This window comes from Chanos chanos, chromosome 6, assembly GCF_902362185.1.
Source record: "Chanos chanos chromosome 6, fChaCha1.1, whole genome shotgun sequence".
In the NCBI taxonomy this organism is placed as follows: Eukaryota; Metazoa; Chordata; class Actinopteri; order Gonorynchiformes; family Chanidae; genus Chanos; species Chanos chanos.
In genome coordinates this window covers 29,538,549-29,610,637 of record NC_044500.1, presented here as the reverse complement: position 1 = coordinate 29,610,637, position 72,089 = coordinate 29,538,549, and the positions used below count along the sequence as shown (strand labels likewise).

The 72,089-nt window shown below is 38.9% G+C and overlaps 6 protein-coding genes across 6 annotated transcripts; all 6 read left to right on the top strand.

Annotated features, from left to right (window-relative positions):
* Positions 1 to 10,993: 10,993 nt before the first annotated feature.
* Positions 10,994 to 14,637, top strand: LOC115814502 (homeobox protein Hox-C13a-like). Its single transcript, XM_030777373.1, has 2 exons — positions 10,994 to 11,657; positions 14,378 to 14,637. The coding sequence occupies exons 1-2, from the start codon at positions 10,994 to 10,996 to the stop codon at positions 14,635 to 14,637; spliced, it is 924 nt and encodes a 307-aa protein (XP_030633233.1).
* A 9,445-nt stretch (positions 14,638 to 24,082) lies between these two features.
* On the top strand, positions 24,083 to 26,002 carry LOC115814884 (homeobox protein Hox-C12a-like). Its single transcript, XM_030777852.1, has 2 exons — positions 24,083 to 24,704; positions 25,764 to 26,002. Exons 1-2 carry the CDS (start codon positions 24,083 to 24,085, stop codon positions 26,000 to 26,002), a joined length of 861 nt encoding a protein of 286 aa, XP_030633712.1.
* Positions 26,003 to 37,869: 11,867 nt separating this feature from the next.
* On the top strand, positions 37,870 to 40,520 carry hoxc11b (homeobox C11b). Its single transcript, XM_030777166.1, has 2 exons — positions 37,870 to 38,711; positions 40,288 to 40,520. Exons 1-2 carry the CDS (start codon positions 38,009 to 38,011, stop codon positions 40,518 to 40,520), a joined length of 936 nt encoding a protein of 311 aa, XP_030633026.1. The 5' UTR covers positions 37,870 to 38,008.
* Positions 40,521 to 48,462: 7,942 nt separating this feature from the next.
* On the top strand, positions 48,463 to 52,233 carry LOC115815292 (homeobox protein Hox-C10-like). Its single transcript, XM_030778249.1, has 2 exons — positions 48,463 to 49,174; positions 51,956 to 52,233. Exons 1-2 carry the CDS (start codon positions 48,463 to 48,465, stop codon positions 52,231 to 52,233), a joined length of 990 nt encoding a protein of 329 aa, XP_030634109.1.
* Positions 52,234 to 62,111: 9,878 nt separating this feature from the next.
* Positions 62,112 to 64,233, top strand: LOC115813881 (homeobox protein Hox-C9a-like). Its single transcript, XM_030776554.1, has 2 exons — positions 62,112 to 62,682; positions 63,989 to 64,233. The coding sequence occupies exons 1-2, from the start codon at positions 62,112 to 62,114 to the stop codon at positions 64,231 to 64,233; spliced, it is 816 nt and encodes a 271-aa protein (XP_030632414.1).
* A 5,130-nt stretch (positions 64,234 to 69,363) lies between these two features.
* LOC115813786 (homeobox protein Hox-C8a-like) lies at positions 69,364 to 70,856 on the top strand. The gene is made up of 2 exons (XM_030776400.1): positions 69,364 to 69,790; positions 70,522 to 70,856. The coding sequence occupies exons 1-2, from the start codon at positions 69,364 to 69,366 to the stop codon at positions 70,854 to 70,856; spliced, it is 762 nt and encodes a 253-aa protein (XP_030632260.1).
* The last annotated feature ends 1,233 nt before the right edge of the window (positions 70,857 to 72,089 follow it).

The window sequence follows — 72,089 nt, the reverse complement described above, 5'->3', positions numbered from 1 at the left end:
GCACAGTAAGTGGGTCCTTTGGATTATAAATTTTGAAGCCTGTCATTTCAGGCAGGAAATTGGAATGATACGGCTATATAACATACATATTATTCTTGTGTTTATTTGAACCAAGCATGGAGATATATCATCCAGATATTGAATTAAAACGGCTTTAATGCAAAATAAAATTCCTGCAAGTAAAACTGCATGGTCACAACTGAGAAAACTGCAGCTGAACAGGTTTGTTCCAACACACAGAAATCTTGATCTTTACTTAAAATTCCAATCACAAAAAACGTATTGTTAAAAAGAGGTGAGGAACAAAAACACCTTTTTTTAACACTAATTGTAATTTTATATGTACACGTATGGTTTAAATCAGTTATTATATTATTAATAAAGCTACGTGCAATTTATACCATGCAAAGAAAACTATGCAGTGGAAGCTATGGTGAGACACTTCAGCAGAGGAAAAGGAAATCCTTTCGCCTATGTGCTGTTCACTGGAAGATGATCAGCTCAGGTTTGTACCTGCCAAAAATGCCCCATAGCCTTACATGGTCTTAAAAGGCGACTGTCCCTTGCTGGAGATAGATACTCCTCAGTGGGTGTGTAAGAGTTGAAGAGAGGTGGACTGACCAGTGCATCAGTGGAGGTGTCAGCATTGGCAGAGGTGGCAAATTCTTGTCCTGTTTTGTCATGGTGAAAGTTTGGCAAGATGCGTCTATGAACATCACATTTGTGACCTTGGCTTGAAAAACAACATTTAGTTGCTATAGGCGCTCTGCTCCACTGAGGTTCAATTTTCCTGAAGTTTCTCTCTGCTCATATGCGTACAAAACTAGCCCTCAGTCTGGCCCAGGCAGCCATGAGGTCTCCATGACGTCTAATGAAATTCTCAATCGCTTGCTCATTCGTTCACAAACAGGTGCTTTGAGATGGAATGTTATGGTAAAGAAGTAGACCATCAAGCAGGATAGCAAAGCATCAGTGCATTAAAAAAACCCTGTGTCTTAGATATTCATAAGACTGCTTTTTATATTCTATTTTTGGTTTCCTATTTGCTTGTCTGCAGTGTGAGTTACTGTATTATGTTAAGCTAGGCTTCTTTGTAACACTAGACTTGTGAAGTGCCATTCAGAACTGGAGCTGTTTTAGGATTTGTTGAGGTATGGCGCTTTGGGACTGCATAATGCTTTTGCACACTAGCATAGGAAATTAATCTTGTTTAGTCTTTGGTAACAAAATAGAGCCCAATTTTTTGAAAAAGCACTCATCCTGATGGTTTTACGCGTCTGACCAGTTTGAGTTAGTGGAATCCCTGGAACATCTCATAACTTAACCCTAGGAATTTGAATAGAACAAGAGTTTCCCATTAGTGTTTTTGTTGGTTTGTTTGTTTGTTTTCAATTGGTCCAGGTGGGTTTCTTCCATATTTCCACCCCTAAACCCCAAATTAAGGCAATATCAAAGAGAGTGACGTGTAGTTTGCTTTCTACGTTGTGCTAACGAAAACATTCTGGTAGTTCATTAGCTGTTACGTATCTTGTCGAATAAATGTTGAATAAACACGGGACATTGACTGAAGCATGAAGTCCTCTTCGCAGTAATGTGGTTCTGTAGAGTCTGAATGTGCTGAAATAGCCTATTTTATCTCACGTTTACTGTTGCTTTAAACAACCTATGTTAACAGTTGTGTGAACTACAAAACGAATAACTTAAACCGTACAACTGTCTTTCAAAGCACGACTAGGTAAACAATCACAAAAAATAAGCAAGAATTCATAATAGGTTGAAAAAAATATTTTTTTTACAGTTTTCTCATCGGTTTGTTTTCTCATCTGATTCTGTCTTTTGGCATTGCTTTTGGAACCTTTGAGAACCGCATTGTGACTTGACAGACCGCTGAATGCGACAAAACAAAAACATTACAAAAACACTACATTACAGAAACAGAAACAGAAACTTTGCACTTTTTTAACTGAGAAATGACACTATAGCTTGGAGACGTGCGTCAGTTGAGGAACCTCGAATTATGTTGATTTGACCACAAGCACTGATCATTCAGTCGTAACTGATACCCTGTTTGTTTTAGGGGAGAGAGGATAGTGCTCGAACAACTAAAAGGACTGTGCCAATTAATGCGATACATTCGTTGAAATTCTCCGTCACTTTGTCACTTTTTTAGTTGTTTACAGTTCTTGCTTTGAAAAATAGCACAACAAAGTGTGAAAAGACTGAGCTGCATTTAGTGTTGTTTTTGGAATTCATTCAAGTGCTATTTTGTTTCTCAAAGCTTCAAATACTTGTCAAAACATTATAGAAATTCCCGGTACAGCTTGTCTTGTACGGTACCAGTTTGTTGTACGATATTGGAATGATAAACTGGTGTTGCACTGTATAAGCATATATAACTATTTGAACGATGTATAGGACTGCAATGCTATTTCATTAACTGTAAATATTTACTTTGATTAAAGGCCTCAAGGGATATCTCTTAACTATTCGTTACGATAACTTAAATAATTTCTTGATATAATTTGAAATGTGAGCTTTCTCAAAATAACAAATAAAACTAAAAAAAAATAACTGTAAAAATATCGAAATAGATCGGCATAATTAACATCACTGAAGACTCTTTGAGATTGATATTCACTGTTACTACGACACCAGGTTTACATTTCGTCCTCTAACGGAAAAGTAACGCCTTCTTCTTCTTCTTCTTCTCCTTCTTCTTCTTCTTCTTCTTCTTAATAATAATAATAATAATAATAATAATAATTATTATTATTATTATTATTATTATTATTATTATTATTATTATGCTCTATGGTTCAAATAACACAATACAAAATTTCTAAGTTAATAGACCAATCTCATTTTCGTTTTCCCCCAGCTAAATGAGAAGAAGCAATTTTATTAAAGTAAACGAGCTTACCTTGAACACATGCCACAGATAATCCATCTCCTGATCTTGCGGAATTCATTTATTCAGGCTGTAACTAATATGGTTTTGTGAAATGTTTGGATGTGGGAAAATACAGGTCTTTTTTTCTCTACTGTCAATTTTGGGAAAACGCCTTAGAATCTGGACAAAATGCAAAATAATAGCTATTGTATAGTGAGGTGGCCGCGTTTCTCGGTCCTCTTCTTATGAATATCATGTTAAAAGTTACCTTGATGCCGCTTAACCCTGAATATATCAAAACCTGAGTGATGTGCGCTGAGCCTATATAAGTGAGTATATGTATGAAAACATATGCAATTTCAAGGTAGTTCAAGTAGATTCTATACCAAATGGGATACGTTTACAGTCTGGTCGCACAAGAATTGGAAAAGCTAAAGAAAACAATCACATATCTGAGTTCTGAGCTTTCCTTTTACTCACAAGTAGGCTAACACAAGTCAAACTGGAGAAATATATGTGTCAGGGAGTTTTAATCGGTCAACGCAGCAAAGGTGTTTTCCCATCAGCTCAGCCAAGCAGCATGCGACCATTGCTGCGTCTGGCGAGGCGCAATCTTGAACTTGAACTTTGATCTCATAGAAAAGCTCATTTGCATACGGACGTCAATAGCAGGACAGAGCCTCAGCAACATGCATATAAACAGAAGTGTGTTTGCGTGTTAGATCAAACATTTCGTGACTGTATTATTAATTAGCGATGTCGGTCAATTCCTCCGTGCATGTTTCTTAGGCATGCCTTTAATAATTTCTTCATAACATTTTTTGTCCGCATTAATAATATTGAAATACTCAAACAAGGTGGTTAGGTAAAAAGAGACGTCAGTGTGGGGATTTTGAACTATCAAATCGTGATCATGATTTAAGTAGTTGAGGCTCTGATGCACTTTCTTAGAGAAGTGTAAATTTCTTATTTTGAGTATGTAGCAGGAAGATACAAGGTATGGATAAAATCCCTTTGATCAGGAAGTTCATTTCCTGTGCCTTGCCCAGTATTAATATTAAATCAAACTCTTTACTGCTATTATGTGTGGAATCTGTTGAACATTACAGAATTTTCTGATCATCACTCCAATGTGGTTTGCTTCACATTTCAGGAATAGTGTCTTTTGCAGGGGGACTAGAATTGATAATCTTGCATACCTTTGGAGAGAGCACTTTGACCTCATTGCATCTGTAAAGGGAGGAATTGCCTCTTATAGATTGTAATTACATGTTCCAGAACATAAGCAGATCCCGTTCTCTCAGTGCCACATGTCTATGTCTCATCCACACCAATGCTCCACATCCACGTATGAAGCCACACACCAAGTTCACTTTAATTCACTGGACAGTGAAGTTGCACTCTGTGATGGATCATTTGATACTCTTGATAGAAGCCTGTTGTTCCTTTATATAGTCAAACTACAACTCTTGACATTAACATCCAATTCCCTTCCCTTCCTTTCCCTTGGCGCCTCCTAAAAAATAACCATAAGCCTACTTTAAAAGTTTAACAAGCTTAACGTCTTGGAGTGTATGTAACTGTAGGCCAAGATTCAGGCACTTAAACAAATGTATCCTCGCGTTTTATGAAATCTGTTTCTCGCACCATACCAGGACCAGTAGCTCTTCAAACAAAGCCCTTAGGAGATATTTTATACCACCTAAATGTTCACATAGGTTGTAAGAATATCACCCCTGAAGACTCCACTTAGTGCGGTTGTTTCAGATTATGGATTTTGGGTATAACAGACCTTGGTTTATCAACATTCTAAAACTAAAATATAGGCTAATTTATATTTTATCCCATTCTTTTCTGAGCTACCAAATGTGATATACATTTATCTCTGAACAGATCGATATGAATGTTTTTCTTTGTACTGTAGATTTTTTTCGAGTTTTTTCCAGGTTGAATACGGGTGCGACCTTCAAAAATAAAATAATCGTTAATCATCTGAAATCAGAAAGACAAATAAATGTTTCTTTGAATCATACTGAGAGTAAAGGATACTGGACAACGCTTTCTGGATTTTTGAGAGACAAGATTTTATCAGTTTTTAAAACCTAGGATTGGCGTGGGTAGCATCATTTTCACTGTTTATACACATGCACACACACACACACACATATATGTGCATATATATATATATATATATATATATATGTGTGTGTGTGTGTGTGTGTGTGCATTTTCTTGCTTGTACCTCTTGGGTCGTGCATAATTGCCTCATGGTTTGAACACAGCCTTCAAAGTATTCCAGTATATTTATTTAGGCTAATAGTGTCGTAATACTGCAAAACTAAAATTTAAAAAACGCATTTCATATATGCAGTCTACACATTTTCGATACTTTTAATGATACCAGATGCATTCAGATGTGCCCATGGTTTCAGGAGATTGCCTTTAATTTACTGATACTGCAAAGGACGCTCTTAATTTACAGTCGTGGACGAAGCTGAGTCTCGTGTGGAATGATTTAAGCCTAGGTTACTGCTTAGTTACGGTCGAAAAACTTAAGTTACCCGAAATATCGTATCAAAAATATGCAGAGCTAATCTAAACAACAGATTAAGATAAGAAACCACACGTAATAGTGACCATTAAAAAACATATAACAAAGTGCATTCAACGGTAACGTAATAATGCAGAGAGAAAGAAAAACAGTCCAAAGTGTGATTTATCCGATTAATTCGATTATTATTAGATTAGCCTACATGTATCACTGAATATTTGCTATTTCTCAGCAGGACAGTGATTTCACAGTAAAAGTCTCACTGAATATATGTCACGTATTCCAGTGACCACTGCCTAATTGGAAAGAGCTGGCGGCCTTTGTCCACTCGTCTGGACAGACGGCTTATTTAACTTGAACTTGGACTTCTTTAGACGACACAGGTCTGCTGACGCAACGTTGTCATTGTGCTGCTGGACACAGTGGAGAAATGACGAATTGAATTTTTAGGGATGTATTCATTTCAGAAAAAATTTCCAGAGAAACATTTAATGTATTGCGATATATGTTGGTATTTACCAACCCTTTTGCAAAGTTCTCTTTCAGTATCCGTTTTGTTTGGACAGGCATTTGGTTGGTCGCCATCAGAATTTTAATCGAGATGTTTTATGTAATTTTATGTAGTGTATAACTGACATTGTGTCCACATTCGAGCTGTTATAGAAATGAAGACATGAACATCAGTCTAATAGTTTATGTCAATGAATTTACAGAATCCATCCGTATGAGTGCCGAAAACAAGATCCTCACACTGTTCTTCGGCTCCCAATTCCTACACAGGTTCTTCATCAAGAACCTAACATCTATTTTACGATTTTGTCTTCAGCATCCTTGAATATTTTTAGGTGCGCACAGACATTTTTTTACGAAAAAAAAAATCAGAAACAACTCGTTGACAAATGGCATTATCATTTCAATTATGAATAGCCTATATATGTATTTATATGTTAATAAAATAGTATAATGGTGATTTTTTGGGGGGGGTGGGGGGTGTGAACGCGAATTAAGAATAGTATGATCTAAAACATCCAGATCATATCTTCAGAAACAGATTTGGATTAAGCTCCCTTTTTTCCTTCTTCATCTTATTATTATCCTTCTTAACTGATATGCGTCCAGAATTTGCGGGATTTTCAAATTGTTGAAAGCTAAATAGCGCGTGGCTGAATGACATTCTGCTGGATGCGGAGAACTAAAGTCTTTCCATATGACTAATATTAACTATGGCGTATACATGAAAGTTCTCGTTTGGCTTACTGTGTTATGTGAAAGTCACCCCTTTAGGTTGTTATATCTTTTCAAATGATGTTACCTTACTATTTTCAGTCATATGATCTTTTACGTTGAGCTGCACTAAAAATTAGATAAAAATGGGATTTCACATTTAAGCGTTGTAAGCAATGCAGCTTTTCAGTAAGGGTCCTAGTCAGAATGGTTAAATCTTCGGTTGTGCCTGGCTATATCATCTCTCAACACTCCCAAATCTCGTCTTCTGTTTTATGTATGCTTTTTCCGAACTGAAAACGTGAATCTTAAAATGTTAATTCAAAATCAAGCTACGCATCTCATTAGAAAGAGTATATAATGGAAGTGCAACTTTCAAACCATGATAAATGAAATCCATCAGCATTTGCCTTAAATTTTGGCGAAATATTGACGAATACGTTGCGTCCACCTTTAAATTCATGAGATATAATCTACTAGTACACTGCTTGGCTGATGCTTTGTGGCAGGGTTTTGCAACATCTGCGGATGTTGAGAAGTAGTTTGAATTTAGTCATATACAACATCCGTGCAGTGGGCAACAGAACATCTTGACCCGAAAGAGCAAAATGTACTGTTGTCCAGGTATACCTATGAGATAGGCAGAGAGCTAGTTGTATGGTAAATGAAGTAGGAACTCAAGCTAATTGCATCGTAGCGAGGTAATAGATATAGATGGATATAGACCAGTTGGTGGAAATGATTTATCGAGTCAAATCCATTTAGTCGTTCACTGTATAGGGAAGAAATTCGCAGCTGAAATGATGAATATTCAAAACATACGGACACAGTAAGGGATACCTACGATGTTTCACTGTTTTAATGCACGATTTCTTTAGTGCGCACTAAGGCTCTTAAATGAAATCGTGTTGCCAAATCCAGTGGCTATCGGTTAATTAATTATGTCAATGATTTGTAACAGCGTTATTTACCTTATTCTGTAACAACACTTTTTCGGTAATCTTCGCCCTGAATTAGAACGAAAAGTCCCAAGGCACATTTCAGCCACTTTTTAACAATGCGCCTAAATTTTAGTAATGCATAGAGGAGGGTGGGTCCTTAAGATGGACAGTTATAGACTGTACCTGATGGTGTGTTTCATTAGGATATACTGGCAAGCCTACATCTTTGGTGGAACATTGATAAACATTTTCGATATTTTGCCAAATGAAAACATGCGTTTTGAGAGATATTTCTATGATCTGTATTTGTCCTCTAAACTAATCGTGTGTCTGTACGCAGTTTGTCGCCGATTTATGGATTAACCAAGGAGAAACTGCATATCCTTTTATTCAAATATAGCTGTGCGTTCTTACATAGCAATCTTTTCCCATCACTGTCTGAATAAATAAGGACCTTACATGGATCGTTGGTTGATTTAATTGTTTTAGAAGCAATATAAATTCACTTTTAAATAAGGAATTTAAGCGTAAATGTTGTGTTAAAACGTTTCTCTTCGCTGTGGGAACAATCGAACTTCGGATTCATCGACGAATGCTGAGACTTTTGAAAATACGTTTATTGTCAAAAGCCTGTAGTTTAAACGTGCTAATTAAAAATCCGTTGAGTTGCATAATGTATCCAGACATTGCAACCGAATTTCAGTTAATTACATAAAACAATGAATGTCGTTCGCTCATTTCCCCTAAATGGGCTGAGAAGCTCTGCGCCTAATGAGTTAGTAAGAGAACATATCCGTATGGTGTTGGTGACAGTGTTCTTCTTCAAAGAGACTGCAGTTCCACTGACACTGCAATACGCAGCATTATATATGATCCCAGCCGTCGCATGCGCCACTTCATACCAGTTCATGTTATGTGAACATGTTTTTCCATACTACTGCAAGTCAAGTTTATATCGTTTGAACACTCTCTTAGAGACCGTAGTTACACACAGATAATTTAAGCTGTGTTAGAAAACCATTACATTGTTTCACTATTAAACAATATAGCTTATAACTTTCAAGATTAGTAAGGCCTGCTCTTCTTTGCTTTTGTATATCTTGAATGAGGCATGCATCTGTTCTCAGTGTGGTGATGATTGTTGCTCAGAGGGAAAATGTGAGCAGTCTCGTTTTAAGGAATATGTCAGCGAGTGTTGCCTAAGTTGGCCTTATGTGCTGTATTAAAATCACAAGCTCGGTTGCCAGAGGTCTGTCGTGTGGGACTGTTTTACATTGTTCGGGTCGTTTTTCGTTGTATTTCGGAACACATGGAAAGCGTTTTTGTGCTTGCACCCCGGTTTAAATATGCTATCTATTCGCCTACGCTTTCTAATACCATTATTCCTACACCGAGATATTTAAATGACAAAAAATCCACCTTTGATTCCAGACAAATGCGGTGTCCCCCAGCTTGAATAATTTCATTTCTGTTTAATCAAACTGGGTACTTCTACCCCGCCTGATAACTCGGGGGAAGCATTTATATTTCTGTCGACTACTCGGTCCGAAAAAAACCTTGCCGGTAAGGCTATTTTGTTCTTCAGCAGGAAGCCTCGTTGAAAGATGGTCTAATTCGGCGAAGTTTACACGTAAACTCGACAATGCGAGTGTGAAGTTCATTCTTGTCTGTCTAGACTGATTACGACCCTGTTTGTCTGAGTTTCTACCTTGACCTTGGACTTCCTGGCAGCTGCCATTTGGAGGAATGGTCAATATTTGTGAGCTGTTTGCGCTACCAGCTCAAATGAGACCCCTTCAATCTTGAGTCTGAGTCTTCCTGTCGCTGAAAAGCTGTAGAATGTTGTTGCTTAGCCTCCAACCTCATTGGTTGTGCTGATAAAGTAGGAGATGGTAAAAGACAATTTTGATCGACTGACCTTAAAGAGGTCGTCCTACAAACGAAACATATATAAATTAGTTAAAACTCTGTTTTTAAAAAATGGAATAGGTACTATTTGTCTACCACAATTCTAATTAAGGAATTACCTTTAATTGATTTTACGCCATGCTTAAATTCAAATGTTATACACCCGAATATGAGACCATATGAGACAGGCCAAATGGTACTGAATTCTTACCAGACGTAGTCTACGGAAGGTGACGCCAGAATTGCCCACCGGCTTACACTATAATAACCATTGTTGACGACATTTACTCTGTGTCTTAACTACAAAATTAAAGTCATGAACTCGAATAATATTCCACACATATTTAGTGGTTTAACCAGGGCTTGTCTGATGGTCAAGCTATGTAGTAGTTCACATAACTATTTGTTTATGAAAATATTTTCGAAATTTTGTTAACATCCCATAAGATTTTTATTTAACGAGGGAGTTCTCTAAACTGTCAAATTTGACTCGCTTTTGAACATATATGCACACCTCTCTGATTATTATCTACATGTTCCTGATGTGGCTCACTTTCTCTCGGCCTGCCTATTGATTTTTCCCATTTCTGCTGACTCTTCAAACAGGCACAGCGTGCAAAATCGACAAGGCTGTCTTGCTTTCGCAGTATTGGCGAGGAATCTAGATTTTGCTCGCAAAGTGACAGCACTCACGACTATGTGACTAAGACTATGTGACACGACTAAGTTTGTGTTTTCTCGTTATTTACAAAATGTTTCTCTAAAGTTAATTTTCGATTTCAAATGGACCATATCTAGCACGCTTGCTTAACTTTTTGTGTTTGTGTGCCAAGGTTATTATAGCAGTCCTCTCCGTATGTAGACAAGCTACGATAACGTGGCAGTTTTTAAGTAATCTGGGACAGCGCTATCGCATAAATTGTGCCCAGATTTGTTTTTTGACAATTTCAAAAAATTCTCTGTGCCCGAAGGAGCCTTACCAATATTTTATTTAATACTGTTAGGATTCTTAATTCAAAGGCAGTTGAATCGATTGCTATTACCTTTCCGAAATTCGATAATCTTCATATAAAGCCAAAACAAACTGCGAAATTATTTGGATTAATTTCGATCATTCTTAACAAATGTGACGATTGTTTGCTCTTTTCCCTGAGAGACATCTTCCCTCCCCTTTAAGGGTCCTCTCTCCTCGTAATCTCAGCCAATGAGAGGGTCCACTCCACTTGAAAATGTAATAACAAAACTTGTTGTAAAGAGCATTTAAAGGGATGCGCTCTTTCCTCTACCCTACTCTCCATCGCACCCTTTGGTCGGTCCTGTAAGCGTCACTTTGGTAGATCCCCCTAGTCTTAATAATAAAGTGGACACTTGAGGGCCTGGGCGGTTGCGCATGCGCACGTCGAGGAAAAAAAATGAGCTTGGAAGTGAGGTGTCCGTCTTGGAGCAGTCGACTTTTAAAAAGCATCGGCAGCCCTTGATATGACGACTTCGCTGGTCCTGCATCCACGCTGGGCGGACACCTTGATGTACGTGTATGAAAAAAGCTCGAATGAAAATAATCCGCATAAAAACCAAATCATGGAGGGACTGAGCGGGAATTGCCCTGCCACACACTGCAGGGAACTGATCTCCCACCCAGCGCTCGGGCGCCACTCTGGGAGCCTTGCGAACCACCAGGGCTCCGTATACCCAGACATCCCTGCGCAGGACGCCGGTCGACAGTGCCCCGCACCACAAACCTCGTCCAGTGCCTCGCTAAGCTACGGCTATCCTTTCGGGAACCCCTATTATGGGTGCCGCCTATCGCACTCACACAACGTTAATTTACAGCAGAAACCATGTTCTTACCATCCCACTGAAAAATACACGGAGCCCAGCGGTACGATACCCACGGAGGAGCTCTCCAATCGAGCCAAAGAATTTGCTTTTTACCCGAGCTTTGCCAGCTCTTACCAGACTGTCCCTGGCTATTTGGACATGTCGGTCGTGCCAGGAATCAGTGCTCATCCAGAGCCGAGGCACGAAACTTTGATTCCTGTGGATGGCTATCAGCACTGGGCCCTGTCGAACGGCTGGGACGGCCAGGTATATTGTTCCAAGGAGCAGTCACAGTCAAGTCATCTTTGGAAGTCGCCTTTCCCAGGTATAGTAACAACATTACTTTTAAAGGCTATTTTCGCATACTGCACAATTCATTGGTTTTACACCTACATATGTCCCCAGCTCGTCTTGTGTCTGCATAGAGACTCTCTCTGATGAGCGCACAAAAATAATTGTGTGTGTGTGTGTGTGTGTGTTACGTGTGCGAGTATGCATGTGCGCTCACTTGTGTGTATACACGCATGTGAAAGTGCACTAGAATCCATGAACGTATTTTTCATCAATTTAATCCATTTCTATCAATTGTAGATGCCTGAGGTGATGCGTAAATGTAGTGTAGTGATGTGTATTTTTATATATCTGTCTTTCGTTTGATGTAAGACACATCTGTGTGTAAATGCACGATAATTAACATTTTGTATTTATTAAAACGTGCGTAAATTTAGCTCAATAGAACTGGTAACTGTCACCATTAAAACATCATGCAAAGTGCATATTTATGTGCATAATTTATTTATTTGCATATTTGCATGAATATCCAAAGGAGATATGCATTTCTTACTAAAAGACAAAATATTTTTCCATGCGCTATTTTCTGCTGAGTGGATGTTTCAGTCACAGGATAACAGAATCAAAGCTACGTCCAATTGTTGCATTATAATTTTTTTTAACAAGTCAAGAAAATGTCAGGTTTTCAGTGACATTTCAATACTTTTTATTCTGGTGTACACCGACAAAAACGAACCGTATCAAATAGAATACATCCTTGAAATCCTGTTATGTTCTCATATGGAATGTAACATGACAAGTGATTATTAGTACGGCATAGCGGTACACATACTACTGTTTGCGTGGCATAGACAAATGTCTGGTGTCAGAGGTGTTCACTGATGCTCGTCACATCCATGTTTATACATGCGCGAAAGATATGAAGCAAAAATCAACACTATACTTTTTCTTTACTACAGTTTGCAATTTTACTACTAACTTCTTTAGTGGTAAGAATTGGCCAGGTGGAATAGTGGTCATCAGGATAGAAGTAGGATAATAGAGTGATAACTGTTTATCATTATTATTATTATTATTATTATTATTTACTGTTGCGGTTGATATAGCAACAATAACAACAACAATAGCAATAATAATAATAATAATAATAATAATAATAATAATAATAATAATAATAATAATGGTCTGTTTCAGTTCCACGCTTCTTTTGGTTTGATGTGTATGCAGAGAGAGAGAGAGAGAGAGAGAGAAAACCTGAGGCTATATACGTATAATGTGTGTAGAAGAAGACGTGTTTTTAAAAGTGCATTCGCATTTAAACTTGACCCTGTCTGTCAAAGCTGCATGCGACAGCGATAGTAGCAGCAGTCCCATAGGCCGGTCGCAAACAAGACGTAGCCTCCTCAGAGGCAGGAGCCAATTGCTCGTATTGAATAACAAATTCTATTTCAGAATATCGGTTTCACGTCCCGTCCTGTTAAGAATAGCTCCTGAATTCCTTTGATGATTGGTTTATCGCTTGCGATCTAGTTAACCCACTTGGCGCTTATGTGCCAAATATGATATTAACACCATCACACTAGGAGAAAACAGCTTTTAAGGTAAGAGAGGGAAAATGAAACAGTAGTAAGAAAGTCTCTGCGTTTACTTCCTCTAAAACCGAAGCTATCATTGGATCGTCTCCAAATGACAGAACATTCTCTGTGGTCGCTCGTCATTTTAATAGGCCGTAGTTTGCCTCTCCGTTGTATTCTGTAATACTGTCCTATTAACGATTCTACATGACCTCATAAACAATAGCAGTTAATTTCCTCAAGTACGTGGATGCACCCTTTTGAACGACTGAAATATATACTTTTAATGATCACAATAAGACTAGTGATTGATAAAGACAACTGTGGCCTATATTTGGGTCTACAATATTAACCCCTTTTCAGGATACATCACATGCTCGAGTGCTCAACTTGAAGAATTGCCGAAAAGATGACATTGTTGGCTCTTTGTATCCATTTAAATACAAAATATTTCCCATGTTATGAAAGCATGTCCAGATTCAGTCTTGCCATTGAGAGTCACTGCATCTGGTCACACTTTGCCAAACATCCACCAAAATGTTGTTGAAACAGTTTATTTAATAATTTAAGTCTAAGACATCTGTAGGTCAGTGTCATTTAAAAGTAGAACACATAAGCAATGACCTTTGGCCTCTGGGTTGACATGGTCCCTTGAGCTTTATGCTGGCCTTATGCGTCATTCGAGTGATATGGACATACAGCTTTCAGGTGTGGCATCTTCAGACCTGGGATGGCTTCTACGCTACACTCTTTTTTTGTTGTTTCCCTCAGAATTCGTAATACCTGACACAAGTAATTTCTATGTACATTTGCTTTTGGTTTATTTCAATTATATTGGTTCCCTCTCCTGTGCATGATTGGTAGGTCTTTGAACGAGAGTTTGTTGAATATTTGTTTTTCAGGTGCAACTCATAACAAAGATTTCAATACTTCTCATCTAATTGAAAGGCATCGAGCACAATATATGGGAACTGTTCTGAATATTACGAAGGCCTATGCAAATGTATAGTTGTTGTTTTTTTTTCTTCAGTCTTACGGTGTTTTGATCGTAAGTGCTTTTGAATAATTTAAATGAAAATCCATGATTACTGTTTGCTTACACGGTGTTTTTATAAATTTGATGAGTATTTTGTGTCTGAGTTCTGGTGTAAAGTGGTCTCTATTGCCGCCCTTGTTGCAGACGTTGTCCCGCTCCAGCCTGAAGTCAGCAACTACCGTCGCGGCCGCAAGAAGCGGGTGCCTTACACAAAGATCCAACTGAAAGAGCTGGAAAAAGAGTATGCCGCCAGCAAATTCATCACCAAAGACAAAAGAAGGCGAATATCCGCCACTACCAACTTATCTGAGCGTCAGGTTACCATCTGGTTCCAGAACCGCCGTGTCAAGGAGAAGAAATTCATCTGTAAATCCAAGTCAAGCACCCACATGCATGCTACCTGATACAGCTTTGGTGCTTAAACAGCGTTGCATATAAAAACAATTTTATTACGTAAGAACAATATATTTATGTTTCGTCCGTTTCTAGACCTGGCGCACCCAAAATCTCAAACGTTTAGCCTACAAAACGTTCCATCCGAAGTTGAGTGTCACATCTTTATTTTCTCGGAAGATGTTGATACTGTAATAGAGTTAACTGTATTGAAGAGGCAGCGCTGGATCCACACGCCATGATGTTTGCAGAGCTATATGAAGGTAGTTTGAGAACTGTCCAACGGAACTTTCTGACATTGAATTACGGAACCTTGTAGGTCTGTTTTTCATAAATATTTCAAATAAAATGGTCTTGCTTAAACTTTCGGGTTTAAGAATCCAATATTGCTAATGCAGACTTTTCAATGACAGTCCTTACCGTCTTGTGTGTGATCCCAGAGGTGTAAGGCTGCTATTAATAAAATTGTACAGTACCGTGCGTTTGTTATTTAATTAAGACTCTCATATGACAGAGGTTGTAAATTGCCTTTATTTTATGGTTCTCATATTTTAGCTCCTTTTGTCAGTGAAGGATGTGTCTCTGTCACGCAACTGGAATGATTGTTATCGATTTATTGATATAAGAGTATTACGTATTAATGCACAATGTCTTGAGTTGGTTTGTATTGTTCGTCCTTGCATTCGAGTCGTGCACAGATATTGTAAACAGTTTCTCATTTTATTAAGAGCAGTACGTGAACCGTGCAGTGATGTTGGATCGAAATTTATGCAGTGGTGATGTTTTTCATAAATAAAGAAGCCATGATCACTTCAGGTTAAATGTTCTTTCCTTCTCTGTCTCTCTTGCTCATGTCTATCAAAGAGCGTTCAACTGGATGCATAGCGTTGCATTTGGCACCTCATGTACAGGGCTGCATGCTGTTTTTTAGCCCTCACTGTCCCCTGACGTTATGAAGTTCAACTATGTCATATCTCTATTTTCAAATATAGGTTATGAAGAATCAAATAGTGACATATGCTCATTTTCCTTCAGGCTCCATGACTATTCCATGTTTTTGAAAGAAAATAGTAAGTTCTGCGGTCAAACAGACTTATAAGTTTCCACATAAGAATTATGTGTGCGTGTCAGTGGAGGCAAACCAGAAGTTCCAATGAACCAGACCGTCGCCATGCGTCTGCATGGTTCCAGTAATTACAGCATTTTGTATAATCCAACTGGTTCTGGGCTGATTTTCTGATTTGACACCAAATAGTCAAAGATGTTGGAATATTAGTCGTTTGGATAAAAGGGTCAGCTAAATAAAGGTAGTATTAGCAAGTAAAGTCTATATGAATTAAGACTGAAACTGTCTCATTATATGAGTGGTAAGACCATCGTATTACATTCCATGCTGGAAAAACCACAGTGGAACTGTAGTTATAAAAGTGGTTTATATTTCGTCGATCAGAGAAGTATCCAAAATGTGAGTATTTTGGCCCCTTTGGTATAAGCATTATGGCCACGGATCAACACAAAGCGCTACGTACAAATGACAGCGTATTTTACGTTATTACTTTTGACAGTTCGTAAGAGAACGTATAAGTGTATCTAAGGCTACCCTATTGCTGTGTATACACTAGTTATCCCCTATCAGTGGATAGTAAAGTATTAACTACACCTGCAATCCAGCTACCAAATGTCGGTCCTTTTGTTGTTACATGTTTATGCTTTGCAGCAAGAGGAGATATGGCAGGTTGTATTGGCCCAGTTTTACATTCACCTAGTGGTTTGACTACAGCACACTTCTGGTGGTACAAAAATGCTTTGGATTTAAGGTATTTTTGCGTAATTTCATCCAATCTGTAAATAATGTTTGATTATACATATGCACATTTAAGTATATTAGAAAATGGTATTCCATATTAAATGCAAATGCTCAAGCTTCATTAAGAACCATTTCTCCTGGATAATGGACAGAGACGGACGTGAATCTATTTTGCTCTCTCTGTATGAGAGTTACCACATGGAATAAGAAGGAAGTATGCGGCACGGCATCTGGAAAGGAACAATTTTATCCAGCATCATCAAGCAATGCACATCAACATACAATGCAGTGTGGACGCTGTTAATTATAAATTGTAATTAGTGAAGTACAACTGGCAAAATTAGGCTCTCTTGTAGCCATTCACACGAACCCTGTACCGTATTTTCTCTTCACCACAAATCATTAAAGTGCATCTAGTTTGTTTTCACAACATTTTTGGTGTCAGACCTGTGTTCCATTTTATTTAACTGCATGTAAGCTTTCTACAGATTGAAATGACCTCGTCCCCACATTCGAGCAGCCATGTATTTTTGTGTCAGGTATAAGTAACTGGCTTTTTTATTTTGTATCGAAATGTATTGTTCTCACTTGTTTGTGTAAAAAAATGTTCAAAATGTACAAAAAATGTTATGAAGGGAACGAAATAAAAAATCAATTGTTTCATACTGTTTATTAAAATGTTGCATCACTTTCTGAACTACAGCTTAGTGTGGATTGTTGTAGCCCATGCGTTTGGACTGACGTTTAGAACCGCAAGCGCTGAACCTACAGGTTAATTCTTGGATTTGTCTCAAGACTCTTAAAACAAGTTTTATGTTTTATTCGTGGGTAAGTCACAACGAAATGAACGATTAAGACATCTTTAGTGTGTGTATTTTTAGCATATAATTTTACAACTGTTGTTGCTCATACAGATAAGAGCAAGAATATAACATTTTAAATCGTTTGATGTGCAGGCCTTTAAATATACAAGATCACACGAGGACGATACGGAGTATGTTTCTTGTATCTTTGAAGACGAACTGGTCTATGTGGTTCACATTAACCGCAAAAGATCATATGCCGGTTATTTGTTGGAGGAACACAGGAGAACAGACAAAGGTCCATGTTCAATCGACTCGATTTTTTCATTTATTCTTTTTTGACGTCATCTCAAGTCTGTTTTACCTTTAGCACAAACACAGTGTCCGCCTCATGTTACAAGTAGCTTGCAGTCTATTGTGTCCTCACGTCACTCCTTGGCTACCCTTGACCATGACTATGCAGTCACTTTGACCTTGACATAATAGCTGTTCGGGTATTACAAATACGGTAGGGGTGGGCTTCCTCTTAGAGATTGCTGGAGAGGTGGCGGCGGCGGTGGTGGTGGTGGTGGTGGTGGTGGATGGGGGAGAGAGGTAGCATTCGAAGCCATGCACCATTTCCCACGTCCAGACATTACAATTTAGAAAATGACACAGCAAAAAATAACTGTTTGCACCAATGGGCGTTTCCGATGGGCTAGCTATTATCATATTGTAGCCAATCTATCGCCACATACTTCTCTTTAGGTAATCAAAGATGTAGCTATCCCCACTTCTGTTGCCAGTGTCTGACTACTCTCACTACTTTGCGAAACCTATGCATTTACGCAGTCATCAGTTTTTGGGTGAGCGTTATGTAAACCGTGGATAACAGGTAGACTGTTGAAGTCTATTGCGACTCCATCCCGTTGACACGGACAAGTTGGAGCTATATAGCGATCTTTTCATGTCGAGATTTAAGGTGCGCTAAGAGAGACGAATGGTGAATCTGCTTAAGGGAAAACAGACATCGCCCATAAAATCACTTTCAAGGTATGTTGGCTCTTTTTTTCCCAGGTACTGTATTGGTATGGCAGTGTAGGCAAACTGAAACACCATATATCAGTAGCTTAAACGAGTGCCTCGGATGTACTTACCGTATGCAAATATCAGGCCAATGTCACTCGGAGCTATAACGTCATGTGATTTTAACCTCCAACGCTTAGAACTGACTAATTGTGCTGTTTCATGATTTGGATGTACTTTGGAGTATTTGGTTTGACTAGTTAAATTTTATTTAATCCTTCGCAGAGTATGTCAACACATTTTAAGTCTTATACACTATTTTCTTCCAATGTTTTTGTATTGTGTTTGATGGGGGCGTAAATTTTCAAGAGCCGTGATTAACTATGGCCGTTTACACATTTTCTTACTGAGATGTTCCGTTTCGCCTTAATACACCTTGAAGTTATTTTAGTGAATTGTCCAGGGTCAAACAACCCGTTGTGGTTGTGTGATGAAAAAGGGTGCAAGAAGCAGCTGAAATGTTTGAGACTACAACCGTTTTTTTTTTCATTTTAGTTAAAGTGAGCCCCATATCTTCTTTCACAGAAATGTAGAATGTCAGAAATTATATAGTCTTAACATTTTAAAAATAATTAAACAAATTACATAACAGATAAATCTACATCATCTCACAAAATGCCCAAAACATATTTTGAAGTTATTTCGTAGCAATGTACGAATATTTTGGCTTTTCTCTCCTGACATTTTTGGTTAGAGAAGCGCCGTATTACACAGGCCGTGTCTATTTAAAATTAAATACACCTTTAAATACACCTCATGCTAAAACAATCAATGGATTCCTCTTTTTAATTTTCCAGAGCCATGATGTTCTTTGATGGAGATGTGTTATTCGGAATGGTACGGCCTATTTCACGTGCGATGTAGGTCCAATTACATAATTTCTCTTAAGATTGTTGTAAAATCAAAATTTAATAATTAAAGGTTGGGTCTCATAGCAAATGATAAAGATAATGAAAAAATCAAGCAAAATATTATAACTCTGTTGGTTTATTTTACATTGATTTTAATGTGACAAGTGTGTGCCAAGATCAACTAATAGCATAAACTAACATTTAGAGTCCTCAAGAACATTGCTTTGGATGAAAACGAACGGCGACCGAATATTAGTTAACTTTATTCGCTGACTTGTTTTTAGATATTTCGGAACTTTTAGATATTTCGGAAAGATGTCATCGGTGTTGTACTGGAGGATGTTCTTTATCATGTTTTAAATTAGGATTACTCTTATTTAAAACATTATATAGGAGAGTTGTGTGCGCTGTCCAAATGGCTCCCTCCATTTCAAGATAAGGAGATATTTATATGCTAAATAATATTATTACTTTCTAAGTAATCAGAGTTGTAAAAAGTGTCTCTCTGTTCCTCTCTCTCTCTCTCTCTCTCTCTCTCTCTCTCTTTCTCTCTCTCTCTCTCTCTCTCTCTCTCTCTCTCTCTCTGTGTGTGTGTGTGTGTGTGTGTGTGCGCGAGCGTGCGTGTGTATGTGAAAGAGGGAGAGGGAGAGAGTTTGAGACACCAATAAGACGGTGCACAACAGCCTCTGGTGGTGAATTTGGGTAAATATCAGTGAGTGTTTCAAAGTATTCTGGACCTAATGTAAAATGACGTGTTTGAATTTTGTCTCAGTTTCTACCTTCAGTTGCTCAGTTGTTTGACGACTCACTCTAAAATTGTTTTAACTTACGTTGTATCAATTACTCTATTATTTGGAGCGTTTAACCATTTCATTTTTAGGTACATGGCTTTGTGATATTGGTGACATTGCCAAACCAACTTTAAGCATACGTTTCATTATTAATGTTGGTTTGCCAGGTCTTAGGATAACAATGATCCGAAGTGCTGAAAGTGAACTGCTATACAGTGAAGAAAGAACCGGAATAGCTGCAGTTCTTTAAAGAGAACAGACAGTGCGAGGATGTGAAATAATGTTTACTAGTGACAGTCTATCTATCTATGTCTCTCCGCTTTACATGGAGCATTGTGTAACAGAAAGAACACCCTGATAGAGAGGACACAAAGACAGTGTATATCTCTTGTTTTTGTTCACATAGTCATACATCAACGGACATTCGAAATATACGCAAACACACGCGAGCGCATACATGTAATGAAAAGACGTTTGTGTAGCACACCGGCATACCGGCACACACATACACACACACACACACGTACACACTTGGGTGAATGTGCCTACGATAATATGATTAAATAGATTAAATAAGTTGAGTTAATATGTGTTGTCATGTGTGATTTGATTCCGTGAATGAATCTCCTAAAGATGGTCACCCTGGATTTTGTTGCGATGTAGGCTACGATTTACACGAAAATATCCCTGAGGCATCACAGTGGCCTATATTAGTAAGAGAAATCTCTATTTAATTTGTGATAAAACAAGCAGCAATTTTTAGAGGAACGCTGGTTTAATTCGAAACATTTTACAGTTTTTTTTTACATACAATTGTGAAATTCCACAACCAAAGTCATGCAATTGTGAAATTCCATAACCGAAATTCAGCCAGATATACAATCTTAGTTGATTTTTTAAAAATATGAATGATTTATTCTTTGTTCCATAAAGGATAAATAGGGTAAAACTGCGAATCAAACGAGAAATGACAATGAAATGTTTTGAATACTAAAACCAGACAAACGTGTTAAAACAGTAGACAGCTAGTGGACGTGTTTCGTCGTTGCAGTTCATGTCGACGTTAAATTTTGTCTTTTAAATTAATTCACAAGAAAAGAGTGTGTTATACTTTGTAAGACTGAAAGATAAGCGCTCATTTGGTGAACTGTTTTGTTGTTGCACTCTCCGTTAATTGTTTCTTGCACCCAGTGCTATTTCGCAGTTGCTTTTCGGGTGGTGCATGGACTTTTCACTTTTTGAGAAATCCTCTTAGGGTTTCACAACTAGGCTGTAAGTCTGACGACACTTAACACAGACAGAGGAAGGAAAGCCTCTTTGTTTACGCTATTACCCTGTCTTGACAGAGCGATGGATTCCAAGACGGTCGTTTCAATGCACCGCAGACATCAATGCACTAGACAGTGACCTTGAACTGACTGAGCGCCAATTGGTAGCGTCCTTCGCCTGTTTAAGGAAAAAAAACCTTGAGAATTTAGAGCATGGAGTATAGTGCAGTTTGAAGTTTTTCTTTGTAAAAACTTTTGGATTTTGGATATGGACCATGGGAGTATGTCTTTTTGCTTGTATGTTTTCTTTTTTTGGTTTGTTTGGGGGTGGGGGTTACGTGTAAGTGTTGAGTCGTCGACTGTGGGGTGGTATATCAAGCGGAAGGTGTCCGGACATGGCCTGTAAGTTATGCTATGTGCAATAGACATTTCGTTGAAATCAAGTTTATGTTTTCCATACATCAGTTTGATTTTGCACTACAGTTGTCTATGAAGTAGGCCTACATTCACTGCATTCTTAATGTGTCTGTGTAAAACTGATGAATATCAGTTTCAGGGTCGAATGTTTGCTCTTCACAAATCTGGCTCTAGTTAGCCCTTAATCGTTTTTTTCATCCCATGAAAATGGGAAGTCTGAGGCATTAACTTTTTTTTTAATGACGTAAGTTCTAATCTATATATTTACGATTTTAGAGTTACACAGGCCGTGTAAATGTAAGGAATTGTGTTGCAGTTTTCACACCAAGTATTTCTGGACTTTCCATAAAGGCTCGTTTAGGACTACAATAAAGAGAATGATGTCCGCTGACATTTTCCTTTTTCAAACTTGTGTGAAAAGAATTGTGAAAATCATACAAAAATTGTGTTGGCACAGAAAGGTATACAAGTGCTTATTTGTAGAAATTGCTGCACACCCTGAAAATGAACTGGAAGCTCAGCTGGAAGCTAAATGGTTCCTGAACATATTTTGGTGCATAGAAATAGCCACAATAAGCCTTGAGTGTACCGGCTTTTAAAATTAACTGTGTGTGTGTGTGTGTGTGTGTGTGACAGAGAGAGAGAGAGAGACGGGACAAACAGACAGACAGACAGACAGACGGACGGACAGACAGACACAGAGAGCGAGCGCGAGCGCTCGAGATCGAGCAAGCGAGAGAGAGACGCAAGCATTCAAGCATGTGCATAATGCATAAGTATTGAAATGGACAAGGCCTCTTCTGTGCATCGTATTCGTTTCCAACAAACCAATGTATTCTTTATTCATTCATTCATTACTTAAGGCTCTGCTTTCCTCCTTCTCAGCTTTATTCTGAATTTGTCTTCTCGCAGCAGCATTCACATGCTTAATGTATGACTTGCAGTCTCAAGTGGCTAACTCAGCCACCATCTATTGAATATATGGTTGGAATCACATTGATTAGCGCTGCACATCAAATAGCTAATTTTACCTATGCAAATTATTTCTTGCATGCCAATGACCTTCATAAAAATGATATCATATAATGCGTGGCTATACACTGTCCAACCCACACCTTTTGACTCTTTTTGTATCAATCCTTCATATTCTTTGTCTTCTTTTGTGGCATACCTGCAGCACATGTTTATTGTGGAAGACGTGTTGTGTGATATCTTCAAATTACTATTGATTTCTTATTATACAATGCATATGTAGGAACAGTAAGAGGGATAGAGCTTTTGAGGCATTTCGTTTTCTGTTTTAACAAGAATATCAAAACCTAGTCGTTCTTAGGTTCGACGACGGGAAGGTAGCGATAAAATCATTATTTTCAGTGGTACTGTTTCACCTCTGTCAGCTAACTGTTTTTCACATCAGCCAACACGTATCAAACTAATCTTATTCATGGTCTTGCCAACCATATATTTCGCGATTTTCAAATGTTTCACATCAAAAAAATTATTATGTCCCTCTTACATCATATCTTCACTGTAAGGTGATTACGACTGAACTGTCTGGCGAATAACCAGGAGAGCTCGTTATAGCCTATCTCCCTTTTGTCTTACTTGTTTGTCTTTGGGCGCTCGGATACAAATCATTTAATAAAACTGGCTGTCATTAGCTTTGACTCGTGAAATGCTGGTGCACTTCCAAATTGCCATAAAGGAATTATGACATTTTTTATTTCTACTGAACCAGCTAGTGTACAGTTACAACTGTTTAACCTCACAGAACCTCGGAAATGTGCGAGAAATAGGTCTTTAAAATGAAACTTACAGAGTAGCATTTGCTTTTTACAGAGTCAGTGATTCAACCCGATGACCTAGTTACTGTAAATACGAGTGTAATGTGGCTTTGCGCATCAGTCTTTCTTTAAAATGTGGCCGTAAAGGGGGTGCGTCACCGGTTTATACGACACTCATTTAGTTTGTAATTTGCTTTGTAACAGACCCATCGTCCCACCTACAGCAATGATGCTAACATTTTTTTTTAGATTGAAACAAATGTATGGCTAATTTTATGAATGTTTACTAACTATCAGGATGACATTTATTGTTGCGATATACAAATACATTGCACATTTGTGAAGAGACAAATTTTCCAACCTATGAAATTCTCTGAGCATGACCATTGAAACAAGTTCAAGATTAGTACTTTTTCATTTTTGGGAAACTGTGGTTTCGGATTTTTTAAATGTTTAAATGTTTAAAGTGTTTTAAAAGCTTATAAAATCCGCAATCCAGAAGTTAATGTTTTGTTTTGTCGGTCGTCGAGCCCAAGGGGTGGCACCTCATGTAATGCAAGTTGACCAAGGCCATGTGATCCTCTTGCAGCCAATGAGACGCGGCGCTCGTTTTAACTATGTTAAATGTCAGATTGCTATAAACTAGAAGCTCTTGGTTGGGCCCGCCGAAATGGGCGAGCATAACCTCCTTAATCCCGGGTTTGTGGGACCATTGGTAAATATCCACACCGGAGATACCTTTTACCTCCCCAACTTCCGTGCGTCCACGGGACAACTGGCGGGTCTACCTTCTCTTCCTTATCCAAGAAGGGACAATGTCTGCTCCCTCCCTTGGACCCCATCGGAGCCATGCAACGGATACCCCCAATCTTACTTTGGCAGCCCCGTATCCCTGAATCCCTCTTTCAACCGAGCGTGCGAGATAACGCGTCAGGAAGATAGCAAATGTTTTTACAGCAATAATGGCGGGAGTGGCGGTGGTAACCGTGAGCACTGTGCCGAGAGCGTCAACCTTAAACGTGAGGTGAGGGCACGGGGGGAGCCTTCCATCTCCATAGCGGCAGATCAGGGACTGCATAACCACGGCATGACCAACAACGGCAGTTTTTCCAAGTACGACTACGGAACCACTTCCGCTACTGAGCATTTGACACAAGACCCTCCGTCCTGTCAGTCTCTTGAATCGGACTCTGGCTCCTCGCTGCTCAATGAAGGGGGCAAAACCCCATCTGGCATCACGCACTCACTGACGTCCCCTGGCATCCACGCAGGCGGCGCAGCTTCGGGCGGAGGTGAGTATGTTTGTATCTGACAACACATTGCTGTTATTGGACGTTCACGGTAGTAAAGTATGCACGACCCATTTTGTCATCTGATGCTTGATTGTTGACCTGTTGTTGTTCATGCTTCTTTCAGCTACAGAGGCACTAATTAAAAGTAGTGACATAAACAGGTTGCACAGTTGGATATACACCACTAGGGGAAGCACTGGAAATACATTTTGCGTTTATATTACCTTTACACTCCAGTAAATTCTTCTTACTGCGCCATAAAACACAGTATTCTTTCTGCTTTCCTAAAAGACGGGCATATTACCCTTTCCTGGCCATTTTAAATCTGTCTTAATCCTCAAGTGGTTGTAATGTTGTCACTCCTGGTTAAAAGTAATTGTGTAAAATTCATTGAATGTATAGAGCTGCTTGAACAGCATCTTTTACGCACTCATTGACTGAAATAATATTCTTATAAAAGACGATGAATCCTATTCACTCTCGCTGGATGGATTGCCCGGTTGATGGAATTTTGATGCAGTCCTCCTACATTACGTCTTATTTTATAGGTTTTTTCACCTGTGTGTAATTTCCTTTGACACAAAATGCTATTGATCGTTGAAGAACAAAAAGAGATCGATTCAGATATCATCATGTTGCGTTGTGATTCAGTTTAATGCATTTACAATCCACGTTGTTCAGAATGAACATATCACTTTGATATCGAATCTAAATTTAAATATGTATTCCAAGGTGTAATACGTACTTGGTTTTGTATTTTGAGGCAAGTGGAGGTTTATATACGCTGCTGTATCAAAATTATGCAAGTGTAACGTAAGAGACCGGTGACTACCGATCATTACAACAGAACCCTGCAATATGTCTTATACAACCTCAGGAAAACAACGGTTTTGGACATCATATTAATTCTATATGTTGTTTAGGATTCCAATCTCAATGCTGTTGACTTTAAATTATTTTAAAAGTCATAACTGGTAACACATTGCTCTTTCCATAAGATTTTTGTTCAGCGTATTGATTTCACGTTGGCTTAACCTGCTCATTTCGGTTCACCCATAGGTGCACCATGGTACCCCATGCATACAAGAACCCGTAAGAAGCGCAAGCCCTACTCCAAACTCCAACTGGCCGAATTAGAGGGTGAGTTTATGCTCAACGAGTTCATCACCCGCCAGCGGCGAAGGGAGCTGTCTGACCGACTCAACCTCTCCGACCAACAAGTTAAGATCTGGTTCCAGAATCGACGGATGAAGAAAAAGAGATTGTTACTTCGGGAACAAGCTTTATCTTTCTTTTAGACATAAGAGAATGACGCTGAGAGATGAAAATATAGAGATTCAGGGATCGGGCAGTTATGTCTTAGCCCAGTGCAGTTGTTGATCCGTTTGAATATCGTGAACTGTTAGGTAGCAAGAACATGTACTAGAATATAATTTCAGACGAATATAAATTTTGACACAAAACCTCATTTGAATCATGATGAATCATGCCTGAAGCTGTAGTGAACAAGCAAGCGACCAAATAAGCACGACATATAATTCTCTTAGACTAGGCGAACCTGATACGACTCGATAGCAAGAGCGAAAATAAGTATTTATTGGTAAAACTAAGTTTGCAATAAAATTTTTGTCATGGAGGTTTCAGTTTTATTTGTTGTAGTATACAATGTTGTCAGCTGAAAATGCCCAATACCGTCATGAATAAAACAAAGGACGCAAGTCAGAAATTGTGGATCATGCAATCAGTTTATTACCGGTCCATATTTAGACTTTTCATTGTGATTATCAGACCATTTTAGCTATGAATGACCATCACCCCCTCCCTTCGGCCCATGTACACCACAATCTCAGAAGGCCTCAGATTTAGTTGTTTGTAGGTATGTTTCCTTGATGAACTGTTGATACCACCAGATCCAGATTTCTTCTTTATTCCTTAGCTAAGTTCAAGGGAAGAGTATGAGCGTAGCCCTTCTGCTTATCGAGTTCCAGACAGTCGGATAAATTAGGAAATACAGTGCAATAAGAATTAGAATAACAAAACCGCTCATGCATGTTGTTGTACAGAACGAGAAAGAAGCACGCCTTTAAGCGACTATTATTCTTTCCCCATCAATGCCACGTGCTTTGTAAGGCGTTCACGGTCAAGGACAAAAAAGACGTTGGGAGGTGGCACGTTCAAACGGGCAGTTCACGTTCAGGTAATGCGTATTAAGTAAGTAAGTTTACGTTTACTTACTTAATGCGTATTACGGACAAAGGCATTTCAGGAAAAGAAGGGCGTAGATCTAAGCTATCAAACACTACATGACCATGTTCATTTATATTGTGTTAATAAGGCCACAAACGGTTATGTTAATAAGGTCACAAATATCTTGGGAAGGGAAGTCGGTTTATTTTTGCGTGAGACATTTGAGGGTGGGTGGGATGTGCATAGGTGGAATTCGGGCACCGGTTCTTGCTGCTATTTTTGGATAAAATGATGATCCACCAACCTCGGTGCTGGAGCGTTAAGTATTAGTATTCTGTCTTGACTATTTATCAGCAGAGATAGTTTACTGCAATAATAAGCAATAGCTAGTGCAATTTTCGTCTCTAACTCTCCAACCACTCTCTTCACTAGTATTCTAAATTCAATTCTTTTCAGTATTGTTAATAACATGTTTACTTTTCCAGACTTTATAGTTTAATTCATGCATGATGCTCTCGCCGTATATGGCCAGAATTGGGGGCAAAGAGTGAGCGTCAGCTTCTAAGTTGAGCATATAACTGAGAAATTGTGAACTACGCTATCATGCTTTTCGACATGGCGAAAGAAAAAAAACATCTCTTACAGCGATTAACAATATAACGGTTTCATCTTTTTATTGCACATATTTCCAAAATAAGGTGTAACAACTATGAGTATAGTTTTAGCAGCACTTGGTCTGATACGTCAGTTATAGAACCAAATCCAGAATGAACATGTTTCTATGCATCAGTATATTTCTATGCTTCTTATTGGCAAATATTTGTATGACTATAATTACCTCATTATAGTCTATTATTATGTTCTGTGTGTATGTATGATCTATATAGTGTTTTAGCCTTGTGGCGATATGGAATTAGAAAAAGCGTAAGCCTAATTATTAAGGTAACATACATGTATTCTTATCTGAAAACACTGTTGAATGTTTTTTAGTGTTTTCACGCTCTCTTCTCGTTTCGCTTGAATCTATATGCGTCCATGTGTATTCAGTTTTTTTCTTCCTTTGCAACGTGTATGACCTATATGTGTAAAGTAAATACGATTTGTCTGTATGAAATTGTTATGACATGCCCTGCAGTCGTAGAATGCCAAATGTGATGACTCGTACCAGTTATATTTGTGTTATTAAGTAGCACCTTTTTCTTAATACTGATTGTAACCTCCGTTTTAAAGCGTGTTCAACTGTGCTGCATTATGTGAATGTATCGATGTGTACGTATGGTTTATGTTCATGATGTCTATTAAAACCTGTAAACTTTTGCAATATTCCCATTTTATTTTTTCGTTTTTTTAAATGTCGAATTTATAATTTTCCCAATTCTATTTTATAATGCTGCGGATTTGTAAGGCACAGGTATCTTGTGGCTCTCTTTCTAGCATGTCATTTACTCGTTTGCCTTTAGTTTGCACATGAACTTGAAATCAAACGGAAAAAGCGTGCACGCATTTTTAAAATAACGTTTACGTTCTGAAACAGTCACTCCTGAATTCTCGACTCTCCGTGTCAAACATGTCATAATAATAAATTCTGTTATAGTTTCTTTTTAAACAAGTTGGCGAAACTAAGACAATTTTTGCAGAACTGCTAAGAGGGTGCAATAAAATGATACATATGCATGAAAATATTTCCCCATTGCCTTCTCCAGGTTTTATTGCTTGTTTGAGTGCTTTCGCCTGACAGTTAGAGTAATAGTAGTAGAAAGGTGTACTTAGCACCTCGATTTTGTTTGTGTGTTTGATGTCGTTGATTATCATTAGAACTATGCTAATTTTGGTCTTTGAGTTAAAACTATAGCTCTGTCCAACAACAGCGGCACTCTACGTTAAATTAGAAAAAAACTATCTCAGCGTGAGCGGCCTTCATGCTGTGTGGGTTCTCGTGCTGTGTTAGAGCGATCTCTCCAGCCATTCGTTTTTTGTTTTTTTTTTTGTTTTTTTATTCTTACCTTTTTGTTTATTTTTCGCTCTCTTATCGAGACAAAAACACGCGAAACGAGAATTGATAAACCATTATAGGCTCTATTGATTTGAATAAAGCAACATTAGCATTGCTTGTATGAAACATAAAACACATTTCTTATTAGCCTACCTTTTTTTCTTTATTTGTGATGTGAGTCCTTTATTTGTAACACGCGCGTCACACTGAAGCAGACATGAAAGTGAACGGATTTCTGCACAGGACACTAGGTCTCGGTTAAAATCTGTATCAGTAAATTAAATGAGTTCCATCATTGCTATGATTAAATGTTTGCTCTTTGAAATGTCAAACTGTCGTAATTCAAAAGTGTTGGGATGCATTTATGCTGAGCTACTGCACTAGTGAAGTGCATAAAAGTTCTGTCATATGTCATAGCATGTCCCATGTTCCGCTTAACTGTCTGTACAAGTGCACAGTTGTCACTGAGAGAAAATTGCAGACTAATTTATCATTTGTTAATGTGTAACACACGCTCAGTACATTTAATGTTGGCCAGAGCCCTTATTTCAAGGCAAATTCAACTTGAGTAGAGTGTCTTGGGGATGCAACGGAATGTCTCAGTATGCTTTTTATCGGATATTTTCCACTTTGTATAATCAGTGGTTAAGAGAGAGGGCAACACGTGAAAATGTATTCAGATACACAAAGAAGCTTAGAAGTAGTCCTCTCGGTCAATTCAATCCACGCAATGCCAAGACAGCAAGTAAGTGGACTATCAAGGTAATTTTGGTAAGACCACGGTTTAAGTGCCCGCAAAATAAGAGAGAGAAAAACAAACGTCGCCACGTTGAGCTTGTCCACTGTTTGCAAGCTATGCTGTTTCTGAGGGAGGACAGAGACCCACTGGACAATATCTTAATATCATGTGCTGTGAAAATATTTGTGACGTAGTGATGCATCTAAGACACACCTTGAAGTCGTTGATACCGTGTCATAAATGGCTTTAAGCAAGGCGCGGTTTTGACTTTGAGACGAGCACGGGCCCCTTTATGGTGGCTAGTCTGCGAGGCATAGAGGTCACTGCTCTCCATTGACGCAGACCTTGAATGTGGCCTGTCATGCGGTGAGAAGGGGAAAAAGATAGAAAGAGAGGGAGAGCACACGAATAGCCTTGAACTAGTCCGTCCCCGCGTATATAGAGAGGCGGATTTTGTTGAATAAAACGTTGCAAATGCACAACATGCTTGTCTTTTGTGTCTTTCTGCACACTAACCAAAATTTGGATCAATTTACACTTTTTAGGTAACGCCAGTGAGGTGTTTGCTATTTGTTATTATGGTATGTAATGGTGGTAAATGTGTTTCTCACACAGGCTACACACACGCGTGCAAATTCGCAGTCCTTTCAAAAGATAAAGGGATATTTTTGATATCTCATTATGTTCTTGACATCGCCCTGGAAATGCTATGATAGTACCATATGTATCATCAGGCTTACCTTCAAGAGCCTAAGGCCTAAGCCTTTTCCCTGAGTTAACCTGGAATCTTGGCAAACCGTTGCGGGCTGCTACGTGCTCCAACGAAACTCCTGAACTTTCGAATATATGAATAGTTTAAACATAAAGTTCCGGTTCTCCAACAATAGCAGCTGCATTCGTAGATTTATAATTGTCTGTTTGTGCGGTGATGTTCTCAGTGTTTTTAACACAACATTGGCCGTAATACAAATGCTGTGATTTCATAAAAGCTTACATTTGGGCGTGGGGGATTCGGGGGTGCCACGACATTAGTAAACTAGTAGGCCTACACCTAAGTCTAAAAAAACGTCTAAAACCGCCCTTTAGGCTGAGAGAAATTAATACTCACGTTTGCAATAAATATTTCGGTTTTACGGTTTTTTGGCTTCATTTAGAAACACCACGTGATCCTGTCTAGGATCAAAATATTTCACAGTCCTTGCTAATTTTATCACCAGTGGCAATCACAATCGACACCGATGTAGTTGAAAGAAATAAAATAGAGAGAAGACACCGGAAATGACACAATAACAATTTCAAAGGTGAGCGATGTAAAGTGCCAAATTCTACCACAGATCTTTGTGAAGGGTTTTGCAAAAACGCAAGACTTGTTTTGGCTCGTTTGGCTTCTTCATAAATGCAATGGATTGTGTGTGTATGTGTGTGTGTGTGTGTGTGTGTGGTGGTGGTGGTAGTGGTGGGGGGGGGGGGGTGTCTGAATAGTCAACTCACAGTTTATCGTGGAAAGCATGCGTGCGTGTGTGTGTGCGAGACACCGAGAGAGCAAGAGAGAGAGAGGGAAGAGAGAGAGAGAGAGAAAGCGTCCGTATTAAACAGTTTAACTGAATGTAAACTGCTCTATATTATTTTCATTGGTGGCCTGGGCGTGAAGGTCTCCACGGGAGTGGAGCGCTTGTTACGTATTTACAGACGGCCCTTCATTGTCCTCTTCTGATCAATGCTTGAAGTTTCTGAAGTTAAAAAAGTTAATGTGAAATTAAAATCGTTTCTCTTTCACCGTAAAACAGATTAGATCAATACATCTTTGTGGCAACCTCAGTTTTACATAACCGCTACTAAATTTAGCAGATGTTCGTTTTGATTATTCTGTTTCATCCAGATAAATATAAAAATAACAGAAAGGACCAATATAAATAAATGAAAACAAAGATGAGATTGACCTAATTAACTGATATCGGACTTACATTCCAAGTGGTAAAGCAAGTATATCCGTTTACGGGATATGCAAATGACTTTCAAAATAATCCTTACGTTCATACCAGTAAAATACGCAAAGGCTGGTGAACATACGGCTATGTCCACAACATCACATTTTCCGAAAATAACTCTTGAACTCCTCAAGTTTGAAGACGTATTTCTGGCGCTTGGCAGTATTTTGTCACCTTTTTAAGAATAAAAAATTTCGCCTGTTTTGAGTCAGGTATAGTGCACTACATCGGTGTTCTGCCATCGCACTGAAAAACTATAGTTAATTTATTCATTTATTTGCTAAAATATACTGAAGCTGACAGATACTGCTAAAATATAAGGAAGTCTGAGGTCCTACTGTTTGCAAGTCAACAAGGGAACAAATAGTAAATTCTTCTTGTTTACGCTGTTGTCACAAAAAAAATTAATAGCATAGACAATCATTTTAGTCAATACAGTGGTATGTTATTGTGACTATGAAACACAATTATGATGTAAATATTTCTTATGTTGTAAAATTCGGTTGTACTTTTGCCTATGATGGGATGTAGACATTATTTTCCAACTATTCGCCACACTAAGATCATACAAATAGGATGACTGGAAACATCTGCAGGCTTATACTTAAGTTAAACATCAACTCATTCATCGGCTCATTCTTTTAACTGGGAATGCGTTATGTCTTCATAGAGAGGCTTGAACAAAACCTCAACAAAGACAATTTTGTAGCGATTATAATGTTTTTGTAGTGCAGAATATGTAGGAGCTAGCCCTGGTTTCTCCCTGCGGAGATTGAGCGACAAGTCCCCGTGTTTCCTGCAGTCTATGTGGGCGGGAACCCCTACAAATTGAAGGTCAAGTTAGACAGTGCCTTATATGGGGCTCTGATAGCCACCACCAATGTTCTGAGAAAGGACAGAAAGAACCCTAGCTACAGGCAAAAACACAACTTTTTGATAAGTAGCTTGGCTGTATTTTATCTTTAGGTTGTTGTAGGTGTAAAGATTGACTTACAGCCTGCACAGATGGAGGGGGACAAGAAGGAAGGGGTACCGGTTGTGTATCTTAGACCGAAGAAGCTGTTTCGCAATAGGAATAGAAGATGTAATATATTCAGAGCGATCATGATGCCGACTTCAAACAGGAACAGCACCTCAGATCTGAGGGAAATAGTGTCGTGAGTCGTAGAGGAAATTAAACGTCATAAAGCGAGGAACTCAATTAGGGCCCATTGCTTAAGCGCCACAGATTCCTATAGGAAACAAATGCGGAAATTCGGTAAGAAAACACAGATACTATTTCCTCACTCGTAAATCTATTTTATATTTCAATACTTCAAGAGAGGGTGCACAGTTTGCGGCTTTTTTTTTTTACTTCAATGAATGAGAAAACCAAAAAGTCCCATATCTCCAAAATTTAAAAAAAAAAAAAAACTTTAAAAAGTTGGTTGTTGGATTATTAAAAAAAATCAATGAAAATAATAAATAATGTTTTGCTCAGTGGTTGAAGGTGTGCTGTTCAATTTGCTAATGATGGGTTCGCCACAACAAGACTTCATTCATTTATTTACTCACAAAATCCTCGACGGTTGCTGGAAAGACGACTAATATAGAAATTTTTCCCCCAAATATTTTATCTTTGTTAGTGTTGATGTATATTTTATCGATTGTCTTGATAACATTAAATATTTCCCACATTGCTAGTATCATGGTTTTTAATGACTGCCAGTACAAAAATAATGCAAATATTGTTCTGTTCTGAAGGATATTAACTAAAAGTGCGATCTGTTACATAGCCTACCATTGCACTACCATAGCCTACCATTGCACTACCTATGATAACAAGTTATTAATCAAGCTGTTACCTACATCAGCCGAATTCAATGAAAGGGATGTGTAAGAATAAATATTTACCGTTCATATAGCGCGTATAGTATCGATTATGACTCTTATTTTTAAATATTAAAATATTATGAGTCTTATTTTTGTATTCGGTAGAAGTCATTGTAGTAGATACGGTGGTGACGGTATTATTACTAGCTGTGTTAATATGTTTTTCTCTCTGGTATCTGCGTTTTCTGAACACTTAAAGACTTATCTTGATGCGAACTTTGAAGGGAGAGTATCTCTATGTTCCCTTTTTTCAATCAGCACGTTATTGTCTATTTAAAAATAACGGGTTCGCAAAACGAAATTCATACTGTTTTTGAATGAAGTTGTATAGTGAAGGGTATGACTGAAGGGTTTCACTATGGAATCAAATGTGTCCCGCCACATTATTTAAGCATTTCATGAAGTCTAACCTTTCGGATGTAATGATGTCCTAATAGTCTCTGGACAGTCCGCATCAGACTGTCTTTAAGACTGGCTGACATTCTCTCTCTCTCTCTCTCTCTCTCTCTCAGCTCAACCCTCTCTCTCTCTCTCTCTCTCTCTGTGTGTGTGTGTGTGTGTGTTTGCGCTCGCGAGTGTGTGTGTGTGTGTGAGTGTTTTACATATTTCGTGTTTGCATGTTTTTGTCCCGAGGCTCTGTACAATACCCTACCTGTTCATCAAATGTGTGGCTCAGATTTAGCATCGAGCCTATGTTGCTATGTTCTCAAATTCTGTGTCTTGTATTTAGCAACATTAACTGAACTGACCAAAAAGAGGTAGAGACAAGTATATGACAACGTGTTGTGGCCTCGTGGTCCTACATCTAAACCCACTTAAACTGTAATAGAAATATTTCCACAAAAATCGTATTATTAACAAGGTTTTTAAAAATAACCATTTGCACTGTTTATAGAAAGTGTGTTGTAGTAGTTTTGATATCTCATTTCATCTCATAAGCGAAAACTAAGCGAAGACTATTCTGTCAACACTCTGTCGCTTGGTTGGAGACCATTCTCACTGCTGTGATACCAAACCAAAGCGTGGAACTATTTCAATATTTTTTCAACACAATTATTGTTTGTTATGGTCGAGAGGTGGAATACCAGTTTATAAATCACGTCATTAAATGGTGATAACGGTATCGAAATGTTTCATTTAACCTGCGTGTACTTTAAGACACTGATATAAATTAATATGTACACAACTTTTAATAATGGAGGATATTAAGTAGCAATATGTTTGCTGTGTTTTTTTCTCGGTATTGCCTCTGAGCATTGATGCGCTCAGAAACCATTGTGTTACAATGTTGTTCTCATCGTCACAGTATGCAACCTCTGAACGGTTCAGTGTGAAAATTATAACCTATTCCTTGTGTGTGTGTGTGTATGTGTGTGTGTGTGTGTGTGTGTGCGTGTGTGTGTGTGTGTGTGTATGTGTATGTACGTGTGTGTATGTGTATGTGTCTGTATGTGTGAGTCAGTGAGTGTTTCCACAACACGGTGAGAGTAGGCCACAGAACACGGCTCACTGGTTTTTCTGAGATGTCGGTATTATCATGGGTTCTTTTTGTAGATGCTTCACACAGTTCACAGCTCATACAACCGAATTTAATGGCTTGGCTTACATCCAGTTAAAATTATCGGAGCCATGAGGGGACAATAATGTTATTTCACGTGCTTGCTGCGTTTTGCACTTGTTTCTTGGCCGATTTATACAAAAAAGGAAACGTGGACGATCGTCCTAAGCGATATCGAGTAGACAGCGTTTGGTCAGTTTTGTCTTGGTATGTGTTATTCAGAATTAATTTTTCGTAGGTCCAAGAAACTGTCTGTAATTCTCACTTTTTTACTGTTATAGTAAAGTGTGGTGAAGCGTTGCTTGGATTCCGCAGACAGACACATGTCGTAAAGTCTGCTCCCCAACAGTGTTGTTTTCAAACAGAGAATGGCAAATATTTACAACAGCGCTCTACTGAATGTAACCCGGAGGACCTAAAAGCCTCTTTACGCTTCTTGGTATTGCCTACCTGTGCTGGCCTTGGGTTTGTATTCACTATTTCTCAAGCCGAAGTGTATAGCCTTTTTCTCTAATGACAGCAAAAGAAAGCGCAACACTCACCAATGGTAGCCCAAAAATGACTTTATTTGAGAACGAAATCTATCATTGAACTCTACTGTCCTCTTTTGAAGAGTAAACAAGTAGGCTATTTATCTATACTAGACAGGTAAACACCATAGAGCAGCCAGAAATTCTTTGAGTCCCCCGCAAACAAGTAGACGTTGAAAATGAGTATCTTTAATATGGGATTGAAGTAACACATGAGTAGGTGAAATTAACAGGCAGCTTATGTCGTACGGTAGCATTACTTGTTATACCAAGGAAAAGTAGAGAGAGATGCGCAAATGTGGCACACGGTCTTAGGCAGAGGATATCTTTTTTATGTTGAGCTATTTGTTTATTAGTTCTATCGCTCTCCGGGCGCAGTTTACGTACGTGCAGACATTCAATCTAATCTTTTACTCAGTGTGACAAGAGATATACAGATATCATTAAACACAAACCCCATTTGTAACACTATACTTAGTGAAGTTAAAGCGTGAACCTCCTTCTCTGATTCCTCAAACGTTGGACTCCATTGCTGTGTCATACTTTTATAGAATATTTAACGCTGTTCACACATAGTTAGACACTTTTTGGTTGGGGATAAGCTAAATATAAGCTTCGTAAATATTTACTATGACATGTAAAACTGCAGACGAGTGTTTGCATGACACAGAAGGAGAGGTAGCTTCGGAAGTTAATTTTGTAGACTGTAGCCTACAACGTTTCTCTGCACAGAAAAGCCCCTTGCATTTGCTCGGCATTTTATGGTGGCCTGGTTGCTCCAAGGATTTTAGTGGTCAAATTCAAGTGCTGTCTGGACAGCTGTCTGGTTCCTTTGTACTTGATTGAAGGCGTCTTGCACGTCAAACCTTCTATCTGCTGAAAAAGAGGCTTTTGAACGAACTGCCCAAAACCTATGCCTGTATTCCCAGGGATATGGGCCGCACACATTACCGGCATAACTGCGTTCACTTGAAAATTCATGAACAGTCTATAGACAGTAAGTTTTCTTATTCGTTTAATAAAGGAGCATAGGTGATATTTGAAAACAACTTCAGTTTGTGAATAACATTTCATTAATTAAGTAAGCGCATTTTAATTTAAACAAGAGCAAAATGTGCATGATAAAACAGCAACCAGACTAGGAAATATCTGACCACTGGTATCTTCTTTAAGGATCATGCCAAAGAAGACAACGAAATCAGCGGATCCACACGGTGACCTTTGTAGGCAAATGGCGTTGCATGTTGTTGAGATATTTGCAAACCTTCATGTACATATGGAAATGTTATGGTTTATGGTTTATCTCAGATTGTGTTCGGTTACATATATACATATGTAGGCTATGCACATCGAATAATTCTAAGTGGTTTAAGAGCGCCCAGCAGCAAATACAATGTGTTGCTTTTAGACTGAAGAGTATCTATCACTGTGACACAGAGTAAAAGAGTTTGTATCTGAGTGTAAAAATATGTAAGAGCAAATATGTAGGGGCAAGCGTGTGCAAACGAGAGAGAAAGGCGGAGAGGAGGGGGAAGGGAGAATTTAAACCGTGCATGGCTATCTACCTCAAAAACATTTAGCCATTTTATGAAAGCTTTTCACAATCGTTTTTGCACTGTTTTGATTCTGAGTGTATTCGAATTTGTCATGACAGCCGATTTTCGGCGCTGCCTTTTTAATTCTGAGAATTCACGGTTAAACGTTGTTTGTAGCTTAAGCTACTGTAGACAATTTCGCAGCACCACAAGAACAATTAAGTTATATACTCAGCATAATAATATATAACAAAGAAAATCAGAAGTGTGAATGTTGTGTTATTCGCGATGCACACGAAAAAGTTGCCCCCAGGAAAGTCAAACAATATAATTCTACAGGTCTTCTCTCAACATTTAGTTGTACTGCCAGCTGAGAACTCTAAGAGTAATGTTAATTAGTACGACACCAACGTTATCCACGCTTATTAAGTAAATATATCATAGCAGAGAGTACGCGTTAAACGTGTCTAATTCGATTTTACGAATAGGAGAGAAAATGATAATAATAATAATAATAATAATAATAATAATAATAATAATAATCACCTTACCTGTCTAACATATGCATCATATCACTGCGCATGTGCTATAACCTGTTCATAATTTGATTGAAATGTTTATGCGTTTGGAGCAGGGAAAATAGTGAAATATCTGTCATTGATTTTCATAAAGTGCAAGCAGTCTTTGAAAACCAATCGCCTCAACCTCCTATATCTTATCTAAGTGAACCACTCCTACACATGTAAAGGTTCCAAATTGATATATGACAATATCTACTTTCGATCACGTGTCTGAGGGTGACTTAGACGGATAGCGCGTCATCTTGCCTTCCCAAATTTTACCCTTCTGCAGTTCGAATCCAAAACATCTATCTATAGTTGCGGGGAGAGCGGGGGAGAACGATGTTTAACTCGGTCAATCTGAGCAACTTCTGCTCCCAGACGCGAAAAGACAGGACTTCCGAGTTTGGGGAGCGAGCGGGCTGCGCCTCCAACCTTTACCTCCCCAGCTGCACCTATTACGTGCCCGAATTTTCTGCCGTCTCTTCGTTTCTGCCACAGGCCCCGTCGCGACAGATTTCCTACCCCTATTCAGCGAACCTCTCGCAAGTGCAACCGGTTCGGGACGTGTCCTACGGGCTGGATCCGTCGGGTAAGTGGCACCACAGGGGAAACTATGCATCCTGCTATACGGGAGAGGACCTGGTACACAGAGAGTGCCTTCCGCCATCATCCACCATGACAGAAATGCTGATGAAGAACGAGAGCGTATACAACCACCACCACCACCATCACCACCACCCCGGTTCCAACCATACTAACACCAGTTTTTACTCCAGCGCTGCCAAGAACAACGTCCTTCCGCAAAGCTTCGACCGTTTTTTCGATAGCGCCCATTGTGGAACAGAAGGCGGCTCGCTGGAGAATTGTTCACAGAAAGGCGACGCAGGCAAACCAGACTCGGCGTCACAGGCGTCCACCGCCCTGCACGGCACCGCAAACACGGAGAAAGAGCATGACGATGAAGAGGAGAACACAACATCGGGCTCTTGTACCTCCTCGGCGGGAACGAAAGACGACAACGCGAGCAAAAATGGCCACACTAGTACGTACCCGCCGCTGTAAAGGGGAGAAAAAAGGTTAAGAGACCAGCTCCGTATTTCGTCGGTCAGATTTTATGTGGAGTTTTATAAGCATTCAAAGGATTTTATTATAACCTACAAAGCTCTTTCTTCCAACAAGAAGAATTTTTACGATGGGAAAGTGCTTTGAAAAAACGATATGTTACACACAGGCGAAGCTATCTGTGAGTCTGTGAAATTTTAAGAGCGCGCTATTGTGACAAATGCTAACTTTGATCATGAACTTGCGCTGGGCATTTTAAGGGATGTTTAGCAGGGCTGTTGAGGGTAAAAAGCAATTGGGCAGAACGGTGCTTTTGGCGACTGGCGATTTTTAGCAGCCTTCATGGAGTGTCGCAATCATTGTATTTTCAAGTAGCTGTGTGTTTCCAAGTTGGCTGATATGCTTTTAATTTGTAATTGATCGAAATGAGCAGACGTAGCTGGAAAGCAACAGCCGTGTGCAGAAAAAACAAAAGGGTCTTTGATTATACTGAGTTCAAAATTACATTTTCATTTTTGTTCCCTTGAAGACAAATTGTAACCTGCGAGGTCAGTACAGTGATAGTGATATTTTCTTTCCAATTATGTGATAGGCTTATCAGCCTATAACTGTTTTCTCCTTAATGCATTTTAAACTCATTGAGCTACAACAGCTCAAAAGGTTGGTCGAAATCTGTTCGATATTTTTTGTATGACACACACAATATAAGTTGTTACAAATAATCAAAGAGTCGCTGAATATTTTAATGATTTTAGTTTTTTAGTTTTTTAGTTGAGATTATATACTTTGTGTTGAGAATACACTTACGCTGAAGCGTTCGCACTATGTGACATCCAGTTGACACATTTGTTCTCAGTGGTAAGCTATCATGGTGCTGTGGGCCATTAGTTTCTTTTCTGTCACTGCTTCTGTTTATTTTGCTGTTAGTAAATACTTCGAATGTGTTCATCGGTTCTGTATACATGAATAATGTTTGTATTAATACATGACTGCTACGTGTTTTATTTCTTTATCAAGTTAGTGGTTAATCTTTCCGAATTCTTTCTGCGTAGGGCTTGCATAAAAAATTACATTATCGCCAGTGTTTTGACATGAGCTGTCCCTCTATTCGAGAAGAAGCAGAAATACATCAGTAATCGTGTGCTATCCATTTCTCATCTCCGTGTGTTGTTAACGCACCAGTCATTTGATATATAAAATTATAGTAGGCCTATTTATTTCCTGCAGGGGATTTTGTGAGTTGAGAGGAAGGAGTGTTGGACAGGAGAGGAAATGTAGCCTCAGTATGCTGTGTGTTTTATATAAACGGTTTACAATACCTAAACTGCATGCGTTTACCACTATTGTACTCTTGACATAACAAATCAGTTGGAAGTCAGGTAAATATCTTATTTATAACTGTCCACATAAGACTAATAGCAAGTACAGCGTTTACTTTAAAAGAAATTAAATAGGCTCATGAAACCCAACTCACTTATTCTGTGTAAAGAGATTTTTTGAGTTCACAACACGGTTGACCATGCCCTTTTGTTTTTGTTCTTTTTAATTGCTCCAAGGTACCCAGCGGACGAGGAAGAAGCGATGTCCATATACCAAGTTTCAGATCCGAGAACTTGAAAGAGAGTTCTTCTTTAACGTTTACATCAACAAGGAGAAAAGGCTTCAGCTCTCCAGAATGTTAAACCTCACCGACCGGCAAGTTAAAATATGGTTCCAGAACCGACGGATGAAAGAAAAGAAATTAAGCCGAGATCGTTTGCAGTATTTTTCTGGAAACCCTTTATTGTGAACTGCCCATTTAGATTTGTAAAAAAAAATGTATCACTGATGATATGATTTCCATCATATTAAAGTCCACGAGAAGGAAGCCAACGCCGACCTCAGCTAAAATGTTGTAGGCCTTTGCATGCAAGGACTGGACACGGAGGACAAATAGCGTATTCAAATAGTGTTTATTTGTCGTTATCTCATGTCACCAACTTCAGGTCTCGGTAACAGAAAAGTGGCTTTTCGGAAAGTTCTCCAGTAGATTCAGCGGATCCACTGAGTCTGAGATAGACGCTAGGGGCTTGTATATTCATTGATGAAGGCCGCTCGGATTGATTTCCGAGTTAAGACGAAGATTTCTTTCTAAATGGTTCTGTAATATTGTTTTTTTTTATGTTTGTCAAAAAAACTAACTAACCGATTCAGCTTTTCAGCCATATATTGTCGATACTCTTTTTGTTCATATTATTATTATTATTATTATTATTATTATTATTATTATCATTATCGTCGTCGTCGTTTTGCTGAGACAAAATCATTCGGTTATTCTACCGCAATTTAGCTGTTCAAGACCCTGCTTATAGGCTGGCTGCGACCGTGAAGTGTGATAGCACTTGGTGCAAGAATATCCCGACCCTGTGACTATGCAATATTATTATTTTAATTGTATATATGTATTTTATGTTCTTGTCAACTTCTTTATGACTGTCCCGTTATCTACTGTTTGCAAAAACTGTAAAAAGAAACAGGTTCGATGCTGTAGGATTTCTAATTCGTCACCATTGTAAGCTATGATTTAATGCTTGCTGTTTACATAATAAGCCAGGGGGAGGAGTTCAAAAACTTATATGCATCAAAGTAAGAATGTAAAATAAAATGTGATTCGTAAATTAAAACAACCAGAAATTGTTTTTGGAATAACTGCCTTGAACCAGAATCTGCGGCTTCTTTGTAGTTAGGGTTTTACTGGATTAAAAGAGAACTGTGAAAAGGAGACATATATTACTAATTTTCACGTCCGTTATTGCCGTTATGGACCGTTAATTAGATTATCGGTCCATACTGACAATAGACAGGTTTAGGTTAAGATAGATTAAGCCCGTATTGTAAACAGTTGTGGAGTATTGGGTGGCTAAACTGGAAGAAAAGTAGAAAAAATCAACTGTTCTCGGAGTCATCACTCTCCAAGGCTGCCTTGCTTAGCAAGAACTAAAGATCGTATAGTCGCGCATCTTCTGCAAAAATTTTGCAATAAAACTGAAAATGAAGCTTAATCACAATAATGCACACACGTCGTCAAAACCGCTTGCACCACTGCTGCGTTTTGTAGATGTTCACAGGAAGATTGATGATATTGATGTGCCCCCAAACCCATACACTATAATTGGCAAATCAGGGCGCATTTCCTCTTGCAAATTAATAGTTGTGAAAAGTTGACTGTGTGAGTAACTTAAAACATAAAGGGGTTGTTCTCCCAAAAACAGCTGACAACTAATAGGCTTTGATTAATAATTTGTCATAGGTGTGCAGCCAAACGGTTTGTCTCGCTAATTCAGCTAAAGAGCCGAAGTCTGCAGAGGATTTAAGGAACTACTTAAAACTGTTTTGGCCTACTCCCATCCCAGGTATAGCCCACATGTGAAGAAAAGTTCTCTCTCTCTCTCTCTCTCTCTCTGTGTGTGTGTGTGTGTGTGTGTGTGTGTGTGTATGTGTGTGTGTGTCTGCGTGTGTGTGTGTGTCTGCGTGCGTGTGTGTTTCTGAATGTGTATATGCGAAAGAAGGGTCTTGAGGTGGGAAGTGGGCACTTAAAGAAATATCCAGTGGTCATTTGAAAATGCGTCTAGTCTAGACACTGTCGTAAAGACCCAGGCACTAAATAGCTATTTTTTTTTCACTTAATTGCACCGTCTGCCCAGTGGCGTGAGATTCTTGCCTCAGTAAAACGGGTGCAAACAGGGATAGCAATCCACGCGTCAGCCAACAAAAATCTGATGCGAAAACTGTTGTGATGCGCATCTTCCCACTTAAGGCCTAGTTTGTCGAATGGACAATTTCAGCTAAAATGGCGAGGCGATATTCAGACTAAGACGAATAGAATTGAACATTCCTCGTCGATTTACACGGAAATGGTCAGGGAAACTCTATTTTATCGACCATTCGCTACACGTAATTTAAAGCTAGCTAGGTGAACTGGCACGTGCATGCGCAACCCCAAACGCATTTCTGGAGGACCGGGATGTATGAATGCGTATATATTGCTATTTGGAGCCTTTGGGACTTTAGGGGAGTGCTTATTTGGTTGCATGCGGCGGAGAGATATTGTCTTTGAACTTCCGTGAAGTCAAGGCCAGCACCTTTAACCCCACACCATAAAGTTCCATCTGAAGGACGCTTTACTCCCGGAAACGTCGGTACCAATGCGAGAGCAGGCCAATGAGAAGCCAGCGCGAGTGAAGAGAGAGAGCAGGGGGTGTTTAGGAAACCGACCACTGACCTCGTATCTTACAAAAAATGGTGACTTGAAAGCCCTGCTATTTTTATGGGTAATGTGTCATACATAGTTTTTTAAGAGTTGAAAACGTTATGTGCATTTTGACTGTGAAATCGCATTTATTCTCAAGATACATTACATGGAATAAATATAAAGAATGTAGAGATCGCGGAAATTGTCAAAAAAAAAACCCACAATAGATGCTAGACTGATACAGGCTTAGAAAGTAAACAAATATATTCCGACGTACCCCATGACTACTATTTCTTTCACTTCATTTCCCCCTCGGTGGTTGCTTGGTAGATATATCGTTAGATTCACTACTCTAATAATTTATTTTGTTACGGAGAGAAAGAACACGTAATGATGCCTTTAGTATTACGTCATGCTTTATCTGAATAGTGGGGGGAAAGAAGTATGTTGAATCACGGGCAAATCTGCATGTCATAGCTACTTGGTAACATGTAGTTAAATAATTTTTTTCAAAAGTTAATATGTTGTTTAGAAATTCTTAAAAAAAAAAGACTCCTTTACTCTGACCTTTATTCAAGGGGTACCACCACGGGTGTCTTTGACCAAATAATGGCAGAGTTTCCCAATGCTTTAATAGCTCCTTGCACATCTGGATAACAGTCATTTGAGAGCCCGTTGTTGGAAGATCGTGTTTCATACTTGAAAAACAGTCTAAAGCCACCGTAACGGCATTGACTGCTGTACCAGCCTCTCTCAGAATGTTCTCCTCTTAGTAAAGACCTGTTCAAAAGTACATAGGTCTGCTTTGATGTGCAGTAGATTATATTTTATGTATGTTCACAAATAAAACATCAAAGTAAATAAAAAAACACTTGATAAGCAAGCGGAGGAGGCATGAGGGAGTGTGTCTCTGTGCGCATTTTCGCACAATCATTTCTTGCTACGGAACTGCCGAGAAAAGACGTCCAGGCTTTTCACACTGACGGACCGATTTCTTCTGCATCAGGCTGTCAGGCCTCCATTTACTCCCGCCCACTCCTTTCCTCCTCAGCCCATCTGCCTATGAAGTAGCTGTGTCTGGACCACATCATACATGATCCATTCTGTCTGGTGGCTTCTGGTGTCACTCATACGGGAGGCTCGCACCTCAGTGGTGTTCAGAGCAATGTATTCAAGCAATGCTATAAATATCGTGATAAGGGAGGGGCTATGATCTCAATACAATAACGTGAATGATAATCCTTGGTTACAGTGAAGTGTGTGGCGTGCTTTCATGTGTTTAATATGTCTCTTTTGGTTTAGTGCTACAAGACAACGCTTCCGTGCTAAGAGAGAACAGCCTGACGTCAACAGTACATTAGGAAGCCTTCCGCTGATCCAAAGGGAAAGTCACAGTGCGTGAGAATTAAGGCGTATTGCGGTCGCATTTGTTAACTTTATTCTTTGAAATTCTGCCTTTAGAAAACTTATATTCACGGTCATTTATATCAGCAAAATAATCAAGTAAATAGCACTTTTGTTGCTGCATTCTTTTCTGCTATTTGTGTAGTTTTTACCTGAAAATTACTTTTAATTAGGAGCTAGATAATCCGAGATACACCAAAGTTCTATGGACGTAGACGTGCGACTATGCAATAGCCAACATCTAGTAATCTGGATGAAGAGTTACTGAGGGATTCTCTGAAACGACTGAAATTGCTTTTTGTTCATTTAGTAAAACATTTTGCGTTTATTTTCCCTTGGCACATAGTTCTTGAAACATCTACATTAGGGTTATTCGAATTCGGATGTAGACTATGTAGTGTGTAGGTATGATCAGATTTGCTGTTGTTTCGCTGTTTATATAGAAATTTAAGGATGGTGCAGTTTTTACTCTTGCGATTAAACATACACGCACATGAGAAAAATCTGTAACATTTATGGCTTACATAATGTAAGTTTTTGTCAAATGTGAGTCCACGGATTGTATCGTTTAGGATTTTCGAGTTTGCTCACTCTTACAGTCTCTCTCTCTCTCTCTCTCTCTCTCTCTCTCTCTCTCTCTCTCTCTGTGTGTGTGTGTGTGTGTGTGTGTGCGTGTGCGTGCGTGCGTGTGTGTATGTGTGTTTCCCGTAGGCTACAGTAGAAAGTGTGACAATGTCAGTTTGTAAATAAATAAACTTTAATAATTAAACAAAGGACCAAATCAAATGGAGCTGACAGAATTTTCACAAGTGAGCATAGTATCTGCAGTTAAAAGGTCTGACAAATTAAACTGGTTAATAAAAGACGTTGGAAACAATGAGGAAGTGCTAACTGGGCGAAAATGGAGATGTATTTCGTCTTTAGTCGGATTTCGTCGGATTTTCTGTCTGTGTTAATGAAAGTAGACGTTGTTTGTATGTGTGTGTGGGGGGGTGGGGTGACTGTGTGTCACTCTCTCTTACCAGCCACTGTATGGTCACAGCGAAAAAGACAGCGACTGTCCCCATCAGCTGAAACACGTGTCACCCGGACATGGGCATGGGTTTTTAGGCATTTGTATAACTAATACAATTTTTCCAAAATTCTTTTGGAAATTGCTTGAATTCTGAACAGCATTCCTGACAAGCCTGCGAAATGACCAGGTAAACCAGGTGTCTAACTGCCTCCTAAACCACTCCTTGCTTTAACCCAACCATCATTTCTCTTTTTTGTCGCTTTCTTGTAAAAATGAACGAAACAGCAAAACATCACAGGAGATGAATACCTGGAGTATCCAGTAGATTGTGCTTTCATTTTTAAAAATACTGATTTTATCAGTCACCAAGGCGCTGTTGCAAAACCGAAAGACCATTGTAAAAACTACACACCTGAAGTCTTAACAGCTTTACCGATAAGGTGCTCTGTGACGTGAAGAAGAACGGTTGTACCACTTTTGCGTCCAAAACTGAAGTGTCAATCATAATATTTTCCACGTTATTATGCCATTTTTTTATCCGGACGCATAGACAATGACTGATGTTTATGCATTTGTTCGGATTTAAAATACAGAATAAGTTAGAAACAGTGGGCCCGCCACAGCTTCATGAAAGGAGATGTTTCGGTGTTATCAGAGCTGGCTGATGTATGAACATGACTATTGTTAAATACATCAGAATGTTTATCTCAGTACTGGGATTGCTCTTGAGATGTTGTCCATATTAGTAAGTCTATCTACAGTATCACTATCGCAGTCAATATAACACTCGAAATAAATGGAATTTAGGCATAAATAGAATTCATCTCCAAATTCCTCAGAACTGTTCGAAGAGCGGTATGATTGTACAGTGTACAATCACAAAACTCGCTAATGTAGCCTGTCTGTGTCTGAGTTTTTGTGTGTGCTTCACATAATAATAGAGTGACTCCATGCAGTCTGGTCTACTGATTTCTCTAAGCCCTTTCACTGCGTGATCTCGCACTATTTCGTTTGCCACTCAATTCACAACGCAGTAATAAAATATGACTTCTGCGATAAGGGAAATTTTGCGCTTTCTACAGCCTCTCTGTCTTCTAACGCCATTACGACGTTCACAACTCAATAGTTCTTATCACTCCCACAGATGCAGAGTAAAATACTTTGTTTTGATTAATGCAATTATAGCCTGACAAATGTACAAAATAATTGCCGCTCTCTGCCAGACAGTGTGCCCAAGCTGTAAAAATAATCATATTATTATCCGTCCCCAACCACACCAACTGTGGAGCCAAGGGGAAAAAAGAGAGAGGAAAAAATTGTACACCCGATGCTGGAATGACGGGGTCATTGCCAGCGACCTTCTTGTCCCTGCGCCATTGAATGCGAGACTTCTCCACGTTCACTGAAGGCAAATGGTTAAATGGTTAGAAAAAGCAAGCCAATAAATGAATGCCAATAAATGTTTTGTTTGTTTGTTGTTTTTTCTTTAATTTGTTCTTGATATATACATACTCTTAGGAGTCTGTAAAGCCAGAGAGTATCAGAACACCTTGGTGGCTCAACGTCCGTTTTTCGAAAATAAATGAATGAAAGTGTCTAGTATTTTTTAAATCAAGTATTGCATGCCACATTTTATCGACAGGAACGAAAGCGACACAATGTAGATTCCAGACGTAATTACCAGTTTTCGTATTCTTCCTTGTTCTCCTGATCACGCTTTTTTGTCCCAACCCCGCTTTCTATCTTCTCAACATGGGCAGAATTATAAGATAAAATGTCTCATATAGCGACCATATAACATATGATGTTTTAAAGAGAAACTATAAATTCCCTGAAATTTTAAACACAAAATTAAAGTTGGTCGGTCTGTGTTTTAGATTGTATATTCGGTGCTCAGAAAGGCAGCATGTCCGTGTCAGTAAGAATTACATACGGACAGTTTAAAAAAATACAATAACTGACAACAAGCACAGGCCTGTAATTCAGCAGTGTCGAAATTATTTTCTTATTATGGATCCCTTTCCCCTGTAAACTAAAATGACAGGATAATCTACACCTGTAATAAAGGGCAGTCTACAAATTAAGTGTAAATACGAGTAGTGTAAAGGGTTGTTAATGACTAATCGCGAAATACGATGTTAAGATTGCTTGGGTTTATAGAAGAAGACCGATCTGCCATGTAGAAGAGTTTACAATAATATGTCGTCCTCGACAAAATGATACTATCGGGCAGTACAAATGTGTTTCACTGATTGTCACATAGTCGGATATGGTTATACGGCACATTGTTAGGTGGGATATGTCTAAAATATTTTTTGAATTAGGCTACTCATTTACAAAGAAAATCTCGCCCCATTCAATGACAATGAAATGTAAAATAAACTGCTGAAAATTAAAATGACTGTGCCACAGCGGCTAGATTCGCAGCATCTCTTCTGGACGCTTTCGCAAAATAGCAAAGCCATTACGAATGTCTATTTAACAGCTTCTCGTTGCACTTTACATATTAATACAATCATTAATACGGATGCGGAAAGGATGTTTTACTTTTACATTTTTGCTTCATTTTGAAAGCAAAAAGGTTTTCGTCAGTGTTCAAGGCTTGTCAAAAGTAAAAAAAAAATCAGACCAGTTGAGGAATAAGAAGATCCACTTCTCTTGAAGCATAAATATGTAGCATTCATATTTTTGAGACAGAGTGGAAAATGCATTGTAGGACCGTGCCGCCTTGTTTTGATTTACCCTACTTTGCAGCTCGGCGAATGTCCATGTCCACTTTCTTTTGTTCGAGGCGGTGCAGTTACAACACGTAGCCTACACGATGGCGCCATTGCTCCACACAAAAGATGTGAATCTCACCAACTTGACCCCATGACGTCTGCTCTGTCTGGCGCATCAAAGCCACATTCAAGCTCCTATTGGTCTGACAGTCACGTGACCCAGCGGTACATCCATAATCATATTGCCGATGTTTTTTGGATGTCACCCCTCCCTCCAGCACAAATATGTCAGACCCCTACTATCATAATCCTCTTGGAAGCATCTGAGGCATTGTATCAAAATAAGAGTGGGAGTGACAAAATGGAGTCCCCAGACGGCTTGTCCACCACCGCCTCTACTGTACACATGGACGCTGTTGTAGGAGTGTCCTCTGCTTGCAGAGGTGACGGCTATTTCGGCAGTTCCGGAATGTACATGCAAAATGTCGAGTATGACTGCTCAGCGATGAGAAATTATGGAATCTCTTCATCGATGCTCGCCAAACGGGGACACCCTTTAACAACAAACACACTCGCTGGCCCCTACCCTCACCACAATTACCTGTCTCAGATGAACACTTTAGAGGAAGACCACAAAATCTGCATTGGACAGCAGCCAGATGCCCGACCCTTGTTCCCATGCCCTGTGTCATCGTCTGAAGAGGGATTCTTTGGTTGTTTGTACAGATCTGACACGTTTGAAAGGAAGGAAACGACTGAAGCATGTACCTACATAAGAATGACAGATGTCAGTACCAGCTCTAGTAAAACTCCCGATACCGAAGAAGGACATTCCGTTGTGCGTCTTGAATACTCGACTGAGAAGAAGACTGGTGGCTTTAAGTCCGGTCATCATCCAGTTTGTGTACCTGAACCTGAGACACTCGTTCCAGCGCCGTTCAACGACACCTGCAGAGTTAACCAGGGTGTCGCATGTAAATCCGGTGAGGTCGACACAGCTAAACAACTGTCAGAAAAAGAGAATGTTGTCAAGACGGACTGTAGCACAGACAATTCAGACAGCGAAGTGAAAGGTAATAACCACACTCACACACATTCACACGAACGCGCGCACACACACACGTACGCACGCACACGCACATCGCACATTCTTTTGTAACTCGAGAAGACTGTGAAGTTGGCCGTGTCTTAGAGATATTAGTGAGGCCTTGCCAGGTCGATAGTTTTCAATTTTTCATACACATTCGCCTATTTCTCATTTAAATCAGATTTCTCCTTTTTTCGTACCGCTTCGATTATTTCCTAATTAAATTAGTTGCATATACAGGTAGGTCTTTATTAAAGTTCACCAAATAAACTAGTCGATCTGCGAGCGAGGCAAACTTCATTACGCTAACTTTACTACATAACGTCCTTATCCGTGTCAATGTTATAACATGTTAGTAAAACCCACTGTTCACGTTGCTTACATGAACAAGATGATTTTGTACAGTACAAAATATACACATTATTTTTGTGGTGGTGTATACATTAATTGTACTTTTGTCTGTCATAAACAAAAAAAATTAACCTAAAAAAGAAACAAAGGAGGTATCCCTTGTATTAATAAAACTCTTATGTTAATGCAGCGGGTAACTCTGTAATATTATGGTACTTTGCATATAGGATAATTCGTGATCTTGACATTGCTCAGTAGCTACAATTGAAAAAGCACATTTCTTTAAGCGTATTTCATCATCAGGCGACAGAGATCAACAATAAATTGAGATAAATTTATATTTCTGAAGTCATGCGGTCATCTCAGGTCATACATTACTCAGCTGTTTGGTTTTGTTTATTTGTAATCTTGCTACTGCTGTAACACAGTCGTTTCGATCCACAAATGATACGCCTGCAGGCTAGTAGCACAACAAATAGAGGCTGTAGTAAGAAATAGTTGTTAAATCATTGTCATCTCACAATTTGGTCTATTCCTGTACAATATAGCTGAAGTAAAAAAAATATTTCGCCGAAATTAATTACTGAAAAGCGTTTTGTACGGTTATAAACGTATTGTATAACTATCTTCTGTACTGCGGCCACAAAAATATCATACTTTTACTAGTTTTAAAAAAGAAACGATTAAAACGATTGACAAATGAAAGGGAAAAGGGATTGTTCAATGAAAATGAACATTTTTACAAACTTCAACGCCGTTAAAGGGTTTCGGTCATAGCGGTTCTTGTATTAAGTAATAAAATCTTCATACTATGACCACATTGTAGAACAGAGAGCTCATCTCATTATAATTCGCAGAAAATAATTCACTATCGGAACTTCACTATCAGAACCTTGACTGTAATACTGCTTTAATTTGTCAGTTTACAGCCGTCCAGAACAAAACCTTGTTTATAGATTATTACCCAGAGTACGAGTTGCAGCTATTAGATTTTCTTTGTGCAGAATTGGTCTTAAAGGATATTAACAAAATTATAATTAACAAAGGCTATTAACAGTGCCTATATTTCGATGCACATTATCATAGTACTATCAGCAGTACATGCTTTGCTTCACAGCGACATGTGGAAAAAAATACCACAATTGTTGCAGTAGCTAATCGCTATCAGTTTATGCAGGGATATGTTAATATTTATAACAACGTGCAGTAAATAAAATAGTTAAATGAATAAAACGCCACATTATAGTAACAATTAATAGTAGTAATAGTAGTCGTAGTTGTTGTTGTAGTAGTAGCTAGTCAATCAGTTAGTTAGTTAGTTAGTTAGTTAGTTAGCTAGTTGGTTGGTTGGCTGGTTTGTTGGTCGTTGAGTAACTATCATCGTTTTTGTCTTTGCTGCTGTCCTCGGCTAGTAGGCCCGCAGGAAAAGCTTTCGCTCTCGAACAGCAATTCATCGATGGTTTTGATTAAACATTAGTGCTCTCTGTAGTCTTCTCCTCTATGAGAAATGGTAAAGTATGAAGCAGTTCTACCAAAGGAATTGCTGTTTGTGTCGTCGGTCCAGTTCATATATGCCTAAATCGTAGAATATATTTTAGCCCCTTTTAGAATCCTTTAGGGCCAATATGGCCATAATACTATAGCCTTTTGAAACAACATTTGATGCATTAAAGATACAAAACACGGATACAGTGGTATGCTGAGGAACAAGGCTACAGCATCCACTGGATATCTTTGTTCAGTCGAAAAAATGCTCTCTCCTAGTTTTTCTTTTAGTCGTGCAAAGGGAGATACGTATTTTTGTAAAAAACGTTTCGTGGTAAGCCAAGGAATGCAGAGGCTATTCAGTAACATGTAGAGCTGTGGTCTCATTCTTTCGCCTTTGTGGTTTTGTTCACCGGGAAGCAGCACAGGTCTACTCCACAGGCTCTACTGTAATGACAAGAGAAGCGGTCGGTTAGGATTTCGTTTTAGACTCCCATGGAATTAGCACAGATATGCATCCAACATCACGCTGCAGAACGTCATGCTGACGCTATTTGAACAACACGCCGCGTTGATTTTTATTAATTATGCCTTTAATTGTTTGCGTAATATACATACACATTTACACATTTTAATATAAATCTTAATTATGCTCTTTAAAAGATGCCCCCCACCTCCCAACGTTACCAATCAGAAATTAAAATTATATTGGTTAGATACTGTAAGAAAATCATAAGACACGTTAACGGAAATACACCGTGCAAATAAGAAAATAAGAACATGTACAGTTGGCCTGTTAACGTAGAGAACCCGCCATAAAAGCGTATTTTCCTAAGGTGCTCTCGGTGCTATAGCACATTAATGTAAGGAATTTCTTGACGTGAACTGCCCACACTAATTTGTTTATCTTATGGTTATTGATTATTTACAGAGGACTCGAAACCAGAGAAGATTGTGGGCAACTGGCTGACAGCGAAGAGCGGCCGCAAGAAAAGATGTCCATATACCAAACACCAGACGCTCGAGCTTGAGAAAGAGTTTCTCTTCAATATGTATCTGACGCGCGAGCGCCGCCTGGAGATCAGCAAAAACATCGCACTTTCAGACCGACAGGTCAAGATCTGGTTCCAGAACCGCCGCATGAAGCTTAAGAAATTCCACCGCGAGAGTCGGGTGCGAGAGCTTACCTCGGAATACAACTTCACCTGAGCATCTTGCGCACATAAACAAACGAAATATGCACACTATCACGCAGAGAAAAAACTCTTGAATCTGTCGCGAAACGATATAGGCCTACATTGATAAGGGTCGTATTACATAGTTTAATTAGCATATCAAAGAGGTGCATTCTGACTGCCTGAAGCTTTTCAAATTTGACATTTTGAGTATGTTTAAGACCTAGAGTTGCACATTATTGTAGATAGATTATGACAAGTTACATCATTGTTTGTGCAATGTGTTTTAAATGTGATTGTCGTCCAAAATAGGAGGTGGTGTCTATTTTTAGGTTTGACAAAATCATATTTAATCTCTTTTGTGCTATTTGTTGTCTGTTTCTTAACTGTGAGATCTACTATAGATTTCTTCTTGTGTATTTTATGTGTCATAAAGAATGCATGCACGTCATTGATATTCCGATTATATCTACAACAATATTAAAGGCCTGTTAGACAAACAATATTAATAAAAAGAATTGCACAAAGATTGGATTTTGGGCTTCTCATCTACCTTCTATCTTCTCCTCTCAATTTCCTTATGGCAGGCCTCTGAAGAAAGAGAAAGAGTAAGGAGAGAGATAGAGTGAGAGTGATCTTGGCAGTTTTACTGTAAGTGAAAGACCGTCCATAACGTTGATTTAAATATTAGCCAGGTGACCACAATAAGTCAAGGTCATAAAATAGCAATGTCAGTGTGGTCGAAGCAGAGCGTCGGAGCTAGATTTTATGATCTGCAAATATAATGTGCTGCCGCCGCAGTAAAGATGCGTTTTAAAGGTGAGGAGGAGGACGGGCTTAGGCGCGGAGAGAAATCTAGCGATGGAGCTGCTTTTGCACTGTGGACAGTGCAGCTTCTTCCCACAATGGCTGCTATGACCGTTTTGAATGGTGGAACAAAAATCCATTGGGATGAGAAATAGAAGGGAATGGATATGATGGAACACACAAGCCACTGTTGGACGAACACAGGGACGCCGAGCGGCGATCTCCGGGGAGGCAGTCAAAGGTAGGACCAGGCACTGGCACTGTTTTTCTTTGCTTTTGAACATGGAAAAGCTTAGCGGGATCTTTGACATGTTCCTATCTGGCGGTACGTTACATTTTATAATGTTAAATATTCTGAAAGACTCTCACATAGGTTTTCTCATGCTGCGAGAAACATTCGAGCAGAACGCATGCATTTTCTATTGCTTATGCGCGCGAGTGTTGCAGCTATGTGGACTTTGGATTATGGCATGTGGATCGTCATGTTTTATGTCTTGGTGGAACAAAGATGGATTTGTTCCGATCATTTTCTTACGCTAAATGACATGACTGATCTTTGCACTCTCGAATGAAGGTTGGTTTTGGGCTGTCATGATGTTGTGGTATTGTGAGCTTTGGTGAGGAGCGGACTTAGATCTTGTCATTTTCAAATAATTAGGCTATGCAAAATAAGTCCATTTTATATGTTCCATATGAGCACAGTTCTGTTGAACAGAATGGGGCTGTAAATCGCCATCTATCTGATAAATCTTCAAGAGATATATTGCATTGTTGTCATCTTACATTTGGCTTTTTTGTTTGTGTCTTTGTGTTCGCTTTCAGTGTGATTTTACGTTTTAATATTGCTTCCTGAACGATGTGCACTTCGTATTATCCGCCTCTTTTATCGGTATGTTCTGATTATTTTTCACTGGATAGCCTGTCACGTTCAGCTGATGCGTGGTTTAGGTAGTTTCATGTTGTTGGGGTTGACGTCCTGGCTCGGCAACAAGAAACTGCCTTGATTACGTCAGTTTGTCTTCATCAAGGGCGTCCATTTCCGCCAGATTACTCTCACTGTCTCCGCAAATGGCATTGTAAATGAACCACTGTCGCCACCTACCCAAGGCGCTCCCATTTTCTCCACTCTCTCTTTCCGTTCTTTTTATGTGATGGTCACTAACAGAGGTCTATAGCCTGCTGTCGAATTGGGGCTGTAAACTGTGTGGTATAGCAAATAAAAGTCCTCTTTCATTTGATGTTCGCAGGCCTTGAGATTGCTGGCCGGGCGGACAGACAGAGTGATCAGGAGGGTTTTAAAAAGACTGCGGCATTCTATAGCTTGTATGTGTGAACCTGCTGAGTTGGTTTTGGCAATATTTAGTTTAAAAAATGTTCTTGTTCGTATTTGTAATTCACTTAAGGATCCAGGAAACAGACAGGAATTAATACCCAGTTTGGGTGGCCACAACTTCTTGCAATGAAGCACACTTCAAAGTAAATTACTACTTTTGCCTAGCACAGTGAAATAGTTACGAACTGCCCAGACGGCTTATTAATGGAAATGTCTGCTGAGAAACAGTCAATGATTCCACTTTATTCCTAAGAGGAAGATTTGCAAATAGCGTTCGAGAGTATTGGATACATGAAAAGATCAGTCCGTTAACCCTGATCTCAGAGAAACAGCCAAAATGATGTGGTGTTAATATAACACAACTGTTCGGATACAAAGAATGAGTAATTTGACACAACCTGTAAATTTCAGCGCGAATGTCCCAGCCAGTTTCACTTTCAGGTGTTTTTTTTTTTTTTCCAAATCCATAATTACAAACCTGTAATAACACTGAACATTTAATATATCACGCCATCAAAGAAACGGAAATCTTGGTTGAAATGTATACGCATTAATATACGCATTACTATAACTATTAAATAAATACGTAGTTGTACGCATTAGTATACGCATTAGTATAAAACTCAATAAAACTCAATATAACAAGTCATAAGCCTACATATTGCATAGTTAAATACAGCAGAGCAAAACATAACGCTTCCGAATTCTGTAAAAGGTAAGTGGTTTCTTTTCCGCATAGGGCGTTTTAGTTGGCTGAACTATTGGTGCATGAAATGTTAGAGAAGTTGCAATTTTGAACTTGCCGGGAGCTGCCGTGGAAAAATATCTTTACATCATCCGTTTTTCTTCTCTCTCGGTTCAAATATATTAATATTAAGGGGTATGAATTAAGGGAAGTCAGTGTTAAGATATAAGAGGTTTCACAAACAACTTTATTTCCTTCATGTCCGGAGATGCAAAAAGAAAATAATGCAACTTTTGTAATTTGGCGGTTTTTCACTAACATACATTTCTCGCCTGATTTTGTGGGGAATGTCCCTCGTCCACGTTATGCCTCACAAACACTAGACACCATCTTCTGGGAATAACTTCAATGCACTGTGATTCAAGGTGACCTTTCAACATACTGAAATCATTGCTTTTTCGTTGTCATGAAACTTACAGTCGTTTATGTTCACGTCACCATGGTTATGTGGCGACAGAGGCCTGCGTTTCTCTGGCTCACCTTTCTTTGAGGACTAAACAGCACTGCGACACAGCTGAATTGCCGTCATAATAGAAATTACTTTACAACTAAACGGGCTTTTCATATGGACCTATCTTTCCTGTTGGAGATACTTTTTCTAGTTGGGGCATTCAAAGCGTTTATGAGTTCGCAATATTACTCTAACTCAACGTAATTAACGTTAGCAATAAACAGCATTCCACCACCCATGACCTCGTTTAGTCCAGTGACGCCAAAATACTGCTGTGCATTTGGTATAGCTGCATTTATGTACAGGTGTGGTCGACTGAAGGCTAGTACAAACTGTATAAATGTCTTTCTCTTTTTTACTTAACTAGACCTTCGGAGAAATAAATACATACATAGGCCTAAAGCAAATGCACCGGAAAGCTGTTGTGTACTATCCAAATGTTATTTCAGAGCGTGTAGGGTGTAATATCCGCATCTGACCTTGAGAAATTAAAAATAATAATAATAACCATGCCTGCCAAGTCACTGAATGTAACTTTGACTGAGGCACATTCTTCAGTATCCTAGCCTAAAAACACTTTGGTGAGAGTCACACCTGGACACGTTGTATGGATTCTCTTATCTGTCGCTTAGTCTGCCTATTTCACTCCCTTATTCACTTTAATAGATAGACACAGACATCCATCCACCTAAACACGTGCACACACATTTTTAAATCAATCTTCGGGGAACCTTTACAAAATATTCCTGAATGTGACTTTTCGTACAGTTGGTTGTTTATTCACAGCAAAGGATGCACTCAGGACAGTGTGAATTATTGCATATATTAGCACTGCTTTGTCATAGATTCAAGGTGATTAATTGAACAACTAAAACGTGACACTGTGTACAGTAGTGCTCAGATACACTCTTGGACCAAAACATGGTTGCGGGTTGACCCTGATACGGCATGACAGCGACACTGGATGTTTTTGACTCGGATTATGATTACAGCTCTACTTGGCATTACTTTAAGTCATTTTCTATAGAAACATTTGCTTACACACAAAAGTTTTAACTGTGGGTCTGATATTCACCTCACTGTCCTCACTGCTACTGATGGAGGAGCAGCAGATGCGGAATCAACATTACGGGGTACTTTCTACACTACCTCTGAAGTCAAACTCACCTTGTGATCCGGTAGTTCTTCATACATCAGAAAAATGGCTTTCGTGACACTCAAGATGAATCGTTTGTTAACAATTCATTACACAAATATGTTAGAGGACCATTTTTTTTCAGGTGATTTTTGTTCCCTTTCTTAATTAATATGTATCACGTGGTGCGAGATTTTATAATAGATTCTTTCTTAATTATGCTGTAATAATAATGAAGAGTTAAAATTTGATATTCCTATAGACGTACACATGTGCAGAGATATTGATTGTTCAACAGCTCTTACTTGTGATGGTTAGTCAACTGTGCAGAGAGAATAGGTGACATATAGCCTACTAGCTCTCTGATGGGTGAATATATCTGAGTTGGTTGGGCTGTCGGGAGTTTTACGCATTGTTTGCCTGTTGTAGTGGTTACGTTGCCTTACCATTTACAGTGTAAAAGTTTTCGACAAAATGGAACTTCTCTATTTTTTGGATAGGTATGCCAGTTATCGATGTTTATACTTGTTATAACAGCGTCTAAAACATTAAAACTGTTAGGCCTGTCAATAAGCTGAAACTGTATTTTATTCAGTTGTGGGATATTCATGGGATATCGCGTTTTTGTTGTGCTGGCCTTTGAATAGCCTATCGCAACGTTATCACTATGTTGTCTGACTCAAAGAGTAACTCATGATTATGCACTCAAATAAAATCAAGTCCGAATTACTAATCAGTGCAGGCAACAGTTAGTTAGGAGAAATATATAGCAACTAGCTAAACTTGTTAGTATGTCAATGCAAACAAGTATGTCAAAAAGGGAAAGTGTTCTGTGTTGTGTTTTATGATCGGAGCATATAATGTCATCTGACGTTTAGTGGACTGAGATGTAAGACCACTTTAGTAGGGTGGCTGAGCGCGATTGATCCAGCTACGGTAAAACATGAATCGATACAAAATAAGCATTGCGTGTATACCTTTACCTTTGCAAATTGTAGTGTGGACGAAAAAACCCCGTTTAAAGATTTTTTAGACAAGACATGATGATTTCTCTCTTTATTTGAATTAACAGTTATACAATAAGAGACATCATAAATACAAAGCAACAGCAACGGCACATTTTGTGCAAGTAAACAACAAGAGTCTGTGGGTAATTATCACTGCTAGAATACCACATTCAAAAGTGTGTGCTGAAGATACATAACAACTCAAATTATTGCAGTTATTATTTGATAGTATGATTTAATAGTCAGTTGGGAACATCCCAGAAAGAGATCCCAAGAAATAGAAGGACCCCCCCCCCACACACACACACACACAAAAGGAAAAAAAAAAAAAACAGACACATATTTGAGACCTCAAAACCAAGAGTACACTACGAAATGGATGTTTTTGCTTTAAATAATATTCGTTTATTATAGAGAAAATTTAGGAGAGATTAATGAAATAGTTTTTCGATACAAATCTGTATTCAGTGTAATTTGACAGTCCTGCATCGGCCCAAAACAGAAAACAGCGTAAGATTCGTTCGGAAAATCCGAGCTAAATTTAATTTTTGCTCGACACAGATGTAATGAGTTATGAAATCCTGCAACACTAACGTAATTAAATTGTATCTCCCCTGAAAAGAATGTTAAGATAGCATGGTAAACGTCAACTAGGTACTTTCTGTTTTTTATGCATTACATGTAAACGTATATCATATTTTCTGCAAAACAGAAACGGTCCCACATAGAGTAAAAATTCCGCATGCTGTTAATTTAATCGATTAAACCAGATCAGCAAATCCTTGCTGACGATTTCGCTTTGAAGGCTGTATTAAGTACAATTCGTGGTACAGAATCCTCCGCTCAAAATGGTTTGCTGATGGTGTGTTTGGGGCTATGAGTGAATGAAAGAAAAAAGGACACGCCACCATACATATGAAATAGGAGTAGACGTCAATTTTTTAACAAATTTCTTTTTTTTAAGATGATGGGCCACTTGGAAGTACTTGAAGCGGAATCAGTAGCTGTATGAGGAATGATGGCTCGATAATGATAAGAGACACAAACACAGACAACCAGACAGACAGTCCAACAGTCAGACAGCAAGACAGACACGGGCGCACACATACACACACACATACACACACACACACTCGCGAAAATTAATGAAGTAGCCTACAACATCAACTTAAACTTACAGATCATAACTTAATTCAATAAGATCAATTTTCTTTGGTGTATTTTTTGGCCGTTGAGTTGGAACTGATTAAAACAGCTTGTTAGGAGATGTGAATTGGTTTTAATATTCTAGTTTCTTTTTATGCCTTTTCATTATTTGAAAATTTCTTGAGAATTTTTCCAATTGTTTTTCTTTTTCTTTTTTCTCTGACACTGTCTCTCTGAATGCCCGGATTTCGCTACCTCGAAAAAAACCTCGCGTTATTTCAAAAGATGCTGTGGTCCATTTGTGAGCAAACGCGAAAATTCGGAGACGGCAAATGAATGATTATCAGAGGCGTTTGCTTTTGCTGGGTGTGTAAGTTAAATAGAATTGGTTGTCATAGGCCTGTGCCTTCACAATCTTAAGCATTTTTGTTACTGGCCCAACGTGAAAAGATGAGGTAAGTTGAAGGTACAACAGCTCACTTCAGTTGTCAACTCATATTTGGCTCCACTGACAGATTTTTGTTATAGAGACAAGCTGGATTAAACGATGACTTTCAGCAAAACTAAAATAGTTCCTGACACATACGGCGAACGCGCAGGAAATAGCCGTACGAATATATCACTTAGTCTGTTCAATATTATATGTCACCAATCGCTTGCAGTTCTCGATAATGTCATAGCTTGTTGACTGCATCCGCGAAGAAACCCAATAATTTCTCTACCCCTCCTCCCCAAAAACGAAACAGCCAAAGTGGTTATGTAAAATTAAGATGAGTACTCTCTCTCTCTCTTTCTCTCTCTCTCTCATCAGTTACTACAATAAGAAATATGTACGAGGGCAGGAGAATTATTAAACCTGCAATAATGTACATAACAAAATCTACGGTGGCCTTTTTTACGACGCAGAATGGGTGGGTAAGGTTTGACTCAAACAGTCTAGATGACAGTTTGTGGTTCTTTATATGGATTCGTTTGTATTTTGGATTTGCGATCGATTAGATGGTTAGTCGTCGACTAACGTCATAACCAACGCACCTTCATTAAGCACTATAACAGAGTCGTCTAAGCAGACCTAAATATTTTCGGATTAACCTTCATTAATCATTTTATGTATGCTCAACAAAGTATTTACTTTACACGACTTCGGCTGCTGCAGCCCACTGATGATAAGCCCGTAAGCTTTTATTTATCCGACCACACAACTGTGAGTGTAGTGCCCTCTTTTTCCAAAGTTATGGTGTCATTAGCAACAAAGATTCTAGCCAGGCTAAATGATGACCACATTTACCAATAGGCTGCTTTGTCATTCCAAGCACAGTGTAACAGCACAACCACCTTCTAAAAGACCAGAATCTCTGTAAATCAATCTTTTGTCTGTGTTTGTAAACACTTGTTTTTGAATGCACCAATTTTATAAAGAATGCCCAGTTAAAATTTTTGCTTGTTGCTTTCTGACTCGCTCAACTTCGGAGAATTAAAAATGACATACTCGGCAAAATTCGCTCATAACATCGCCTACTATTCTTAAAAATTGTACTCTAATAGCTTTTCAATTTCAAAAAGATTAAATTTGGCGTTTTCCGGCGGATTCCTTATCAAATGGCCTGTCGCCGCACTGCGGTGCATGCTACATTCTGAAACATGTTCCACCTCACGTAGGCCTGAAAAGAAGTTAATTTTCAGTGCGCCGCTGAAGGTCTGTTGATGGCAATATATGTTTATGGTACATACGATAAACGTTTCTGATTGAACTCAGATACTGGTATGTACCGAATAGTCTATGATAATTCCTGTACAATTTGATAGGCTAAATGTTTATTGTAACGGAAACTGCCTAATAGTTTAGCCACGTTTTTCATTCATATTTTCGTTTTTCTGCCAAAAACTGTCTTCACTTCGGAAACCATGAGCGAAATGTCTTCTTAACCTTTGATTTAGTTCATAGAGGAGAAATTATAAGAAGGGGTCTAAGACTGACCAATGTTGTGGGTTTGAAAAGATGAATGCTATGTTAATCTCTACAGAGAGACAGAGAAGCGATGCTTCTCCGTGTCAACATATCGTTTCTTCCCTGAGGCAACACGACATATGATTCTAATACTTCAGCAGGTTCTCCTTAACAAATAAGATATTTTTCAGATATCTAATATATGCGTGTGTATTTAGACAGTTTTGCCACTAAAATAAGGTGGAATGTGTGAAATTATTATAGACCTATCTCATAGTCCATGCCTACCTCCCTGTTTATGCTGCATTTTGCAACTTAGCCTACTCTTAAACATCTGCTTGAAGACCAATTAAATGACCTCATGACTCAATATATTCCCATGTATTTAATCTAAAACTGTTTAGCTGTGTCTAGAAGTTCGCTTAAACCTTAAAATTAGCCTACATTTAATAAAACGTAACGTCTCAAGTGTAAGCTGGACTTCTTTCCACGACTGGGTGATCTATCGGTGTTGCTATTTTTAATTACGTCTTGTTCCTTGTTTAATATTTTGGTTTCAGGTTTTTGTGGTACCAGGAGCTTAGCTACGTATTTCATTAACGACACGTTTATGAACAATCACATTGTCCTCGTAAAAATTTATTGAAGGGTATAAAAACAAGAGAGACCTCTTTCTGAATGTAGCCACAGAGTGGGTACCTCTCTCTGTCGCCTCCTTACAAGGTTTTCAACCTTATTTGACTGTGAATGTGTCGTGTGGTGGATATAAGTTTTACGTGCAAAGCCACATAAGATCCACGTTATTCTATACTGATACAATTTTGATCAATTTGTTTCCATGTCATCACTGCAAGAGTGAACTCCAGAGTTACGATAGAGAGAGTCAGAAACACTTGAAAGAAATACAATTCTATATGTGCCATTTCTCTGCGGAAAATGATCCAATGTGGTGAGGAACAGTGATCTGGTCGACAAAGACAAATTACGCGAGGAAATAGTGCCCAGTGTTGAATGGTGAACGTACCTTATGCTCCAAACAAGGGGTCGCACGGTTCTTCACTGTTTACGACCACTATGAAACGCAAAGACAATCATGGTGATCATCCCAATCTAATAAGTCACAGAGTGGAAATCGTCACATAAGCTGTATTCTACGATCTAGGGCACATCACAGTCCACGCACTGCCTGCGCATTAATCGACTGTATAATTTTGGAGTAAATATTGTCACGTGTCCATTGTTAGCCAATGAGAGCCCAGGAGCTCCGGGAGAAATAATTGCTTGACTTGATTGTTCTATGGGCCGATAAAAAGTACACATACACTCCATATAATAATCTGATGCATGTAAAACAGGACGAGGACATCGTCATGTCGACTACGGGTCCTGTAAGCAATTATTATGTCGATTCCTTGATAAACCACGAGAGCGATGAGGTGCTGGCGACTCGATTCTCCGCGCCGGAGCTACTCCCTGCCGGCTCTCGTCCTTCGCCCCTTGTGGCGGAGTGCTCGGATTTTCCTTCGTGTAGTTTTGCTCCCAAACCTTCCGTCTTCACCTCGTCTTGGGGCCCTGTGCACTCGCAGTCATCCGTGGTTTACCATCCCTACACCCATCAGCCGCACATAGGCACAGATTCGAGGTATGTGCGATCCTGGTTGGAGCCAATTTCTGGGGCAGTATCTTTCCCAGGCTATCCGACGAACGGCAGACACTACGGGCTGAAACCCGACTGCCTTCCAGAACGTAGACCTGGAGATTGTATAGCATCTCATGGAAGAAGTTATCCCGACTTCTATTATGGATCATCAACTGACCAACGAGATACGGCACAACAAATCAACCCCTCTCCTGGATCGGAAGCACTGGCATCAGGAAAGCTGAAAGAGGACAAGCCGGAGTTGGATCCGAGTAAGTGAGATACCATCCCCTGTTTACAGTTGTCGTGATGGCGGTCCTCTACGAGTGAAAGGGCTTTGGCTCGTTGAACGTGGGCCCCTGCTATAAAATGAAATTATCGTCTCCTTTCAGTTTCCTTTGCAAGAGGATGCTGCTGCAGAGCTGAGAGACAGCATTAGGCAGAACAAACGCCAACGTCTTCCAGGTTGTAAAATAGACAAGCGCCATAAAGCGGCAATAAAACGAGGAATCTGGGAAAACAGGCTTTATACCGGCAATCAGCGTCTAAATCTTTGAAGGTTATCTCCCAACAACAACTATAGTTAGCAAACTGATTTGTTGTGTGGCTTACTGAAAAAAAAAAGCAAAAAACAAAAAATTGACAAACAATACGACACTTTGTCATGACATTTACTGCCACGTTAAGTTTTGTATTTGTTTAAGCCTTGAAAGTCAACGATAATAGTAGTACTACTACTAATAATATTAATAATAATAATAATAATAATAATAATAATAATAATGATAGTAATAATAATAACAATAATAATAATAATAATGAATTATTGTTGTTGTTACTATTATTATAACACGAAAACCTCCTTAAAATTCGGCTTCCATGTTTGGTGTATCAAGGCCTAGAAGAACGGCGTCATTCTGTAACATTAAGAAATTTAAATGTCTGTCAAAGGGGCGCTCTTTTTATCTAGAATATATCTTGAAAACAAACATTTAGTTTTGTATTACGAAATATATCGTGTATGGGCGTGTACTGCCAGAATCATATTACAGAGGACCGCCATAGGTTGTGAATACATTATATAGTGTGTAGTGCTGTTACCAGTATAATTTCGCAAAATGCAAGGGTACATGCAAGTCAAAACTCTCCAGTCACAATATTTTCAAAATAAGAGAGGAACACATTGAACTACTTTGACTGCAGAACCTGCCGAGACTTGAATCTGAAGGCTTTAAAACATTTTATGGGCCAATAAAGCAAATGGGCACGCTCACATTTTTTACGACATGGTCTTTTTACCACTAGAGATGCTCTTTAAAGGAAAATATTTGGGAATGGAATGTTTACTCTAATTTTTTTAAATCTAAATAATATTTGTACAATGCGTTTTAAAATTTTGTGTACATGGGTCAACATTTTACTTATATAAAAACAAGGTGGAAATTCAGAGTAATTTAGGCCCAAAGAAATTTGTTTGCAAAAACGTAAAACTGAGAATGTCAAACTAGCAAATCATCAATAGATTTGCGACATGATGCTGAGATTTTTGTTTCCTTTTGTTTTCTTTTAATTCTGCAGACAATCCTGTGGTAAACTGGATCCATGCGCGGTCAACCAGGAAGAAACGATGTCCCTATACCAAATACCAAACCCTTGAACTCGAAAAGGAGTTTCTGTTTAACATGTACCTTACAAGAGACCGTCGGTATGAAGTGGCACGGGTGCTTAATCTAACTGAGCGACAGGTCAAAATTTGGTTTCAAAATCGACGGATGAAGATGAAAAAAATGAATAAAGAGAAGACGGAGAGCAATGAACAGTGACGTGCGATGTACGACAGAATTATGGACACAGAACGGTTCATCTTCATCTACACAACAACAAAGAAAAACAGTTTAATCCTTACTTGGACTCAGAGCGCTTTCCCGTTTGATTTATTGCAATATTGCACTTAAATGTCATTCACCCAAACGACTTGTAAAATGACTTTCGGGCTAATGTATGTGGACAGTCTGTTTGAAAAGTATGCAAGATGCAGAAACAAACGCTTTGTTTTTATTTTTGTATAAATAAACGGTTACAAACGTATAACCTAGCAGGTCTACCTAAATCGATGGATGCCTGAAGATGGCCGACAACTGAAACGGTATTCCCTCTTTCATGACTAATTTAAAACCTGTGTATTTTTCTAAATGTTGCATCTTTATGTGTATAGTTCGAACATTTTGTACAAAAATACGGAGAACAACGAGTGGGTCTATGTGTGTTTGTGTGTCTGTGTATAGAGATTTTGTTGTATCTATCGTATATGTTCTTTATCGATACTTCAAGTTCCTGTTTTAGACTGTGACTCAATGAAAATATATACGATCTCTGAACACCGCAGTTTTCCATGCTTCATATTATATTCATACAGTGGTGATTTCCTAAACGTACATGTAATAGCATAAATAATATCAAAACAAAAATATCTTTAAAGCTTCAAAATATTGTAATTGTTATTTCATACTTGGTACTGCTAAAAAATCCGGCAAAACTATATCAAAAACAGCTGTGAGCTTTGACAGGTTTCTACTGCGCTTCCTCTGTAATGAACATTTCCTGACCGCTTCCCGCCACAGTAGTCAAATATGCCACTGATAAAAGTTAGCAGGGGGGTGACTGACATTATGAGGCCTTGTTTCTCGACGTTGAAACCGCGAATTGGATAGGACACATTTGGGTTTCACAATTATGAATCATCACCACACTGTATTGACGGTCTCTCTGATTTTAAACGGAAAATCAAGAGGGTTTGTTGTGAATATACAGGTGTTTTAACTTTATCCTGATCTGGGCCTAAAATCAAGTTATGGTCAAGTAGCCTATTGTAAAGCTTACAGGCCTTATTGCAGTACAATTTTACTTATTAGTTTCATTGCAGTCATGTTTTGCTACAGATAGACCAATAATTTAGGTTTACCGATTCGGTTATGCTTTACAAGAAGACTTTTCGCCCAAATCTTATGTTTCGCAATTTTCCGCGCTTTGCGGAAAAAAAACTGAATCATTTCAGTCTACCACCTAAAAGTGAATTTGTAATGCTGGAAACAAACTGTCAGTTTGGATGGCCATTTTACGGACACATTGAAAATAACACCGATTACTTATGTTATTAAACCCGATTGTTTTTGCGTACAGATATTTTTTCTAAATGTTAGGCCATTACGTAAAATTTGGGAAGTCCTTTTCTAAAGGACTGTGGAACGTAGGTTTTTTCCAAGGTGCCACAAACAATACTGACAGGAGGCTGAGGGTTTTAGAGCCCAATCTAGTTGGACATTTCCGCCACGGAGCACAGAGAATGCACCTTTTACAGCCCTTCTTGCGGCAATACTGTTTGTCTCCAGTGCAAACGAACAAAGCAAACCTGGGTAACTGGCTAGACGTCTGGGCTAAATTACTTTATTGTTCTTATTGAAGGTAATAATGGCCCTTGTTTCAAAAGAGGGTTATTGCACTTGTTTTTGTCTGCGGGGTCCACTACAAACGCGTCTACGCTATTTCTCACCCCTCCCTGCAATACAAGGCAATGGAGAAAGGGATAGAAGAACACTTGAAAGGCCGAAATTACTTGCGGTGAAGTAACAACGGAATAGTTTCATCCTACAAGTGCTCACGTTTAAGTGTTGTCGGCTGGCCCTTCTCAGATCCAAATACAACTCTACTTAATTATGACGTTATCATTTGCACTACACGTACTCTGCTCTGCCACTGAAACAAGTTACATCTCTTGCTTGTAGCCCTGAAAGTCGAATGTAGTCAACTCTGAGAAATTTTATTATCTTTACTCCAAAGGTCTGCGTACCAATACAATATTTTTAGATACCTTCTGCTGAAGTATTGGAACTCCTGGTAAATAATTCGAATGTCACTATCTCTATATTCCCAAATATTTTGTTGTCTTAAACTGGATCTGTTTGTGCCCGTGCAATTAGTTAGAGGGCAGCATGTAATTCTCTGTATCAACCAAGAGCGGGCAACTCTAGTAGTCCTTTACCGGTGCTAAGAAAAGTGATCGCTAGATGTCGCTGTTGATCCATATTTGAGCATATTCCCCTTTTCAAGCTCCTGGTGATCTCGTTAATTCCAGGAAGCATTGTTCACTGATGGGCCATCCTGAACATCCTGGCCTCATGTGTGCAAGCCGACTCATTCATGAAAATTATGACCGCCCAGAAAGTAAAGTCCGATGAAATGACCCTTTCCACCTGTCCGATTATTTTCATGTTGCATGTTACACTCCTCTAGAGCTCAACTGACTGGTCTCCTTCTTTTGCTGTTTTACATCGAGCGGGTTATTTAAAAATCTCATATGTTACTGATGTTCACTGTACATCAGTCCCGAGCTGATGTGGGTGGCTTAGTAAACACCCAGACTTTACAACAGACATCTTAAAATGAAGCAAATTAAAAGAAATTTCACCCTGAAAGAAATGCAAACACAGTGTCTTTATAGTACACTAGGTCACTAAAATCTTGTGGAATAGCACTTTCATACATATTCTACAACTGTGTGGAACTCTGTAAAGGATGCAGTTCCCTGTTCCATAAACTGGTGTTATGTTCATATAGTGGTAGAAAACAGTGTCTCTCATAAGTGATCGTTTGGATTGAAACCTGGAGAATGAAACGTCCATAGCAAATGGCTTCAAATGGCTTCAAGAATACTATCATTCTGAGGGAGACCACATGTATTACGGTAAAGCTTCTTCACCAGAGAAGGATATTTATCAGTCAGAATTGCTTCACGTTTATTACCACTTACCTGGCCCTCTGGAGGGTCGAGTGGACCCAAGCCATACCATGAAAATAGACTACAATGAGCTGCCAGAACCTTCACAGAGGGAAACAAGCACTTGTAGGTTTATTTTAACCACATATAGACCCATCCGCTTATTGAGAACAGCGCGAAGAATGACTCATCTGATCATGTGACACTTTTTACTACTAACACTGATTCAATTACATACTATACTATACTCTGCTCTACTATACTCAGGACTTTTGAAATAATTATTCTGGGGCAGCAATAGGTGCTGCTGTACATTTCGGCAACCAGAGATGATGGTTTACCAAGAATTGTGGTAATGTTTGTCCGCCAGTAGGGAGCAGCCTTCACTTTTGTGAACTGACAGCCAACAGCAACACCCATTTTACAAACAGGATTTTTATAAAGATGACATCTGATATTACTGTTCTAAACTTGAATTCATGTATGTTCACATATATTGGATATCAGGTTATTTTAAAGGTAAAGTTTTAGAATAGCTGTATGTCACACTGCAATATTCATAAGGGGAAGGAATGAACAACGACCCAGATTTCTCTACGAAATATGGTTCCAGAATCCCTTAAAACACTTTACGTAGTTGTTCCAGAATTATTACGTTTTGTTTGAATCCTGGTGGTTAAGATGTCGGCTACTTCAACAAAGCGATGCAACAGGGAAAAAGAAAACAAAAATAAGTACGATAAGTACACCGGAATCTTGTTTTACAATAAAAGTCCGTACTAAAATGTTTCTTTTAATAGAATCATGCTATACAGGTAGGCTATATTAGTCCAGACGGGGATTGTGTGAGTTAAATATTTTGACCTAGAAATTATTCCTCATTGTAAGATTACAATCTATTCCAATTGTGAGTAGGGATAATAAAAATAATAAAAATAATCATGTAAGTAACTTGTCTTGAATTGAAATAAATTATAGATCACTGTACAATTAGACTACTCTAATCGTGCCAGAACATAAACTAAACAACTTAATTTGTCATACATGCGCTTGCGTTATTATGCAGTTTAAAGCGAAAATATCTTCGTGAAAATTAAATTTCATTAACATCTGTCAAAGACAATGGTTCATTTGATCTAATTGTGTTTGGACGTGTCTGAGAAATTCTAACACAGTATATACTCAGTAATTCTTTGACAGGTTAATATCAATTACTCTCAATATAAAGGCAAAACTTGTATTATTGCCAGTATTGTAGTACTTTAGATATACGAGTATTAGATAACTCATTTGTGAAACATGCGCACAATAAGTGGTATGCAACTATGTGATTGTAATTTAAATACTGTCTGTAAATTAAGCACAACAAAAATGCTGTGCCCAAATAAAAAGCACGTAGCCAAGCGCACAAAGGTAATAATAATGATTTTATTGATGCCAGATCCACATTTCATGACAGCATGCAACCACACACGTAGCACAAAAGTCCTATGAAACTTTTGGTATGAAAACATCAGCAAGATTCATTCTATTGTAGCATTAAATAAGGATAGCATAATTTAGTGTATTGTATGTTCGAAAAAGGGGGCATACTTATTCCGATTCGAGAAATCAAACGGAGTTAACTTAGGTCGATGTAAGTGGAACTGTCAATTTTACGCACTTGGCAACACAAGGGGTTCAAAACAGATATATGTTCAAAATGAGTTGAGATATTGTTATAAGTACAATTTCATTGCAGCATGCCTTAACAGAAGATGCCTCATTGTTACTGTTCAAGGTAGATGTCTAGGAAGAAACCGAGAGGGGGAGGGTTTGAAGGTTGGTGAAGAGAGGAGGGGGTCGGGGGGGCGCTGGGGGGTGATTGTGGGCTTGTGACTGTGTCGGAAGAGCTAGCCAGACTTAGCTGTAGCACACATCAACCATTCACGACAGAAGTCGGATTTGAGGCTGCAAACCAAGAAAAGGGATAAAAGCGAGCAAAACTAAAAGGAAGGAAGCATTGCTAAAGAGGAGATAAATCGTGTTATAGCTGTAGAATAACTGACATAAATTGACCTATTTGAAAAGACTACCTTTATGTTTTCTGTCGATTATTATGTACGCATGGGTTTTGGACCAGGATTAAAGCAATAACCGATATCCAGACGCTGCCCTCGAAGAGGCAATACACCAAAACATGAGCTCTTATTTCGTAAATCCGTTATTCTCCAAGTACAAAAGCGGCGATGCGTTGGAACCAACTTACTACGACTGCAGGTTTCCACAGAGCGTCACAAGGAGCCATGCAATGGTGTATGGAACCGGGGCAGCTGCGCCGGGCTTTCAACACCCGCCCCATCCTGTCCAAGACTTCTTTCACCACGGCACCACGGGACTCTCAACTACAGGCTACCAACAGAACCCTTGCGCCTTGGCGTGCCACGGTGATGCCACTAAATTTTATGGCTACGAAGCATTTCCGAGGCAAGCGCTTTATGGAGCTCAGCAAGAGGCGCAATACCCCGATTGTAAATCGTCTAATGGCATGAACCTCGGAGAAGGACAAGGCCACTTAAATCAGAACCCGTCGCCTAGTCTCATGTTTCCGTGGATGAGACCCCATGGTTAGATACCGCTGTTTTTGCCACTTGCACTACAATGTCCCATGCCCATTAAAAGTCACGTAAGCATGCGTGTCGTATGTGTGTGTGTGTGTGTGTGACTGTGTATTAATATCTGTGGGTGTGTATTTGCTTGAGGATGAGACATTCTCCTTGTATTAATACACAGTATGTTACTATACACTTGGCTGCCTACTCCAACAGTCTCCATAATTTAAAAGCGAGCTGTTATTCACACGAACCTGTTTATTAAGGATGAGAGATATCTTTTTAATGCTGGAGTTGTAGTTGAGCTCAATGTGAATTAGTTGAGTATGCGATAGCGCGCTGATGGTGCGCTAGTCAGTAATAGAAATGGACACATAATAACAATACCTAAGATCTTGTGACAGAAGCAGGCATCGAATATTCTGTGCACAGTAAGATTTAACAGTGGAGACTAAACACGTAACAGCATTTGGAAAGTAAGTAACCAAACAAAGCAGCACTTCCCTTCATTAGTATAATTATCCTCTCTCTCTCTCTCTCTCTCTCTCCCTCTGTCACACACACACACACACACACACACACACACACACACACACACACACACACACACACACACAGGTTAAGATATCACAGTGCCCAGCAGTAAATTATGTCACTAAAATATTGCCACTGAAATATTCGTCTGCACTCTACAAGCAGTCCACGCACTGTCACATTTTATGGTTTGTCCACGTTCTTCTCTGTAGCACCAGGAAGGCGAAGCGGCAGGCAGACATACAGCCGCTACCAGACGCTGGAGTTGGAGAAGGAGTTTCTGTTCAATCCTTACCTCACTCGAAAGCGGCGCATTGAAGTGTCCCACGCATTGAGCTTGACGGAGCGGCAGGTGAAGATCTGGTTCCAAAATCGGCGGATGAAGTGGAAAAAAGAAAACAACAAGGACAAATTTCCGGGCCAAAGAGGTGAGACAGAGGCCGAGGCGGATGGCGAAGGAGAGGTCGAGGAAGAAGGCAACGACGACGCTGAGGGTGATGAAGGGGACAAGAAGGAGACAGCAGATGAAGATGCAGAGAAAAACTGATTTCATGGCCACCCTTTTACGATAATTTCACTTAAATTTGAGAGATACCGTGAAATCCATGAGTGTGTGTGTGTGTGTGTGAGAGAGAGAGAGCGAGAGAGAGAGCGAGAGAGAGAGAGAGAGAGAGAGAGAGAGAGAGAATCTTATGATTTTATGACCACCATTTTATTGAGTCAACAAGTGAGGAAATCCTTTTGGGAGAGGACTGTAAAAGTACTCCCTTTGGCATATCCCAGAACACGAGTTAACACCCTTATAAAATTAGGTCTTTCCTGGAAACCCTTGCCGCTAATTTCTCAATTCGTTTCCGACATCTGAGTCGACGTGTTTATGTTTATTTAAAAATAATACCAAAGGAACGCATGGAGTTAGTTGTTCTAGCTTAAGAACGCATGCAGTGAGTTTTACCAGCTGAAGAAAAAAGATTACATTTCTCTCCCACCTTATGACTGACAAACAAAACCTAGAGAATGTAACAGTATGTTTGATCTCTACAATGTAAACCAGTTATTTTAATACTTCTTATTTTTGTTTTATTTTTTAAAAAATTATGTTTGTTGTAGTGGTCCACTGAAAGGAATAATATTCTAATCATGGCAGACAAAGGCCAACAGCAAATCAGAAAACAAATGTCCCTCGAGAAATACAGTCACAAAACGTTTTTCGTTTGCGGGAAAACTGCAATGCGATTTTTTAATTTTGAGATAATTTTCAGTAATACTACAATTGGATTCGTTTTACTGGCAATCTGTGCGCACTACGACAACAAACTTGGTGCCTACTTACTTCCTCGACAAAAAACAAGACACGATAATATTTAATTCACAGCATTGTACCTGTCTTCAAGTGCTTTTCACGCTGTTTAAGTGCGATCTTGATGCTGTTAAAATATGTATTCCCTCAAGTTATACGTGTGTGATTATATAATTACAGCCGGAAAACCACACCACCTAAGCATAGCTGTCAGTCGCGAGATGTCCCCACTGTTTCTTCCCTGTATTGTTGTTCACATCGGCATATGTATTCGAACAATGGAGAAGACAACGAAAGTTAAAGCAGTTTGTGGGATATTTTTCAGTATATATCCGCGGTTACGCAGCTTGAGCCGACATTTGTGGGTCGATGCATTACCCTTGTAATACAATCCCACGACAAATTTTAGTGCTTCACTTTACAAAATTTAGAAAATCCATGCCAATGAAGTGGGCCCAGCTGGTCCGAAATGAGATATTC

Excerpts from the sequence above, each read along its gene's own strand:
- LOC115814502 (XM_030777373.1), top strand. The coding sequence starts at position 10,994 with ATGACGACTTCGCTGGTCCTGCATCCACGCTGGGCGGACACCTTGATG. Across the intron at positions 11,658-14,377 it reads TTGGAAGTCGCCTTTCCCAG|ACGTTGTCCCGCTCCAGCCT; the intron begins GTATAGTAACAA and ends CCCTTGTTGCAG.
- LOC115814884 (XM_030777852.1), top strand. The coding sequence starts at position 24,083 with ATGGGCGAGCATAACCTCCTTAATCCCGGGTTTGTGGGACCATTGGTA. Across the intron at positions 24,705-25,763 it reads CGGCGCAGCTTCGGGCGGAG|GTGCACCATGGTACCCCATG; the intron begins GTGAGTATGTTT and ends GTTCACCCATAG.
- hoxc11b (XM_030777166.1), top strand. The coding sequence starts at position 38,009 with ATGTTTAACTCGGTCAATCTGAGCAACTTCTGCTCCCAGACGCGAAAA. Across the intron at positions 38,712-40,287 it reads GAGCAAAAATGGCCACACTA|GTACCCAGCGGACGAGGAAG; the intron begins GTACGTACCCGC and ends AATTGCTCCAAG.
- LOC115815292 (XM_030778249.1), top strand. The coding sequence starts at position 48,463 with ATGGAGTCCCCAGACGGCTTGTCCACCACCGCCTCTACTGTACACATG. Across the intron at positions 49,175-51,955 it reads TTCAGACAGCGAAGTGAAAG|AGGACTCGAAACCAGAGAAG; the intron begins GTAATAACCACA and ends GATTATTTACAG.
- LOC115813881 (XM_030776554.1), top strand. The coding sequence starts at position 62,112 with ATGCATGTAAAACAGGACGAGGACATCGTCATGTCGACTACGGGTCCT. Across the intron at positions 62,683-63,988 it reads CAAGCCGGAGTTGGATCCGA|ACAATCCTGTGGTAAACTGG; the intron begins GTAAGTGAGATA and ends TTAATTCTGCAG.
- LOC115813786 (XM_030776400.1), top strand. The coding sequence starts at position 69,364 with ATGAGCTCTTATTTCGTAAATCCGTTATTCTCCAAGTACAAAAGCGGC. Across the intron at positions 69,791-70,521 it reads TCCGTGGATGAGACCCCATG|CACCAGGAAGGCGAAGCGGC; the intron begins GTTAGATACCGC and ends TCTTCTCTGTAG.